The sequence below is a fragment of the Magallana gigas genome, chromosome 4 (assembly GCF_963853765.1).
Source record: "Magallana gigas chromosome 4, xbMagGiga1.1, whole genome shotgun sequence".
Classification (NCBI taxonomy): Eukaryota; Metazoa; Mollusca; class Bivalvia; order Ostreida; family Ostreidae; genus Magallana; species Magallana gigas.
This window is the reverse complement of record NC_088856.1, coordinates 3,068,250-3,140,338: the sequence shown is the minus strand read 5'-3', so window position 1 is coordinate 3,140,338 and position 72,089 is coordinate 3,068,250. Positions and strand designations below refer to the sequence as shown.

At 34.8% G+C, this 72,089-nt stretch overlaps 2 protein-coding genes across 4 annotated transcripts; both read left to right on the top strand.

Moving 5' to 3' along the window:
* The first annotated feature begins 1,622 nt into the window (after window positions 1–1,622).
* LOC105317752 (synaptotagmin-9) lies at window positions 1,623–16,505 on the top strand. Its single transcript, XM_011414480.4, has 9 exons — window positions 1,623–1,757; window positions 1,864–2,039; window positions 3,384–3,581; window positions 3,721–3,981; window positions 4,223–4,396; window positions 4,920–4,996; window positions 5,873–6,002; window positions 6,990–7,118; window positions 16,006–16,505. The coding sequence occupies exons 2-9, from the start codon at window positions 1,872–1,874 to the stop codon at window positions 16,078–16,080; spliced, it is 1,212 nt and encodes a 403-aa protein (XP_011412782.3). The 5' UTR covers window positions 1,623–1,757; window positions 1,864–1,871; the 3' UTR covers window positions 16,081–16,505.
* A 21,004-nt stretch (window positions 16,506–37,509) lies between these two features.
* LOC105317751 (transcription factor GATA-3) lies at window positions 37,510–64,419 on the top strand. Of its 3 annotated transcripts, none has more exons than XM_034449045.2 (7): window positions 37,510–37,632; window positions 45,764–46,135; window positions 48,966–49,403; window positions 51,349–51,417; window positions 52,436–52,581; window positions 57,085–57,210; window positions 62,387–64,419. In XM_034449045.2, the coding sequence occupies exons 2-7, from the start codon at window positions 45,946–45,948 to the stop codon at window positions 62,831–62,833; spliced, it is 1,416 nt and encodes a 471-aa protein (XP_034304936.1). In that variant the 5' UTR covers window positions 37,510–37,632; window positions 45,764–45,945; the 3' UTR covers window positions 62,834–64,419. The 3 variants fall into 3 exon arrangements, with proteins under 3 accessions (XP_034304936.1, XP_011412780.1, XP_011412781.1); XM_011414478.4 differs by lacking the exon at window positions 37,510–37,632 and adding an exon at window positions 45,211–45,379; XM_011414479.4 differs by lacking the exons at window positions 37,510–37,632; window positions 51,349–51,417 and adding an exon at window positions 45,212–45,379.
* Window positions 64,420–72,089: the final 7,670 nt, after the last annotated feature.

Here is a 72,089-nt window from a genome sequence, read left to right as displayed (position 1 = left end):
TGCTGACTTCAGCATGGTTATAAATAATGCCTAACAATGGAGTAAACTTTTCATAATTTTGGTTTCATTATTAATTCTGGGTGATGCACTTGCATACCCAGTAGTTTGTAGTAGGGTGAAATCGTCAATGCAAGTACATTTCATGAACAATATCGAGTCTACTCTTTCATCGCCAATAAAAAGACTTTTGTTTTATAGTGTCTTGTATCTCAAAATAATTTCTAAAGTGTTGTCACTCTTTTAATATAATGTAATACATGTAAATGGAACTCGTTGTTAATGTGACACCCATATCCCGATACAATACGTCGGTACTGATCTTGTTATAACGAAATGTTTTTTTTATTTTCTAAGATATGCCACTTCCTTCACTTTTAGTTTATTTGAATATGAATTATAATTTCTGTTACTTTTTGTAAACTGTAGTAAAAATTACAATATTGTCAAGACTATTTCACAAATAATAAAAAAATTATCCTGAAAACTTCAATCTATTAGGGGTTCATTATTCTACAGGGGTCACTTTCCATCATGTATAGAGTGTGCTCATTTTTATGAAAATGGCACTCATTCTTCAGGCATTATTCTTCGTCGAAAAATGACCCCCCGGTCATTTTTCTATGGGGGTCATTATTCTACGTTACACCGGCAAGCTCGGAAAAGGAAGGCCCGCGAGAAGTTGCAATTTAAACAACTGGATTGGGCAGCAGGCATTTCCAACGTAAGTTTTTTTTTTCTTTTTTGTTGTTGCTAAAAGTCCTTTTCGAATCGAGGATAGTGCGTTACATTCTAACAAATATTCAATGAAATTTGTCCCCCTTTATTTACATGTATTATTACATAAATTTCAATCCATCACATGACAATATAAAATGTTCCAGCAACCTCTGTTTGGAGACGGTGGTTGGTTGTTATAAGTTTTCAATGCGATATGTTTAGATATTCTTCACACACAAACTTTGTTTTAAAAGTTCTGTAAGTGATTCCTTTATTAGAGTTTTTGATATCACTTTACCCCATTAATTCTGGTAAAAACAAAACAAAAATCACTTTGAACTTTTGCATGGTTAATTATAGGATTATATCCATTTAACAATATAAAAATTTTGGTCCATGCACCCAACTGTGTTAATTACTTATTCCTGTTGTGTTTAAAATCAGCAAAATATATATAAATATGTTTTGTCACAAACGTAAATCATAATCAAGTTCATACTTGGTAGTTTGTTTTAATCAGAATAATGAAATTAAAAGAAATTGGGCACACAAGATTGTAATTTTGCAGGAATTATCGACACGAATCAATTTGGATTTCAAAATTTGAATGGGATTTTTCGTATCAAATTTTTATGTGTGTGCATTTAGCTGGAGCAAAGACATTAGATAAGTTTAATTTGCGTTTTACTGGCACAAACACTATTACATTAACTGACAGGGTCAAGTATACAAATTAATTGTGTATGTAAATTACATATCTCAACAATAAAAAAAGAATACTCTATTCGACCAATCTGTGAACCATTAAATATTTTCCGTAAATATCCGGAAAGATATATTTTGCGAGAAATGAATTTCTGTAATCAAATTTTATTTATTTATATTCTTAAATATTCATTCATATTTATGACTCATACTTGATAGTTTAAGCATTGTCAAACGTTATGAAAAATACATTCTTTTTTTCTATAAAAATCGTGACGTCATTTCGCTAAGGTAAACAAAAATGGCGGAACATCGAGAGGGCTAAAGAAGAAAACGTAATTTTTGGTTTATTTAACGCTAATTTCTTAGATTTTTATGATATCATCCATGCATTACACTCGTCAAATTGATATACTTTGAAATAATGTATGTAATTTTCAGGAGACAAAATGGGACAACAAAACTCAAAGTATAACAGTTCATCCGAAGACCCAGAAAAGGGGGTCATTCCACAAAATACAAGGAAGATTCATGGCTTATCCAGAATTTTAACAGCCAAGGCTGAACACAGAAGAGAAGTGGCCATCCAAGGCTGGGATAAACATGATCAAAACATGGTAATTTAGAGTTCATGCCAACATTTTCAGATGTTCAAAAGTTCCAAAGGTAGGGAGTTCAGGCAATGGCTGAAGGAAGTAGATGCAATGTAAATAGCAGTGTAATAGTTGGAGCTATATGAACTATCGATATTGGCCTTGATCGCTCTGTGGAAGAGCTCCTGGCTTAGAGTTGCATGGGTCCTAGGTTCGATTTCCATTTTAATTGTATTTATAAGCTCATTCCTCTTTCCTACTACAGATGTTGCTGTTGCCTTCCTTGTTCAGGCAACATACCAGGTACTAGAAAGAATAATCTTACCTTGACCAGGTTAAGCTCAGGTCACAGTAAGAATTCGTCCCATATACTTGCAATGTAGCAGCCGCGAAGCAGATCAGCTTCGCGTCGATTTTAAGTCTGTTAAAAATAATCTGCAGGGGAAAAAAACACATTTTTATACATGATTACAAACCTTTTTGAACATGCATATGTAGTTTAGTCCACAAATTATCCATTTAATAAGTAGTACCAAGGCATTTTGTTAAAATACATGTTTGAATTTGCCTGCCATTTTGTCAGAAATCGCACTCGGATTGCCTTGGACTTTTTCATTAACATGGCGACCATAAACAGCGAATTTTCAAACGTGATTTTAAAAGTGGCAGGAATTCCGTTGCAAAAACAGTTAATATGGTAATATGGGATTATAAAAGAGTGACATTGTAAGCATTTGAGACCAATCATATGAAAATTTAGACGAGATACAGCGCAATATAATTTTTTTATTTGCTACGAAGCGAGTATATGGGAAGAATTCTATCGTTAAACCGGGTCCATAGGACATCTCTCATTTTAACAATAAAATATTCTATCTAACCAGGTACATATTTAACTGATAAGGTAAACTTGTAATGTGTCTTTGGAGTTGAAGACTATTTAAGAGGAATGTAGTAATTGGGGCTCTATAGAACGTGAATATTGGCATGCTGGATAGCTCAGTTTTAGAGCTTTTGACTAGTGCTGCCACTTGCCAGGATCTTGAGTTTGATTCCTGATCCAACCTTATATTTTCATTGTATTTACATTTTCAATCCTTTTTTCCTACTTCAGCAGTTTGAAAAGGCATGCAAATAAAGAATGTAAATTCAGGAATAAACATGATTACATTAGAGAATGTTTCTCTTTATAATCAACATTAGGCTATTTGCACACTTTTTCATAGATAGTTAATGATAAACATTAATACTTGTAAAAACATTTTGTGCCTGCAATGAACAAAATCATCGATCTTTTTTAAAATTTAAGTATTAAGGAAATGTCAGAAAAATCTTAATTTAACAAAGTATGTTTTGGATTTTTTTCAGAGAAATATGCAAATGTTAAAGGGAATGTTCAAACAACTCGACCCCTCAGTGATGAAGGCAGTTGGAGAGGTCAGGGGTGAAGTGCAGCTATCCTACAAGTATGATTTCAAACGCCATCTGCTGTTGGTCAAAGTCATCAAGTGCAGAGAACTGAGAAGCAAAGATTTACGATCCAAAATGTCTGACCCTTATGTAAAGGTATTGTATATATCAATGAAAAAGCAATTTAAATTTCTATTCAGAGCGAAGTGGTTACAATGGTAACAATAAAAGAAGAGAAATCTTTGTAATTATTAGAATAAGACTAAAATGCAGATGTATTATTTTTCCTTTGTAGTTGACACTTATGCCTGACAATGAAGGCATGGGGGAGAGAAGGACAGCCGTGGTCAGACAGTCTAATGACCCAGTGTTTGACGAGATCTTCGCCTTCCCTCTGGAGGAGATGTCACTCACTGACCTCAAGATGGTGGTCCAAGTAATGGATGCTGACATAATGGGGCAGGACGACTTTATTGGGGAAGTCATTGTGGAGATAAGCTCATTCAATTTCAGGGACACACCATTTCATACTGCTTGGTACTCCCTAAACATGGAGGTATGAACAAAGTGTTAACATGATTTCAAAAATTTCAGGACAATTGGGTGATTTCTTATTTTTTTTTTACTGATAATCTCACTATTAAATACCAGTATCTAAAAAAAAATAATTTTTTAAAAGAATAATCACAGTCAAATGTCACAGCTTTACTATTTCCTATCTAATTGATATCTCCTTGAGATTTATATGCTGTTTATTCATATTTTCTCTAACTGACCTTGTGATGATGTTTTTCTAGACTGACCTTAACGTGGCAGGAGAGCTGGAGATTTCGGCAGATTTCCAGCTTCCCTCCAGCCTCTTTGTGACAGTTCACCGGGCCACGGGTCTGAGTGCTCGGGACGAGGGTAAATCTGCTGACCCCTTCGTTAAACTGACAGTAACAGGGACATCCTCTATGTTTCAAACACAGGTATGGCTACCCTTATCAAACAAAATCATGTCCCTGTCTTCATTTATTTATCAGAATTGCAGCATAACAGATAAATAACAGTGTGGTATTATTAAAACTGCTTAAGAAATCTTTTATTCTGTGAAAACTTTATTTGTTTAGAGATTTATAAATGATATTAAGCTTGAAAGTAGTGACTTGTGTGTGGAAAGAAATATTCATGATGATAAGGTTCCCAAGAACGTACTTGTGTGTTTTGTTGCTCACAATTTGAAATTGGTTTACAGAACATCCGAAATATTTTAATTTTGGAAAGTTTTCAAAATTGTCTCTGTTCAACTATATACATTGTGTGAACTTGTAGATGTACATGTATTATGTTTCCCATTTCAAATATGTCATTTAATTACATGTATGACGACACAGCAATGATGTTCTCTTTTTCTGAACTTGTTCATAAGATTGAAAATTTGTCAATTGCTGGTACTTTAACTAATGGTTAGTATGAAGTAATTAAACATTCTCAAAAACAATGTACATGCAGGTGGTGAGGGATAGCCTGAACCCAGAGTGGACCGAGACATTCGAGTTTGATGTGACACAGGAAGAGCTCGGCAACAGGTAGGGAGATAGATGGAGTTCACTGTGAACCCTGTAATGTAAACTCAGAACTCAGTATTAACTCTGAACTCAGTAATGTAAACTCTAAACTCAATAATGTAAACTCTGAACTCAACAACTGAAACAGAAAAAAGTTATGGAATAGAATACAAGTTACTCTACAGGAGCAAAATTTCAAATAAAGAACTATATATGATAAGAGTTAAATTTGGTCCCCATAATTCGCCATTTTTTAAGTGTTTCGGGTACAATAAAATGTTAACTAATATTTTAGAAGAGTTGATATAAAATATATTTTTTATCTAATTATTTGATTTCTTTGCACTCAATGGCAGTATATGACGTCAGAAGTGACGCCATTTCTATAATTCAATCAAAATTAGCCAAAAATCGACATTTTTCTTATCTATTTACGAATGGGAAATATAGAGCGCATGCTTGAACAAGGAAAATTTTTTTGTCACTTATTATTCTTGGCTAGATACATCTCTGATTAAAATATTTTATTTGTTCAAGAATGCGCTCTATGTTTTCGGAAGGAAAAACTGCTTGAAAACAAGCTGGTTTACGCTAAATATGCAAAAATGGCGGGAAAAGGTTGTCTTTACAATGTCATATTTCTAAATTGTGGGCACTTGAACCAAAATGAATATTATGTAAACACATCACATACATATCTGTACTAAGAAAACAAAGAATGATAGTAAAATGATGATGTTCATTTTAGGGGGCCATTTTAGGCCCTTATCATATTTAGTCCTTTCTATGTTATTTTTGAAGTTCATTGTGGAAATGTTACACAATATGCTATTTAGACCTTTAGATCTTACAATTAGCATGTTGCAAAATGTTGATATGTCGTACTGCGTTATTCAGGTACCTGATTCTCCACATGATTGATCAGGACAGGGTCACCAGTAACGACTCCCTGGGTCAGGTGGTCATTGACCTTCGAACTTTTGACCCAGAAAAACGTCTTCACCAAACTTACCCTCTTGCTGACTTGGTAAGATTTCAAATTAATTTCTAAATGAAGAAACAAAGAATGAGTTAAGTTTAGTGGTGGTGAGCATGCATTGTGATAATCTAGCTAAAATTAGGAGTTTGTAATGGAGTTATAAATTTTGGATGTGATGTAATAATTTTCATGATCTTTCCTAAGATAATAATCATGTAACTACAGGTGACACTCGATGGCTCGAACTTCGATCTCTCGAAGTTCTTGATCTCTCGAAGTGAACTCATGGTCCCATTTTTTTCCTCTATATAACTAAGCAAATTTACTCTTGATCTCTCGAACTCCGATCTCTCGAAGTTCTTGATCTCTCGAAGTGAGACCTGGGTCCCGTTACACATATTTCATTGTTTTTCACTCTTGATAACTCGAAGTGGTTGCTGTGTACACACGCGGCCGATGAAGCGTATAATTATAGCTCCGCGTGGACCTTACCTGGATGGTTGAGTGAACCCCTGGGGGCTAGCGTGGTAGTGTTAATTGGATGATTACGAAAGTGACACTACCCCTTGCTTTCTTCAAAGGGTATATAGGTAATTTGTAAGTGATCTATTAATTTCAACAAATTATGAAAGTTACGGTAAATGCTCTTTATTTAAAATATTCTAACGTAATGATTAAGAAAACATAATATGCTTAAAAGATTTTTAACGTGAAAAAAACCACACTTAATAAATACACAAGTACGTTCTATATTGTTTAAATTGAAGTACTGTAGCAGAAAATACGATTGAAATCATATCAGACTATCCTTCCATGTTATAAATATAATTTCCGGCTACTTTAATTTTAGAACCAAGATTAACGGAACAAAAATTTCCGGATTTTTTTAAACTTTCGATCTCTCGAACTCTTGATCTCTCGAAGTTTAATCATGGTCCCCAGAAGTTCGAGTTATCGAGATTCACCTGAAACATTGAAAAACAAGGGGAAGTTTCTTCCTCCATTATATATTTTACCCTTCATTGTCTCCCTCAGAGAAACACCGAGCTGCTGAGGACTAAGTGGGGCCAGCACGCCACCGCTCAGGAATTCAAGGAGGCTCTCATTGCCCATGCCGCCTCCAAACACCCCTCCTTCCTGTTCACTGAGCATTCTGGGAAAAAGGTGAGACATTATTCTGAAAGTAAATTTTGAAGAAAAATACACATGTACTGTGGATTCATTAATTTTCATCGGGGTCAATATTGTGGATTGTCAATTTTTTACAGGTTGTTTTGGGTGTAATTTTACGAATTCACTTGTTTAATAAATTGAATTATTTATGTGTTCTATAAATTCATTGATGATATAAATTTGTGATGGGGGGGGAGGGGGGGGGGGGGGGGCAAGAAACCCACGGAAATTGAGATAAAGGTTGCTCAACATATTCAGTATTTATTTTTCTCCAATTGATGAATGTTATGCTACTGCAGTTATCTATAAAACAAATCATGGTGAAATGTTTTGACATCTTTTGTAAAACATTATTTTTTGGAGTATCATGAAAGAAAACGAAATTTTAATATCTCAGGCATGAGACACAAAATTAATGTAAAAAAATGTTTAACCATCTAATTCTTAAAGGGGCATGGTCACGATTTTGATCAAAAATTATTTTCCCGATTTTGTTGTTTACAATGCTTCAGTAAGGCATTGTTAATAGGCAACCAAAGTTTAAGTGTTATTCGTTGAGTTATAAGTGAGTTACAGAGCTTACAATTCTTTGCTATGTAAACAAAGCATTTGTTTACATTTTGAACGTTGAAGTGAAAACTCCAGTTTTAGACCGAAATGAATGTGGTTAACGTTAAGATCTGTTTGTTTATGCTTAAAATGAATAATATGATGGAAAAATCAGCTTGGAAAAAAACTTTTACCGGTATATTGAACTAATGTAAACAATAACAGGGCACGAGACTTGTTTACATGACAAAGAATTGTGAGTCATGTATCTTGCTTATAACTTCACTACTGGTTCTCCAATTTCATTTGGTCATTGGAAATGCATTCCTAAAGCATTGTAAATAATAAAAACAGGAAAAAAGAATTTGACCAAAATCGTGATCATACCCCTTTAAAATAAGTAATGGACATTGGACACTCCAAAACATACTTATTGTAAATTGTGAAAACGGTTTGTTCAGGTTTTATTATTGCTGAAACACATAATTATATACCTGGTATTTATTATTATGTTTTGCTTTTAAGTCATATTTTTAATGCATTCACCCAATATCTACACTGCTACAGTTATGTTGAAATTCAATGCAAAATGTAAACAAAGTATTGCCCAAATAATAATCTACAAGCATATTCATTTATGCATGATTTATAAGCATACACCTATTCAACTGAAGATAAAATTTGTTAATCAGACGTGATGTATGTAAGGGTTGTCTTTCTTACCCCCTGAAAACTGGCACTTGACCAGCGAACTGCAATAATTATGGTATCTCGATAGATGGTTAAAAAAGATATACAATATATATAAATAGTTTGAAAATACCAAATAATGGTACTTTACATGTAATTTTAACGGTTAAAGTCTCACGATAAATTTTATCTCTCAATTTCCGCGTTCTCCGATGAAACAGGTGCCCGTACAATGGTACATCCGTACTGTGTACGGACATTTGTGTTAGACAAGTGGGAAACATTTAGAACAGATGCAAAAACCTGTTATCTATTTTGTCAATGAACTTAAAGTCAAGTCAAATCTAAACGAATATTCTGAAATTATTTGATATTTATTATCCTGAGAGAGAGAGAGAGAGAGAGAGAAGAGAGAGAGAGAGAGTAGCAAAATGTAATTGAGCTATTCGTATTAAGAATACCCAAATTTTTTTAATTACAACAGGATAGGAATTATTGTTTGTTTTTTACGCCCTGGTAGATTTGATTTATGTTGAGATTTTGTTCAAAATTTTACAACTTGCAAACCATTCCAAATTTCAAATGGTTGGTTTTCGCAAATTTAAGGCGATATGAACACCAATTGTCATGTCGGAATTTCTTACTTTAGAATTTTAAATAACTATTTAAATGACCAACGAGATATGGTTTACGAACTTCTGATAGTCATGTTTTCGTTGGAAAAGCTAGTTAGAATCCCTAGCTATTAAAGCATATTTACATTATTGTCGTCCTGTACAAAAATTGGTTTGCTATACAATCCATTATGCCGACAATTTTATCATCATAAAATTTTACGTTTTGTTTTCATCTTATTGGCCATAATGGTTTAAGTTGCACATAGAATTATCGTATTTGCATGCTTTGATAGCAAATTAAAATTCTCAGAAATACAGCTCAGAATAAAAATTACATTACCGATACAAGCGTTTACATATTAACTAATGTTTTATATTCAGTACAATAAAATTTTAAAACAAATTGTGTATCGATAAAGTAAATTCAATTTTCCATCAGATACTAAGAATACATCAGTAAGTCCGAACATTCACAATGAAATTACTTTCACGTCTTATTGATAGAATAGAGCAGAGCGTCATTATCAAAAAAGGAACGCGAATCAATTACTTGCTCCACCGTCACAAACATTTCAGATCACTCAACTCATTCCTCAACTCAAATCCTTTTTCATAAAAAGTGCATAAATTTGAGGTTAGTACTTAGACGTGAGGCTGGGTATTAATTTGAGGGAGTTTGGTGACGGTGGGGCCAGATCACCCCCCCCCCATCTCCCCGTTATTCTTTTGTCTTTATATCGCTGTACACTGTACAGAATTTAACATAAAAACAGAATACTGCATGACCGAAGTACCAGGAAAATTATTTGATTTCAAAGCAAATTTTTAGTTGCTTCAAACATACCCCCCCCCTACAATTTCAGATTTGCTCTGGCAGGCTTTTTATATCATATTTAACACAGCATACTTATTTGCAATATGAAGCAAGTGCTATTTATTTTTGCTGCATCGAATTTTTTGGTTTAAAAATTATAAGGGTCATCCTGTTGAATATTTTTGTCAGTTTAAGTTAAATACAATCGAATTGAAATGTGTAATGATCGAATGATTGAATTCAAGGTCATGATTTCCTGTTCTTAAAAAAGTGTAAAGATAGGTTCTACTTCGTCTACTTGTGAACCACCTCGGGTGACAGAATTTCCTCTGATCAAGTGGCTCTTGACTTCCAAGCACGGAGAGACTCGGGAACACGGCAAAGCGCTTCCCTTCGGTATCGCAACTTGTCATCAGAAGTATTTTTTCAGAGTAACTGTAGAAAAACGAGGAACAAGTGATTGTTTTTTCCGCATTGTTGGCCAATCGTATCACTTGAACCCGGTTTTACAATTTCATTGGTTACGGTCTTTCGTGTATCTTTTTTAAAGATAGATGTTTCTATATTTCTATAGATTTGTTAGAAGATATCGCGTTAATTAATCCATCTTTTCACAGAAAAATGACGATTATGGTATAGCACCATTCTCACGCCTCCTTCCCCAGTATGAGGTGTTTAATTTTTCTTTGTCAAAAATAGGGACACAAGAAGTTCGATGATTTCTCAGTCTGCATTGGAAATTCACAATAAAATTGTTTGCAATATCACTGTACATGTACATGTACTTTGCCTTTTTTTCACAAAAATAGTCACATTTTTTTCTCGCTCAGAGCCAGATGAACCGGAAAACGAATAAAAAATATGACTATTTTGATATTCAATTTCACGTTTTAATTTCATCAATTTGTAATTTCCTGTAGCTTTTAATGGAGTGTTTAATTACTGTTTTAATCAGTAACAAAAAGAGATATACTGTTAGACTCACTGCTTGTTCTTCATACAGAAATGTACACCTGTACGTATACATGGACAGCAAACCTATATTACCTGCTGAGCACACACATACTACTAGTACACGTAATACACCTGAAGCGCGAACCATGTGTTATGTAAATAATATAATATTTTATTCCCGTATTATTTACTTTTATTATATACACACAGCTTGTTTAATTCTACACAAGTCAACATAGAATTATGAAATAAGTTTAATCGTGCCCATTTTTCTCCCCTTCAACCCCCCTCCCTCCCTTTCTTCGTGAATTTGATTCGTTGTCGTCTTGACCGTATTTGGATGAGTTCTTATTGTTCCTGTTTACATATGGTGTCCTACATGTACTTATTGGAGAGACGCTGTCCGTATTCTAGTTCTGTCTGCTCGGGACTTTTTATTGGGGGATTATTTCAGGGAGTTTCATCAATTTTTTGTGGAGTTTCCTACACAGATAGATGAGGGTACGTGTATTTTGCGGCATTCAAGTGTTTGGCGGGGGATTATGATAAGGGGTCGGCCTGATTGATGTGGTTTTGTGTCGGTGATGAGGCCCACTGTAACGGTTCCTCACCCCTCCTGCCCTGACCCCACGTGACCTGACCGTGTTCCGAGAGCTGGAATCAAGGACCGGACGCTAATTCCTGATTACCAGATTATTTCAAGTCCCCGCGTCCGTCCGCATGTAATTATAAACCCTCCGTAATCGGATAATCACTTTAAATTAATTTTATTTCATCGATTACCTATATTTGTTTAGTTTTAAGTCCAATTTATTCACTTTGTTTAACCAATGTTTTTTAGAAAGCGCATGTAACATTTATATTTGATTTTTCAGTCTTTGATCTGTGACAAGTTTATATGATATTGTTTAGTGCTTAAATATTTGCTTTTTATCGCATTTAAACTTTTTTACCTAAACAATATACATGTGAAGTCATGTAGCTTTTGTTTTTGAATTTACAAAGTAAAACCTGAGCTCACAAAGTATTAGTGCATGTACTTTGTTTCGTGGTTTATGTGTTTGTTGTGGGTATTTTCTGATTATAAGTAATTTGCTTTTAGAAGTTTACAATAAAAATACTTAAGAATTTTAGAATAAAGATAATTCATTTTCAATTTTGGGCCGGAGGGGGGAGGGGGCGCACACGTTTGCAATTTTTAGAGAGAAATTCCAAAATGAGAGATTACACATGCAAAATAGTCCATACATACATATGAACGTGCAGCAGTTTGGGAAATCATGTGATTACGTATAACTTGTATACCATTAACATATATACAATATCTATGTAGTCAGAATAATAGCTAATTCAAATATGAAAATGATATCATACTGTTTTAGAGTATTTCACCAGTTCACTTAAACCTAAAGACATTTTGTCTTTTTTTTTTTTGAAAGCATGATTAGACATTCACTTTTCACCTATTGTTTTGTCTCCAGCGGACATTAACCAGATAAATTTGTTTTTGTTAGCAACATGAAATATTTGTTAAGTATTGAGATATTATTAAAAAAAAATCAAATTTCTTTCTTCTTTATAAAATATTACATTCAAAATATATTAAGAATACGAGGTAGAAGGTATACACGTATGCGGGGGAAAATAAATGACATATAAATAATATACAATGATAAACAATTTGTTTTATTGAAATACTTTAAAAAAATGTTTATTAAAAGGGACAATAAAAAAATCAACAGAGTCAATAAAATTGAAAACCCCACGGCAGGAAGTCCAAGCAGACTGAAACAGTGAATTTTTCTCTGTAAACCGTACATGAACATGGTCTGCAAAATAGATAAATGAAAAGGTTGAAAAATGAGGTTCGTTTTATAAGATTATGGTCAATGTTTTGAAGTAGACCTTATAACGAACGTGTAGCACACGGGCATATGAGGACAGATATATCAATTAGAGGCGTATATTTAGAAACGGCAATGACATAATTGAAACACTACAATAGAAAGTTGTAATTTTACCATTGTTAAGGCTTATCAGATTGAACGAGTCACATGAGTGATTGGTTTAAAGTGCAGACTCTTCAGCGATATTGGTTCCTGCTCGACTCGCAGACAATTTGATCTGTAGGTACAGATAGACACAAAAAATCTAAAATAGAACCATTTGGAAAAAAAAAATATCAAATTGTCCTCAAATCCACGTTCATATGCTATTGTTTTGTATAGGCGATACTGAAATAAAGGAACAAACCGTTTGCTTATGTTACTTCATATAATGACGTGGAAGTATGAGAGAGAGAGAGAGAGAGAGAGAGAGAGAGAGAGAGAGAGAGAGAGAGAGAGAGATTACTTCACGCAATTTTTTCAACCGATGTACATTTATTAAGCACGTTGAAACAAAAGCATCGAGCTTTGAAACAGGAAAGGTAATATCTAAACACTTAGTCATTTTTACTTCCACAAAGTAAAAAAATTCCTTTATTCCGGATCGGAATAACCTGTTAGAGGATTAAGATATAAGGTTTCGAATGCATTGTGCCTAGAAATGGCGCAGCAATTTATTCTCTGCAACCAGACACCTAAAGCTTTAGCTGTGCAGAGCTCGTAAAAAAACCTCCTTCTAAAAAATGCAACATATTGTTTTTCTTTAACTGCTATAAAATTGTTTAATGACTTTTCGAAACAACTGTCAGAGCTAAAAAAGATGAAATGTCTGGAGTCACACCGGCGTCGTTGATTTAAGCGGCCTATCTGGTCTGTCGGGTAGGGTCGGCTTTGTGAGCCGGGGTGGGGACACAATGGTCTACATTGGACTCCAGTGACTCGTGGTAGAGCTGTAAGCAATGAAGGGTAGATGTGTCAACTTAACGAAGCGATCCGTCGGGGATACGTTACTACGCTCTCTTTTATCGCCACGAGTCTTTGTGTGGCTCGAATTAAGAGACTGAAAATGAGCTACCCAAATTTTTTTTTGTCCTTCAGAATTTAACTTCAAAATGCCGACCGCAACCAACTGAGGTGAGGAGAAGGCAATTTGTTAAGTCAAATACACATAGTTGGTCAATGAAGCACCCACTCTGACCACAGAATTCACCCTGGGGGCACGGGATGTATTCACGGTAGTGACTAAAGCTAGTCTACCCGGAGACAAGACTTTGATTCGATATGGAAAGTTGAAATAGATAGATTTGACTAATGTCTGCATTGTGTTTTAATTACCCCGACATTAAAATAAACAGATATTAGTCACTCGACAGGAATTTAGATTTCCTCATTATTAGACAATAAGTGACGGAATAACGAGCGGTGATTGGTACAAATCAGTCCGCGGGATTCCAACCCCGACCAAGGTTTTTAAAAAGAACAAATTTTAATCATGTGTTGTATATTTATATTGACGGCTAAATATGTAATAAAACGCTTTTGATATCAATCTTTAAATATTGTTCCTAACACCACAGGCACTAACTTTGAATTAAAAAAAAACCCAAAATATTGTAAAATAATTTTAGCATATTATGCATATTTGACCGAGGAGTTTAATTTTTCTAACTAAATGTAATTATGATAAACTATTTTCGCTCAGTGTTGTTTTGGTATTCATGTAAAAAATGTCTCTACAAGGAAAACAAAAAAGAACCCGCAGAATTTTATTAAATTCAATTCTACACTTCACTAACAATTTAACAGATTATGAGGGCAACACAGGTTGACTGTTTGTTTTGGTTGTTATATAGATGTCTATCGTTCGCATGTTTGTCCTTGGTCGTATACATATTGTGTGAACTCGTGTCTTTTTAGAATAGAGAAAGTATTTTTGGAGTAGAGATTAAGCACGCATTATATAAGTAATGCATTAGGACTAATCCACCCCTTTAGTCGTCCATGCAGAGAGCGATACCTATTATCCGACCTTTTCCGCCAGTTAAACAATCGCACCTCGCTATTGTCTTTGCCATACTTTTGTTGTCATCAAAGGAATTTCAAAGTCAGAATACGGGACTTTTTGACTTTACTTTCGGTATATATATATAATGCACTGTGGAATATTTAATTAAGAATATTGCAAAATGAAAAACAATATCCTGATTGGTCTGAAAATTTTTAAATTTTGAGTTTTGTTTCAAGGTTAATGAGAATTGAGGGTTTGTGGGTGGTCTGGGGCAAATAATTCACGTACTTTGGACTGCATGCTTGTCAGCCTCGTTATCAAAATGCTGGTTGAATATTTATAATCATAGTTGTATTTCTGCAAATGCACACTTTTATGTTCTTAATGTTCACCAATTATTATTTTTGTTAAATATAAATGAATACGGTTAACTTTTTTTGAATCTGAAAGAGAGAGAGAGAAAGAGAGAGAGAGAGAGGAGAGAGAGAGAGATTGCTATAATTCAAACTTTGACTTTTATTGCTGCAAATATTTGAAGTTTGCAAGAAAGGTGAATCTAATTGCTTCTAATTAATTACTAACATTGAAACTGATAGCTCAAAAAGCTGATGATAATTTCTAAGAGGCAGATAATTTCAGTAATTTTGTGTTAGGTATTCCCCATTCTGTGGCTTTGTGTTTTGTTTTATGGAACCGTTTAAAACGAGCTCTTCGACGTGTGATTAAAATTAATCATTTTCCTTTTTCACCGTCCTCTGTATAGACAGTGGTAGTTACTGCGCAGCGATTACATCAGGTGTCGGGAATTAATTCACTCCGTGTTAATCGGGTCCGGGGCGGTCTTTTGTCCCCAAGTTATTTATTTGAGTCTGTTTTTAACTGATAAAGACAGGATAGTCAATGCAGCCTGTGATTGCAGCATCCGTGTCAATAGGTTTCACAATATCGCCAATTTTATGAGGGTTGTCAAGATAGCAGGTTCTTTTATTTATAGCATTTTCCCGTAATAATTGTTTCACTTTTTTTTCATACCCACATATTCTTGGAAAAAGACGAGTTGGGTATTTTTTTTTATGCTATCACTATTATTTTTCAAATTTAAAAAAATGAGTGAAAATTAAAAATCTTAATTATGATCGGAAAACATGTTTTTGAAGATATCGATTGTTTGTGGAATGACATGAATAATACGGGGAAATAAATGTGATTTGTGGTCGAGGTACTTGTTCTAATGAGGCAGGGACCGGGGCGAACTGGTCGTCCATAGCGGGCCCCGATACGGGACGACGATAAGGCAATTTATTGTCATTTATTGTCACACAGATCAAATAGCCCAGACTCAATATTTTTCTTTCATCAGGTGGTCAACGTCAGCTGTAGAAAAGCAGGTGCCCGCGGCAGGATACGCATCATTGACGGGATTCCGGTCAAATGACGCCTGCGCAGCCAGCCATCCGTGTCTTTTCCGGTGTCGCCCCTTGCCTCTATGGCTGAGATGACTCCTCTGTTTTTCCTCGCTGTGATATACTAGCCAGTATTTATAGTGTAAACAACAGAACTTTGATACATGTATTTATTCTTAACCAGAGTTAACCACATTCGTGTGCTGATGTTATGTTTATTCTCTAATGGTATCCGTCCGAAATTTTTATTTTATTTCCATTCTAGATCTGTATCAACATTTATTCATTATAACATGTAACTACGGACGATGTTTTCATTAACGTATCTGTTTCAAAAGGTGTTAAATATTTTAACTGGACTGAAATGATGGGCACATAGATAGGTGTATGGTATTGTTCCGTCCTTGTTAAAGAGATTGTTTTTTGTTGTTGTTGGGATTTTGATTGAAGATACATGCATGTATACCGTTTTGGTATACAAAATAACAGTATTGATCGTGGATGGGCTATTATATGTCTCTCTGTATGATCAGCGAGTTTATATGTAGGCGTTCAAGTATCGGTATATAATTCATAAGTATTTCTTCATCGTTTTTGTTTTATTACATTTGCTCTGTACGTACCGATAAGAAACTTTAATGTCTTCATTTTCACTTTTCCTCCCTATCACCATCTTTCTGCGTTTGATGGAATAGATGTACCACGAGCCTGATCAATAATTTACAGATAACTTCTTCTGCTTCAACTTTATCCAGCTCGAAATCTGCTTTAATTTGTTATTTTACGACTTTTAAGGTTTCATCCGTTATGCTTATGTTAATATACTGATCCTATCATCGGCTGTACCCGTCTTTCTTCGGAAGAGGTTAAATAATGCGAGATTTGACGCGATGATAATTTTTACAATTGATGAACAAAGTAGCAAAACGCTGATAAAGTTTGCTCGCTCAAAACAGGTCATAATCTTTAAACTGAAAAAAGAAAATTTAATTGATTATCTGCTGAAATTATTTAAAATGCATCTTCGCAGACATGTTTAAATCTCAGATTGGTGCGAGGTCCACATTAAAATTCATTGCAATTAAGTTTGTCTACTGACATGCGTTTGATGAAACTGAATCCTTTGAACGCGTTTTATGATTTTCTTAACGTATTTAATATAAATTGAATAGATTGTATACGGTATGGACAAGGGAAACCCTCTCTTTGACTCTGTGTACGGCGTTGATCGCTAGGTTTCCCGATAATCTAATAAGATGTTAGTGTTTCCAGACGCTGGCCGGAGGCCGCCATTAACGTCCTTATATAACAATGCCGTCATACAGGGAGACGTTTTATCACTATTCACATATGTTTAATATTTCAACCTATAGATATCGAAATGAAAATTGAATTGATATCTCTTTTTATGTTGTTGTTAAAGTCAATTTTATTTCTGTTTACTGAAGTATAACCAAATGACGGGATTATGTGAATATAAGAGTTGTTATAAAAAAATTTTTTATGCTAACTGAAATGTGGAATTTTATGCATTATGAAACATTAAGTTTAAATAAGATGTCAGCAATATTTAGAAAAATTGCGGCATATATTTTTTTAAAAGTTTGCTTGAGTTTTTTATATTCATTTTCGGTACGAAGGAATGTTTAGTTGGTAACATTTTCCTATCAGATTTCTCAATTTTTATTTGGTCTTGATGACAGCCACTTGAGGTCTCCAATGTCTGGATCCAAGCTCGGGCCGCCTGCACTTTTTAATGCTTTTTCCAAGACTTGATATTTTGTTCCTTATCTCCGATAACGGCGATCACTATCTTACAGGGTGCTTTTTTGTGAAGTTTTCTGCATTTTGGCACTCTGGTGTATAAAGTCTTAGTTCTTTATCTGATCGAGTCTAATCTTTAGGTTATGATATGATATCGCTGAAATCTCGATGAAATCTCGCCACATTTTAATCAGTGCTGTGCCCACTGGGACCAGATGCAAATGACTAACCCTGCTTGTGTCTACACTGACCCGGACAGTAAAATATATTAGTTTTTTTTCTGGTTGACTCGATATAATTTTAACCTATTTTACAGCTTTGTTAGATCACGTTTGTTCCACTACCATAGATATCTGACCATACTTAATGCAGTAGATCTGCAAACCTTTACAACTTTGTGCCGTAGTAAAGCATATACAAGCAGCTGGTCTGTATTAATACAATATGTACATTGTAATATATTCTGTTTATTAATGTTTTATAGCTTCATGCAATAAAATTATTTAATTGAATCTGTACACATGTATGTGTTTGTTTCTTTTGACCTTATCACAGTTCTTTTGAAATTTGGCTGAAAATTTAAATGATTGTAGAAATTTTGTTTTTAAATTTACGCAAATGTATGGGTTTTATATAATAGTATCTATCGTCGTCAAACCAACAACCAGAAAAAGAAGCAAAATCAAGCATAGAAAATATAATGAAACCATTGAAAAATAAAACTCTTCAACCAACGCACAGACCAAAAAATTGTTCCGACAGGAGAGTTCCATGTTGGGTCCATGTCGTCTCGGGAAAGCCGCAGCCATGACGTAATCACCCCCTCCCCCGTGAGTCTGGGTGTCCCACTATCCTACATTCCTAGTGTCCTTGTAGCACCAGTCTGTCTGACCCGATTCCAACAAGACAGATGTCGATCCCTGAGAGGTTTTGCAGCGTTGTTAACTCTGTAAATTCTCAACTAGATGACAGGACCCAAACACTAACCTGTGAACACATACATCCCGAGAGGTGTCTGTTGTCGAAATATTTTAATTGCAAACAATAGTTTTTTATTCAATGTTTACAAGTTTGCAATGTATACTAGTATTATGCAGATGGTTTCAAGCTGGAAAGAAACCTTCGTACGACTTTTTAAAAAAGCGGTCAAGATGTGTTTTATTATTTATATGGAATAAGAAAATATTGGAGTGTTGTTTTCAATTCAATGATAATGAATGCAGTAAAGTTCTGATGCCTTCTAAAAATCTAACAACATGTATCCGAATATACCATAAGTTCTTGCTGTACTGGGCTTTGACGGGGAGTTCAAATCGTTTAGCAGAGCAGAACTTCTCGGGGTTGTTGGGTAAACTCTGGGGCCAAGTCTTGGTTAGCTTTTCTCCTGGGTGTGTTAGTTTTTCAAACGAGTGTTTATGTAATATTTTTTATATATTTGACATTCTTGGAATTTGCAATTAACCCACTATTTCAACTTAATTTTCCATTTTTCGTTATTTGATATCTTGTATTTTTGAAATTAAGTCGTACAAATGTTCTGGAATTATAACATTTAAACTGCCTGTGATCCTTATCTTGGTGATTTTTTCCCCTTATTTTTTTTTGTGTGAAAATCTATTTGCCATATATCTAAGTGTTTCTAATTTGTTGGTTATACGACTCAGGCTTATCAAAGAATCGCCACAGATCCATCTCAACGATAGTAAAAACATAACTTTTACAATTTGATAAAACTCGTGATTATCAAACCCGGGTCTTATCTCAACCCAAGCAGTAAAATAGTTTCTTTTTGACGGGAATGCCCCAGACTTCACGGGAGATTTTTCGGGGTACGCGATGTTGGAGGGACCCCTCCTTTCTTGCTCAGTTTCGGGTTTTCCAGCAAAAATATCTCCCACACTCAGTTAAGACATTAAATATGATTAATTATTACGAATATCATTTTTTTTTCACAAATATTTGAAAATTTTAAACACGAAGATAAACTGGAATAGTGTTCCTTGTGAATCTGTTTTATGACCTACTGATCATTTATAGTTATCAACCCATCTTGTTCCTCCGTTGGCCAAACACCGAGACTATTGATTGATACTGAAGGCGGCTGAATGGTCAACAAATTACCAATCAAATCTAACTTATACAATTTATATAATTTTAGAAATCTTTAGCCTTAAAATGATATATAGTAAAGAAAAATTACATACATGTACATGTATATTTTTATAGTTTTGAATTTGTCTCCCCCCCCCCTTTTTTCTTAACAACACTTCTTTTCAAGGTAACTGATAAAATCAAGAAATGTCCACGATCACCCAGTCTTTTTAAAAGTTTTCTTCCAAAACAACCATAAGTTGGTGCTTTGAGACTTGGCTGAGTTGTCTGTGTACACTTTGCCTCGTATCGCTCTGTTCAAGCTTTGATGAAACCACCACAGAAAACATGTCATCGGCTTTTCGTCGATTAGTGATACCGATTTGAAGTTCTCCTTTGGCCCGGCCATAGAGCACACACTCCGGCCGAGATTCGAGCCCTATCGCCTTGATCAATTTTCGATACATCTGTGATTAATTCAGACGGCAGCACGTGCGCGTCTCGTGCGATGATATTTTTCACAGTTTATGTGAAATTGTGTCCTTTCTCAATGGGTAAACTAACCATATTTCTCAACTTAATGAAACTCTGTACATTAGACGTGGGGAATGACAGATTGAAAAACTGCAAATAAATTGACCATAAAAATAACAATTAAGTTCGGAAAGCTAGTGATGCATATCAAAAGGGAATGGTCATTTGTATAACAAAAAAAAATCACAAATGCTAATATCCGCTGCCATGCTGTCGGGCCGAACAAGACAATGAAAACACAGGTAAGATACATGTACCTGTTCAAAGGGTAGGGGAGGTGCCCGTGGAGCTCACCAGGTTGTATATGACAGTCTGTTCTACACAATAAAAATGATGATCCTTTATTATTCAAATTGATACCGATTTTATGTTAAGCAGCGTTTATTGAATTTAAAATTGAAGATGTTGCTGGGTGTGTAAATATAGAAGTTACCTACATGTAGCTTATGCAATCTGTCATTTTGTAGATTTTTGAATTTAAAAACATCTAGTTAATTAAAAATTTACTCTTCTGACAACCTGTTTAATATAAAACAAATTAATTAAAAGAATATGCATTATTCGTTATCCACTGATGTTATTTCATCTGGTAGGCCAAATATTCATTAAAAATTTATTAAGTCGAAAACACGGCTGTAAAATTCCAGTGCCATTTCTTCAAAAAAGTAAAGCTGAATAATTGCTAAATTTGTATTTTTAATACGTTTAATACATAAATTATATATATAAACCTCATTTCAAATTCACGTTTTTCTCAACTTTAGACAGTAAGGTTGGATGGAGTTGGAACGAAGAAAGCTGAAGGTACAATGTAGATGTTACACAGGTTTAGACCTTCAACTTATTGTTCTGACACAATCGATGATTTTTATCCACCAAATCTCTGTATTCTAAATATTCTACAAGGTAAACTTTTTTTGAGTTATAACTCTATGATCCGTATCATAAGGGATGCAATAAACACCGCAGATGAAGGCCTCTTTTTTTCTTGGCTTGCTGACTCCCTGACAGAGAGCTGATGGCGTAACATGCCTGCCGCCAGAGTTATTCATTCTCTCACCAAACTGTTTTTGTAATATATGCCCCCAGATTACAGATCTCGTATCGTGTTTTATATCAATTTTATCTATCTTATCCGAATTTTATCTTAATGCTGATGTGGCCAACACTCTGTTGATAAGCCATCGGGCTCGACATCTGGATTTAACTTTTAAAACGCTTTTGACACCTTCTATATTTTCAAGTTCGGTATTAAAAAATATTTGTTTTTATGAGGTACTTGAATTAAATTTTGTTCTTTGATTAAGAAAAAATACAACAGAGAAAACATTCAGACTGAAATTTAATTCGCCCTGTTTTTGAACGCCGTGCACCCAAAGTTGCTTGAAATGTGTCAGAGAGTGCATCACGATTTTATAAGAACGATATATTCAATTTTCATTTTATATTTATGGACATTTTATATACGATGTCATGTACAATGTTTTTGATTATCTATATTCAGAAGTTAAGAATGAGTTCTAGCATATATATATATATTTTTTGTCTTTTTGTGCTTATCTTCTGTTTCTTAAATTGGTCTTGTTACTTTATTGGTTACAAAAAGTGTTTTGGAGAGAGAGAGAGAGAGAGAGAGAGAGAGAGAGAGAGAGAGAGAGAGAGAGAGAGAGAGAGAGAGAGAGAGAGCATATGCATGTATAACAACAAACTGTTTTTATATAAAACCGTTTTGTCAGAAGCATTTTACAGAGTCGAGTTGTTTGTTATCCTCCATACATCCTTATCTTATAGTTCTTATCTAGAAACATGTACATTTATTTCATAATGTCAGCTGTTTTACTGAACGTGTTTGTCGATATAGGGCATCTACAAAGATCTTATTTAGGGTAGATATACTTTTCTTATCAGACCATCCAATTCTTAGACAATTTGTCGTCAGTATTTCTCGCAGTGTTGATAGCAAACAAACACACGTTTGGAGAGTAATTGGGAGCGTGATTTCGATCAATCTGATTATAACGGACCAGGATTCAAGATCTCTTATGCTGCTAACAACCTTATGCTATTGTGGTTTAATGAAAAGCAAATAAAAACAAACTGTTTAAACTGAAATCTAAATTGCAAGAGGCTGCTCTCCTTGTATGTGGCGCGTGTATGGTAGATATAACCAAGAAATACAGACCAATCAGGTATGGTTCAGAAAGTTTACAACCGAAATACTTTGCTTGAAGAGAACAGGCCGCTATCTCCTTCCACAGGAATTCAATTGAATGAATGCATTTTTGTATTTGAATTACTAGTATTTATTAAAAACTGCATTTTGCGCGTTGTGAAAGTTTATAACTTTGAAGAAATAAATATTTTGTTATAGGAATTTTCCTGAAAACATGACACATCGACATCGTTGCCACTATTCCTGTTCCAAGTACGAATTGCTCCGGAAGATTGGTTACCTTATTCACAAAGGAGTACACAGTTCCCTTCAAATCTAGAAATATATGTATGGAGATATTCATTTTTTCACCAAAAAATTATAGCAATGGTTGTTTGTACCTTTCCTTGTAAGCTGAATAAAAGTTGTTTTTGAATCGTCAGGAATTTGTACAATATAAAGCAAGCTTCGGGTGCTTTGTGTATTAATCGCTGCATGTGCATGTGAATTCAATGAAATTCAGTGATAGTGTTGTTGTCTGTTTATGAGATATGAGAGAGGTCAGTGCGTGTAAGTTGTTTTACACGATACCCCCACCGGAACACAAGTTAACGCGACAGATGTCGGACAGACGAATGATGTCTTGTATTCAGACCAGTCATTGAAACTAGGCGAGCAGGCGTTTAAGATTATGCATGTGACGCAAGTGAATCTTTAAAAAAAAATTATATTTGAACGAAAACATAAAAACTTTCAATGTAGGGTCACATTTTTTTCTTCTTCCAATGACATTGACGGTTCTGACATTCAGAACTTTGAATTCTCTCGTCAGAGATCTTCTGTTATGGCTGTATAAGTGAAGAACTCGTTCGATGACAATAGCAACGATTAATGTCACCAATCAGAGAGAAAAACGCCCGATTATTCCACCTCATATAGTTAACTCTGAATTGTTCTGCATTGTACACTAGAATAAAGTCATGGTCACACTTTTAGCAGTCTAGATTCTCACTTTGTCACCTTGTCGTCTGCTTGACGAGTCACGTGACTTGTCACTGTTTCGTACCATGCGTGCTAGCTCCCTCCCTTACACTGCTTGTTCTGAGACGGGTGGGTAACAGGCATATTTCCCAATGGAGACTTGTCAAAGTCTGGTAGTCATTCGTTGAGTTAGGGTCACCAGTGCTAACCATAATTATAACCATTAGTATATACTAAAACATATTCTGACAGCCATTGATTTATTGATTTTAAAACAATATTGATATCAATGCCGCAGACCTTGTATTTTTGATATAAAATCTCTGCAATATGCTTTATCATGCATTGTCAATCAACATGCTTCTCAAGGCAAGATTATATGTATTTGCTTACGTTTCTAAAATAAAGAATTCTGATGATTTTTATTTGTATTCTATACTACACAGCAACGGCCTTAGTACCTTAAATTGAAGTGATACTATTATATGTAGTATTCGATCAATGATTGAAATATCAAATTATTATGCTAAAAAACTATAAAAAGATATAGAAAATCATTCATTCCGTAAACGAAACGCTAATTTGTTTTTCATCTATTAGAAAACATTATATGTATATACACACATAATTTAGACTTGGTTCATCTTATGAAGACAGTGGAACAGTTTACTTCAATAAAATGAAGAACCATGATATAGGAAATGTTTTACGAAAAATTTCTGAAGCACTTGTTTATTTATTACTGTCTCCCCTCTTGATGTTGCACCGTTCTTAAAACCATGTTATCGAAACGAAAATAAAAACTTGTTTAAAAAACTCTTTCTGATCAATAAACATAGGTGTCATCTTTGACAGGATTGGGATGTCAAAGACCCCTTCTGGCATTCCGAAGGATGACGAAACCGGTCCCCCCTTCCCCGTGACCTGACACCGGTTTTCTGGGTCGGAATATCCTCAGACGATGTTTATTTTCAAAGATAAAAAAACGAGCCACGTGATTATTTTCAAGGAATTCAATAATTTGCAGAATCTCTCTCAAGTTTTCTGAGGTGATTATAAAGGTGAATTGCAACGAACAATTCTCCAACTTTCTGGGTAAAGGTATTCAATACACAAAAAATAATGCAACTTGTTAACAAACGCATAAGGGACCAATTCCACAATTGTGAACCTAATTATTGTTACATTTGAATTGTTCGTACAGTATTTTTTTTTCGCCGAACTTAAAAGAATAACTATTTGACTGGTGAAATACTATTCAGATAAATTTGATAATTGAGGAAGCGAGTTAGTGTATTTATACCCGTGGACTCTATGGCTACCTGAATGAGTTCTCTATAACGTACTCCTTGATCTCTCTGTCTGTCCTTCAGGAGAGTTCTCCAGTTTCTCGGAGTTCACGTTCTGTCGTCTGCTCCCGAGTTTCCCGCCATTGACTAAGGAACTGACTGCCTGACATTGTATGACCTTTCACGTGGTCCCTCAATGGAGGCGTTGACAAATGATTAATATTTTCATGTTATCCGTCGTCCTATCATTGACGCCGTGTTAAGGTGCTCATATTATTGATCTGATTGCCAGTTATCGACCTTGAATCGATAGGGGAAAAGACAATTATTATATAACTCACTGTCAATTTTAAAACATCTTTCTATTGGATCGTATGCCAGTCTGAAATGGATAGTTCTCTACTTGAGCAAAGGCCCACTATTTAAAGGATCTGTTCCTTGTAATTCTATACCGGTTGCTTTATGACGGATCCTCTTGGTCTGTAATATACCTACAGCACGGCTCATAGTTAAGACAATTAGTAAAACGACATGTTATTAAGGACATTCTAATTATACCAGACATCACAGAAATAACTTGTACTATAGAAAAGTTTCTACAATTTCGAAATTGTTATTTTGAATGGACAAGGAAAGCTGACACTTTTTTCCTTAGCTTGTTTTGCCAACAGTCCTAGAATTTACTCTACCAACCAAAGAATATTTGGATGAATTTTAAATAGTAGAAAAAGAAAATGGTATGTCTTCTCCTCGACAGTCAATGACAAAACATTGCAGCAATGATTCCTGCGCTGTGACAAATCATCAATTGATGTTGTGCTGGACAATATCAAAACCACCGAGGTCCGATCAAAGCGTACGTAATGGTACAGAAGCTCGGGAATTGCCATTCACTTGATTTGACTTTTTTCCCACAAGAGTAAAAATGATTGACATAGCTTGTCGACTTTGTCAACCATAAGGACCTGATAGTATCTGGCAAAAAGGTTCACAGTTAGAATGAAAGGTCTATTGAACGCCGACCAAAATCGGAGAGAAACTCAAGATCCAATCTTTAAAGGTTTTGTGACAAAGACTATAAGTGTTAAATTAAGCTGAAATCGGTTGATAATTCTAACTTTTTTTTTGTAAGTTGATTTGTTTTAATGTTTTTAGAAAATGTTTATATGTGTAAAACATTGATGGATAATGCTATGATATTTCATTGAAAATTCAAAAAGATTAGAAAGAATTGTGAAGCAGAATTTGATATTGTTTATTACGAAAGACGCCAAAATGTCTGAATGAAGAATTTTTCTTAAAGATTTGAGGGATTTGTGGCAGTTTTCTTAGATATAAATTTTCTAATTTACAACACTTTAACTATCTGTAAAAGATAAGCCTCTAACAGACAGACAATGTTAAACCGTAATGTAAGAAACACGAGAAATCTCAAAGGTCTTTGTTTGCTTTCTTAAAAACTCACACATATAGTAAACTCGACGATACAACCTCAATACCCACGCGGCTTGTCAAAAAACAGCATACTTGCGCAACTCTGTATTAATTCAAAAATGTCAGTTATGTCATAATACCAGAGATAATACAGCCGATTTTTTGTCTCCTTTTACACGTTGGGCAATCATGCAGGCTATTTTTGACGTCTGTCTCAGAGGTCAATTATTTACGTTCTCCCCCGACTGATGAAAAAGACCATCAGCAAATAAGTAAATAAGATAAGATGATCGAGGATCGGATCACATCCCCGTGTTATTTTTATTTGTGGAGACTTTTTGTAACGGTTCTGTTCTGTGTCCATCATCGGAGAGATGGGGTAAACGCCCCGTCATCGGATATTAAAACAAGACCTGTTCTTGCTCTGATGCAATATGGCGGAGAGCAGTATACATTGTTCGCGATAGCATCTTAGATACCAAAGATCGATAAAGAATCTGAAATAAAAAAGTGGGGTTTGTGTTGTTTTATTTACAAAATGTTGAAGACGACGTATACAATACAAGTTTTGTGATTTGTTCATTTATGTTCACTCATTAAAAGTACGTATTTGTATTTGAGATGGAAAACAAACAAATTGTTTGACGTTGTAAGAAAAACAAATGTACAACACAACAGAGTCTGCACTTCAAGCATTGTTACCTATTTTGTGGGTTGTGGTAAGTTTAGGTTGTTGATGGGTGCTTTGATTATTGTTGTCTTTGTGGTTGTTGGTGAGTTTGAATTGTTGGTTGTTGCTTTGATTATGTTGTTGTCTTGGTGGTTGTTGGTGAGTTTGAATGGTTGATGGGTGCTTTGATTATGTTGTTGTTGACTTCGTGGTTGTTGATGAGTTTGAATTGTTGACTGTTGCTTTGATTATGTTGTTGTCTTGGTTGTGTGCTCTGTGTTGGTGTCATTGCAATGGTTGTAAGTTTTGGTCGTTTATTGTTGTTGTAGCAATAGTTGGTGATGAATTGAAGGTGCTGTTGCTTTGTTTAAATGTTGCTGATATTGTAGTTTTTGTTGTGGTTAGGGTGAGCGTGAGTCGCTGATGATTGTGTTTCTGTTGTGTTGTCGGTGAGTTGGAGTTATTGTTGTTGTGTTTGCTGAAGTCATGGCAATAGTTGTTGGATAATGGGTATTGTGGGTTGTTGCAATGTTTTGTGTTGCTGTGGTGGTTGTTGCTTACATCAAGGTGGTAGCTTTTCTGTCTTTTTGAGTGGTGTCTGATAAATGCTCTCTCTCTGATAATGGTATCGTTTAATGTGATTTTAGTGATTTGACACAATTTGAGTCAACCAATTATTATACATTCAGTTTCTGTTACACGTCACCATCAGGGAACATCACTGCGACAACTGTGAATTAAACAATCTGGTGCGGGCGTTTAACTGACATGCCACATTTGTCACTCAAAGCGTGTAGCTACAGAAACAGTTTTACAGCTTGCAAAGTTCTAGTAGAAAGACCCATGCCGAGTTGATAATCTTAAAAGCATTTGATTGTCATCGTAATCAAATCATTTGTTTAAAACGTATGAAGTTTCAAGTAAAAGAGTTAAGAAAGCGGGTTAGAAATGTTTATATGGTGAAGTCCTCCATCTCTATCCTATGATTAATCGGGATTATTAAAAAACACTCACATATGGTCAATTAACGTCGGGCTCGATTGACAAGTCTATGTCCCTCCGTTTTGGCGGTTTTTGATATTTTTTCTTATAAAGAAGGAGCTGATCTTCCATCAGATGTGTACACGAGATAAGCATCATTAATTATCATGGCGCTCTGTCGGCACTGACAGGCCAATGAGTTTCTATAGCACTTAGTTCGCAGTTCTCGGTATTGACGGACAGTCTCGGACAGTTCTGCGAGAGATCGCCCCAGATAACACGTCTTTCCAATTCCCCGCCATAAGCCGAACGGGGACTAAATTTCTTTTTGATTCGTGTTTTGGAAACGCAGCGGAAGAAATGGATTTCTCAAGGGAGTCAAAGGCATTTTATGGCAGATAATAGTTTGGGAGAAAAAACATTTTAGATTTGTATCTTACGATTTAAATGATGAGTTAAATGAAACTGTGAATGTTCTGTTGTTAAAAGATTTGCCGATACTCCTGTTTAAAAGTCCTTACACTGTTACCTCGAATTTTGTCTTTTTGACAGCACGTATGGATTCAGAATAATTTCACACAATCACAATTATTGCTCTGGATAGATTACTTATAGTTACATGAAATTCACTCTCAGCCATTTTAGCAAAGATATTATCTTTGGTTTTAACCAGGAAAAGAATAATCACGATGATCATTTAAAGAGGAAATGCAATGTAATCACAATGGTTTTTGAAGTATGCGTGTGTAAATAAACTCGATTTGTTTACGATTGAAGTTTGGAAATAGATTTTGACAAAAACAGTACATCCTAACACCAAACGTTTCTACTTACCCCAATAAATAAATCGGCTTTCCAGTTTTTTTAAAGCCATACAATGATTGTTTTTGCTAGTGTTTATATTCTTTAACTTTCATTTCATTTTTAACACCGTTTTTAATCTTTTTTAAGTGTAAAAATAGTGGCATAGAAAAAAAGAGAGCATTTATATTTTGAGTCAATTTTTTTTATTTAACATGGAATATATATATTAATATATAACTTTATTTGCAACAATTTAATTGCAAAATTGAGATAATATTTAAAAAAAAAAATGATAATATCAAATCAAGTCAAGATTTTTATTACATTAATTTTAGCAAGTCCTCTAGCATTTTGTTGCTTTGGACAAATATTGCTTTGGATATGACAGGAAGGAAATAAATGGACAGGCAGCTCACATTTGCCGAGTAATTTGATTTAAACTGATTCCCAAACAAATCTCAGAAATAGCTTTGAGTTAACATATTCCTTAATTAAGACAATTCTGTCACGTGTGGCTGACATTAAGGCAGTCGTTTTCAGAACAGACCACGTGCCAGTCACGTGAAGCCTAGTCATTAACCATCTTGAAAAATTCGTCAAGTATTCTCGTTTTTTATTGCACTTTTGGGTATCTGTGTTTATTTTCAGCACTTGGTGATCCCCAAAAGTGTAAATTAAATGTTTTTCTTCTTATCATCCGATTTCAATTTGCTGGAACGAACAATAACGGTGTAGGCAGATAGTAGACCAACACAACAACAAGAAAGATTTGACGGTCGGTATTACCTCTATTCAATCCAGTCGTGATAAATTGCGGGTAAAACATCGAGGGAAAACATCGTAACAATAAACTTTATAAACCGTAAAATATGAATTTAATTGGCAGCACGGAAGCTATCTGTAGATACCGCGTAGTTTTCGAGTCGACCACGTAGAGATCATAATTTTTCCGGATAAAGATGCCCTGTGCTTGCTGATAAAGGCTAATCGATCTCTTTTTAATAAGTTTTTTCCAATACCCAGAATTAACGATCGCCGACCAATAGATCTTGTTTCTGAAAGATAAGGACTAAATCATTGTTACTTGTCTTTTACTACCGGGGAATAATGTTCCGTTCAAATGAATTCCGACGGGAGACAAGATCAGGAATTCATCATATGTAAGAGAGTATTGAATGTTTGCCCTTAGATCAACAAAACATGAAGAACCAGATTGCGTTCTTATTCAATTAAATTATTAAATGATAATCAATCAACGACCAAAAGAGTTATAAATTTTGGCACTTTATTTTGCCGGAAATAAATGGAGGAAAACTTTGTATTCATTGACATTTAAAGGGTGTTGATTTCAATGCGGCATCATTGATGAAGACATTATGACGTAATCTTTGCAAAGATGTTGGTAATAGTTTATCCCCCCCCCCCCGAAATGTTGTTCATATTCTTATACATGTTATGAAGAATAGATAAACCGAGAGCAGATTCTCTGTAGCCATCGAAGAAATAAAAGAGATTTCTCTGTTATCTGTTGCAGGAAATGTCCTGTTTACATGTTAAGGCATAAGATGCATTTCGGCGAGTAATCTAGAAATCAGAACTAATGAGCTGTTAGGCCGCTATCGGATTCTGTGTCTAGGGGACATACAAGAGTTATCTAACTTCCGTGTTCACCTACGTGCAGGCAACTGCAGTTTGTATCTGGTTGTTGGGTGATTTATGGTCCATCTTATTGGGAGTTCAGGGGAGAGATACAGTTTTCAGGGGATTTGGGTTTCCATTCCTATCAGATACATTTAATGCACTTTTCCCAACTTTTATAATGCAGTATGATGGATGTTTACAACGAAGAAAATGGCAATGATAAGGAGTTGTTTCGCCGGAGAAGCCTTTTTCTTGGTACTTCCCAATCGTAACTAAACAGAATAATCTGATTGTATCGCTAACTATTATGAGCATAGGGGGAATATCTTCCTGCAGTCATTTCTAACTTTGCTTTGAAGTTTGGTATATTAGAATATCAAAATCTCGATCAGAGTTTGATGTGAGTTCTTCGGGGAGTTTTCCAGGCAATTATTTGGAGATGATGCTCAATATCTTTCAAAAGATGAACCAAATATGAAATTATGCTTGTTAAGATACAATTATAGATTCCAGTCTCCTAAACGCACTAATGACGAAGATCAGAGTACGAAAGCGTGTGCAAGATTGAAATCTTTTTCATATTAATGCTTGCATAACGTAATCAAATTAGTAAATCAAAAGAGAATAGAAGGGTGCTTGAAATGATTTGATTTCTACACCTGTTTTTATTAAGTTACACAATATTGCTTTAACTCCTCGCGTTTTGATTTATAAGAGGTCTATGAATCGTGCATACCAATATACATGCACAGAATTCTGGGATAGATAAGATTGCATGGACACACCAATACAAATAATACAATACAACTTCTTCAAGAAAATACGATTAATCGTTATCTGAATAATTTTTTTTCCTGAACATGACAGATATCATCAAGAAATCAAATAACTTTTCATAAATGACTAATTTCTTTTCTTTGACAAAGCTTTTAAATAAAATAAAAACTGTACTAAAATACAATATTTTCATAAGATTATGATTTTTGTGATAACTTTTTTTATTTATCATTTTATACTATTGAATATGAAACAAAAATAAAAACGTATATTTTATTCATATGTATAAGCAAGAATAACACAAATAAGCGTTATGATATTTTTTTTCATGTCATTTGAATTTTTTTATATTTTATGTTTAATTTAATCAAAATTTAAATATTGAATATGTTTATGGTAATTACAAGAACATGATGATATAATAAGTATATATTTTTTTGAATCAAATAACAGAAGAAAAAAAACCACCAATGAACAAACAAACACCCCCCCCCCCAATACCAAACAAACAAAAAACGCAAAAAACCCTCGTTATACGGGATATATGTATACTAATATACTTTACGTTAAATCATGCTTGATGAAGTCGTGTGATTGATAGGCAGTAAAATTTCAACAAGACTATTTCACTTACATAAAACAAGTTTAAAATATATTGGCAAGTTAATAATGTTAGATTTGAATAGCAAAACAGTTGTTTAAAAAGTCGTCTGTTCTTCTTATTATAATTCTTTTGTTTTAAACCATATTTTATGACAAAGCATTGTAAGAAAAATTCTGTCAAAAAATGTATTTTCACTCAAAGTATATATAATGCAATTCCAACAAATAATTAACAAATACTTTGCAATAACTGTTGTTTGACTAGAGTTGCAAAACTTGTTGAAGTTGATGGCTAACACAAAAGTCAGTCTCCCCTTATAAACTTTCAAAAAAAAAACTATTTGATATTATGTAGCTGAAAAAATACTAATGACATCAGTAACATTTCACTGTGCAGTTTTTTAAAAAACATTTATGTTTTGTTTGTTATTGTTGTTTTTTCTTATTTTTTTATTTTCTGTTTTGTTGTTGTTTTTGCTTGTTTTGTTGTGTTTTTGTTGGTTTTTTTTTCAAGACTATTTCACTTACATAAAACAAGTTTAAAACATATTGGCAAGTTAACAATGTTAGATTTGAATAACAAAACAGTTGTTTATAATGTCGTCTGTTCTTCTTATTATAATTCTTTTGTTTTAACCATATTTGTTTGTTGTTTTTTTTTTAGTAATATTATTATTTTTTTTTGGGGGGGGGGGGGTAGGGGGGGGGGGGGTCAGCAGTAAACCATTCATTTAATTATTTTGTTTCCATGTATTGAGATATAATAATCTTGTAAAGTGACCCTCGACGTCATGCTTCATGTATGTGAAAGATGTTTCAACTTGTTTTCTCTTAATGTTGAAATGTCAATAAAATAGTTTTTATTTGTATGTGCTTGTTGAATATATTGATTATTTATACAAAATTACAGATACGTATACCTATAGTGAAACAATTTTTTATTAGATATGTTGCATTTCTATTTCTCATTTATAGTATAATTTTTATAGGAATGTTATACTCGAATCATCGTAATCAATTTGTTTTATTTATCGATTATTTCCAATCTATAAATAAAGAAAATTTAATAAACGATTTTCGGGGTATGTTTGGTTTTTTTTATGAATAAATAGTCGTTATAAATCAAACTGATTTAATTAAAAGTAAAATTAAGTGGTATTTTTTAGTTTAAAAAAGTTTATTTAAATGCAATCCAAATTAAAGGTGATCAACTGGCTTGTTTGTTTAAATCTCTGGAAAACCACAATACTTAAAATACGTGTTATATAAACGGAGGCAGAATATTTCCCCGTGGTACATCCCCCGAGTGGAAGATTTACTTGTCAAGTGTATAAGTGTCTGGTTTCTGGATAGATAATCTGAGATACAGGGATTCTGTTTAAAATTTAAAAAAAAATGATTTAAATCAATTTGTTCAAATAGAGAGCCATGCCAAAATAAGAACAGCAGTGATACAATCAGGTAGAATTTCCTGTAAATTTTTATCCGGGGTTTACTCGCCATTAGACTACAGGGCCGGGGTTCCCGTTCGGGATACCCCTGTATCGATAAAGCATTAATGAGGGCTGTCCTCGGGCTTTCCTCCGGATGTCTCGGGCTATCCTCCGGATGTCGTCTGCAAGTGGTCATTTCCGGCTTCTTCTCTTTTTAGTCTCTTTACTACTATATAGGAAAATCCAGTATCTAGCTTCCTTTGAATGTTATTTATAATTATAAACATTTATTTCAAGTAACTAAATTAACAGAGTCACAGTAACTGACTGAGTTTTTTTTCAATTTGTGCCAAATTTTTAACTATAATTTTAGCTTTCTCATATTCAAATTAAGAATTCTTTGTTTTCTTATAAATTCTTATATTATTAATTTTTACTTTTATAAAACCGTCTTTGGTATAAAATTTTTTTTTTTTTTTTTTTGGGGGGGGGGTGTATCTTGTGTATGGATAATGTGTGAAATACATGTTTAATTTAAATATAAATTATCTGTGAATATAAAGTATAAAGTAAGTTAGCATTGGAACAACTGTGCAAAGATGAACTGTCGGACAAACGAAACATCGACGTCTTCACATTGCAGTCCCTCGTTCATCACCAATCGCAACTTCTCGGGCCTTTCCGAGCTTGCCGGAAAGGCCCGAGAAGTTGCGATTGGTTCTTCACACCGGAAGTAGATGTAAGGGTTATTGTAGGACACTGAGTCGGGGACAGGTAACATAAGTGTTGTCGGATAACAATCTGACTTTTTCATATAGATTAACATTAGGCCAAAAACGTCTGAAAATCTTAATACATTCCCATAAAGTATTTTCAATATATAAGGTAGAGAATGATTTCAAATGGTATCAACTACATTCGCATGATATGCAAAATTGCAGTACAATTTACAGCATAATAAAATTTAAGAGTAAATTAAACGATTCGCCAACAAAATAAGATAGAAAAAAATAAAAATCTAATGAAACTTTAGGAAGAAAACACAATTACATTAAATCCTCCCCAATAAAGATAGAAAGCCTTACGATTTTGGTATGTAAAGTATTTAAGTAGGGTGTCCAGTTCAGTTCATTTCTTCACTCAAAACCATTTCAAACATATGGTACAATACAACTATCTCTGACAAAGCGTAGACCTATATTTCATCCTAATTTAATCACACATCTAAATTTCATTATGTGCGTTCACATATTTAAAGCTGCTTGGTCCGATTTTTTTAAAATTACAGTATCAAATAATTTTCCATACAAATCATTTATCTTAGAAAGTTATGGACTTTCTCCTATTTACACCAGCAGAATCGGTCTCCTTTCAAAGTTAGAAATATTCAAAGTAAATAAAAATAATTTATTTTTGGGCAAACGAAAAAACAAACCGAAATGCATCATGGGATGTATAGAAGAGGGAACCGTTTGGTTTCGTCCCCCGAATGATTGGGGCTATTCGACCTGCATGCTATGCTTCGATTGTAAACAAAGCAAACTTTAGAAATATTAGCGAACAAGACGTACACAGGTTTATTTGTAATTTGCCTGAACATTGGACCTTTATTTAGAGCGATGTCACGACGTTAGCTATTTCCTGGGATATATGGATAATTTTAAAACAGTTTGTCTTCAGACTAAAATCTAAGAGCAAAGTTTTGCTTGTTCAGTGCTGTCGACTATGTTTCTTATAGAAAAGAAAGTCAAGAAAATAACAAAAATTGTCAAGAATAAAAAAAGAGTCGTACCCTGACTGAATTGCAAAATTGCCGTCTTTTCTAGCGCCAGAGAGTCGGTGAGGACAAATAAACATGACTTGTAGAAAATGATAAAAAAAAAGTCAAATGATAATAATTTTTTTACGAAACAATATATTGCAAAATGATACAAATAAAAATTGTCTTAAATGGTGATAAATGGGGACCAAGATTGACTCATATTACATGAAGTCCAAATAACTTAACCCAAAGGGTTCTTCTTGGACCAATGGTCATTTTTTGTCACGACTAAAATAAAGAACAACTGCCGTCACACTGCAAGATGTGGATCAGGAATGGCGGGGAATGTTATGACATTTCATCAAAACAGATCCAACTAAGATTTTGAAGGTTTCTATGGAAACCTGCAATTGACGTAGATTAAGTCGGGATCGGAAATAGCGGTTAATACTCGGAAAATGGCTTCTCGGACGAGAATGCCGCACTGGAAAGTGATTTTATTTCATTTTCATTTGCCTATCTGATGGGATCTAGCACTGATGTCTGAAAATCAGATATGGCGGCATTTTGCAAATAAACAGACGACGGACTTCTGTGCAGGATTTCTATACAAAAATTTCACTCCGTCAAATGCGTGTATCTGATTTATATGCAAATGAAGCTTTGCACGTCCAAAATGAAAAATCGAAAGCGGCAATGTTAAATCGACCTGATTCGTATCTCAATGATGCGATCGATCTTAGGGTCATTCTGACGGAAACGCCAGTTTTTTCGTCAGCTCCGTGGAGCAGCGGTACCCGACTACAGCATTTCAAATTAAGCAGCTTTCATATCCATATATTATGCTGTAAATTGCCATTTCAAACTTTACCGGAAATAGGAGAACAAAATATCATAAAACAGAAAAGTGAATTCTAACGAAATTCATACTCACAAAAACATTGCTTTGAGAACTTGAAAATGTTTTGTTGGAAAATGTGTTTTGTCCGAAGTTTCATTTTAAAGTCTAATGGCTTCATCAGAGACAAAGCTAGCATTAATTTCCATTCAATGATGGAAGTACAAGAGATTATTGTATTTATACTCATCGTACGACTTTAATCTGTAGATATAGCTGTATATGTAAACCTCAATGACAGATCCGGAGGAAGACGGTCGGATTCATTACTCTTTATTGATTTCGTCTTCAACTTTAGGTAGAGGGATACTATTTATTATCGGAGATTTGAATATTGATATCATTTGCATAATCCGGGAATTACTTTTCTGACGGTCCGATTAGATTTTGTCTTTTCTGATGATAAAGTTTACTGCCGGTTATAACAGAAGTACGCTGTGTTCCCGAGGGATGATGGTCTAGATCTACTAATACGTGTCTCAATGTAGATTCCTTATCAGGCCCGGGTTCAAGGAATATCATACGATGCTTATCAATTATATGCGGAATTTTTTATTCTCATGAAGTGTGTCAACATTCCTTCGGTTTACATCAAATCAAAGTTTTTGATTAAACATCAAAGTATTTTCTTTCTTCAAAATCATATTAATAAAATCATCATCGTTACACACGTGATTATTTAACACACAGAGCTAATATTGATGACATATAGGTTTTAATGTTATTTCATAAAGCTGTCAAAATGATATTGCGTCTTCGCTAATCAACACGTCATGGGGCCAAAGTTCAATGGAATACCTTTGTATTTCCTTTTGTACTTGGATCAGAAAATATCGTCACAGATTAAGATGGAACGTGTCGCGAACGAAAACTCTCATTTTCTCCAAATTACCTGAACATTTTTTTGCAAGTGTCGAATGATAAAGGAGTGAAATTGCTTTTTAATTTCAAATTGAGTGAAATCAGAATCCATGCACACTTTTTGTATCGTCGTGTATTGCACGTGGAACTGAAATAATTCGTTTCGCTCCGTCGATTGGCAAACAGCTTCACTTCCTGTGACGGCCTGTCGACGTACGCGCAAGCGCTGTAAGAGGAAATAACACATCAGACACGTGACCGGTAACTCAAACTCTCATTTAGAATTTTATATCACGTTGGGAGAGAATTAATGAAGGCTTCAAAATTTGTAATTAATTTGCTCTTGATTTCCCAATTCAGTTAAATTATTATTTTCTTTTTTCTTTTTTTTTTGTGTTGTTTTGTACAATACATAGAATTTTCCAAACAAGACAAAAAATTATAATCTTCACGTCTTAGATAAGCTGGTGGGTTTGACATGATTTTCATGAAAATATTTTTTACACTGGTATGAAACTTTGAATGAATGATATTATTTTACACGATTCACATAAAGGAATCTACGATATTTCTAAATGTTTGAGATGCGAACCCCGATACATGACGATATGGGGGAAGCCGTAGAAAAAAGATTTACTTGACTGCAGAAATAATGCGATAAAGAATCGCCCTCGACTCATGAGTAACTTCATAATCATATTTTAGAAGATTTCAGAAAAAAATTATCATTTCCTGTAGGGATTGACTGAAAGCTTCAGCCAAAAAAGATGAGCTTGTTTACAAATTCGCAAACCCGGTGCTTGTCGCTACATTTCACTGAATGTCTGATATCAAGATGAAAAATAATTTAATGGATTTTATTTAAACATTTCTTTTCTGATCACCGGAAACACTTTGCCGTTATAAACCGTAAGTTGATTTCCTTTAATAATATTTTAATATTGTCTACTTTAAAGTATTTATCAGCATTAGAATTACTGTAATTCACCGGAAGCTCTCTAAAAGTTGTGGTCATTTAAAAAAAATCTAAATGAATTGTAAAAGTGACTAAGTTTATGAGATATAACCATGGCTTTTGAATTTAGAGATCTGTATTTCAATATCTGTAAGAAACCCCCTTTTTAAGTTCTGTACGTAAGCATTTATTTGAATTTCATGAATAACGGTAAACAGTTCTGTCAAAACTAATTTGTCTTGGTCATCCATAATTCACTTTGAACCTCAGACACTGCTCAAACATGAAAATACCGTAAAGCGGTGCGAAAATAGTCATGAAATCGCAATAAAACTGTCATTATTGAATCCTCGCCACGTGCATCCTCCCTAATCCCCGGCCCGGAATCACCCCCTCTGAGCGCCATCCCCTTCCCATATGGACACCAGGGGGTCCAGGGATAGTATGTCACTGCATGAAAAGAAACGTGTCATAGAGACGCGCTAATCAAACTTGTAATTATTTGTAAATGATATCTCCCTCAACCACTTTCGCGCCAGTGAGAGCAGTCCAGTCCGTTACAGATGATGAAGGAGTCCAGGGTCAAGTTTTATTAGCGGGACAGGGGACATAGATCGAGTGGGTCCGGACTAACCCCTCTGACCCCATCGTGCCACCACAGACTCCGACTATTGTCTGATATTCTTATAGAAGTAAATAATCAGATACTCTCTCTCTCTCGCTCTCTCTCTCTCTCTCATAATTAGGTGAATGATGTTAAATGAAGAAAATTTTAATAATTTTGATTTATTTAAAGAATGGTAAAAACACAACTTTGAAACTTCAGCTTGACTGGTAAGCAGATATCGTGTGATTCAATAAAATGCAGAAAACAAGTATATGCAATATAGATATGAAGCAAGTTTTTTGACACGACATTTCATTCTTATGACCAAGTAATCGCACTATTTCAATGGAAAAAAAGAAGAGCTGAACTCCATATACCCCTGGCTGCTCGTAACTCATTAAATGCTGGCATTGTTTTTTTTGCAGAGAATTAAATCATTTAAAGCACAAGGAAATACTATCAGTCTGGTGCTCATCTTTTAGGTCTTCCCTCTTCACCTTATCTCCAATATGCACAGGAAATACACAAAGAAGCTCCAGGCGGCCTTTTTCTGCCATTTTCCTGTTTTTTATCATTTTATGTAGTAGCAGTTCCGATCCCGTGCGTTATCATGAAATACATGTCATTTGAATTGGAGGCAATAAGTATTTTGTCGATTTATTTTTCCAAAAATATTAAAAAGAGAGAACTGTTTCTTGTTTCGTTCAAGGAAGGGGCGATTGTTGCCATCATTAAAAAATGATTGAAATTTAGACGATTGATACACTGTTAATTACTCAGCGTATAGTGATGTCATTCTGTTGATATGCTGGGGGTTTTATTCATGAAAATACGTTACAAACAATCCTTTAAATATTATTTACATTTCAGTTAATGGTTAACACAGACTTTAAATTTCAAATTCATAAAATCTTATGATAAAAGACCAGAAATTCGAATGAAAACTAAGAATTCGAATAGAAATAAGGAAAAAGCAAAAAGCAAAAAAGCGAAACAGTTCGGCGATCTGCCACCATCGAAGCGCCTGCAGCGACACTAATCTGCGTCGTTTCAACGCTTGAGCTCATGACGTGATATTTATTTGCTTTTGTGGGAGATTCTGACCGTAGAGCGAAATGTCAGGCTCAGAATCCAGCTTATTACATTAATCCCATTACAAGAGATTGGCTAACATATAAACAGACGTGCGGCTAACAAATACATGACAAGTAGTGCATGTTTAAACAAAAATCCACGGGAGCTTGAAGCTACTTCAGTATTTGTATAAAATATTTGGTGAGAAAGTTTCGAAACCTTGTTTTTCAGGACAGATACATGAGAAGTTAATGTTAAAACTCGTGTATGATAAATTGATTAAAACAAGGTAAAAGTGCGTATTTTAAAGATAAAAAATATATGCATTAAAATACTGAATAATTCAATTCTTTTTCATATCTATCATCGATTCGTGTTATTTTATCTAAAATTACGCCAAATGACAAATATATTTTAACAAATCTGACATGATGAAACATGAAGATACAAGAACATGAAAGAATCATATCACAACAAAATCAGATAGAAGAAATTCATCTCATGGTATCAAACGAAAAACTAAATTTAAAATGTTCCTGTGACAAAGAAATTCTCAGAAGTTTAGCTGATAGGAGAATTCCATGTTGAAATGGCGATACATTTTATGCGATTTTCTATCTAGTTCTCCTAATTTCTGTTCGTTATCATTTTATATCATATATAAATGCACTATATTATATCCATTTTCCCCCCTTCTGTCCATAATCAATTTTAATGATATATTTTGAATTTCTCTTTACATAAATATTTAAGTAAACTACTCCTTTTTCTCTAATATGAACAGTGCTGTCTCGTGTCATTGTTATCATTTATTTATTATTTTTTACTTTAGTGTACATTACATATTATTTGTAGTAAAGATATTACATATTTCATGGCCTTTTTTTCAATAACATGCTACCCGAAATTATTTTTCAATTCCCTCAAAACTTTCCCATTTCGAATAATAGAGCAAATGACAATTTTCCAATGTGTAGCATGTATCTGTTTAAATAATACTTTAATTTGGTATTGTTTGTATCTTAATGATTCATTTACACTGGAATGGGATTTTACAATTCATGACACGAACTTCATATTCAGATAATTGCATAGCGTATGTTATAAATTCACGATTACCTTTATATTAGTGTTGATATTGATGAGATGATACATTGTACACGTATTTCTATTTTTAAATATTCAATCATCAATCAACAATGCATTTCATAAATTAAATGACTTCAAATGCCGATGCGTGCATAGCATGGGACATCCATTTTCTATCATTCTGATAATGTGTTAGTGCAATGTTTAAGGTTTCCGTTTTTCTAATGTTTAAATCGTGACCATCAAAAATCTAAAATCTTGAACCATTCTTGTGTTTCTGTAGAACTATTGACATTTAGACATAAATACTGGTCAGCGCCAAATACTATTAAGTTTTGTGAACTTATGTCTTGTTCTAATGCTACAAACCTGAAAAAATTATGTTATTTTATTAACAAAATATACAGTCTGATATAATAGTCTGTCCATTATTATACTTTTTTCTATCTTCATTGTATATTTATGCTTATTTACTATTTATCTACTACTTATCTATTCATTTATACAATGTACCTCTGACTTTTGAACTGTATATAATGATTGACCTCATGTACCATTCCATGGTGTGAGCGAATAAACTGAATTGAAAAAATTGAATAGATGATTTCTGATGACATGTATAAGTCTGCATCTTCCTTTAATTAGTACGTAATTGTATTTTCCTGTAGACATTTGGAATGGGATAAAAACCTTGGGGTCGTGCTTCAGTTTGACACCAAAACCACGTGTAGTGGAGTTGGTGGACCACTTAGCTACCGCGCTAATTATCGCGCCGACACTAATGTTAAGGGGAGAGGGATCACCCAGCTCACACAGGGGGGGGGGGGGGGGGGAGGGTGGCTCAACCGAGACAGTCAGAATTTTGACCCTATATATCAAGATTGTGATTATATATTCAAATGTAAAATATTTAAAGAAACCATGATATTTTTATAACAAAAAATATATAAAATAGTCACCCAGTAAAAATAATAAAAGTCGTCTTTTCGCTGTAAATTTGATTTCCATCAAAACAAAAAAAATGTCCGAAGATGTATCGTCAAATGTTGCACATTTTTGTCAGTTTGTATAATCTACTAGTCTATCTCATTCAATATTATAAATGAATACGATAGAGAGATCTGTGTTATAGTAACATTTTTCTGCCAATTTTTTTTTACCTTTTCACAAAATTCAGAACTGTATAATGATTATTGTGCAATTCATAAATTCAGTAAATACATGTACAATGTGTTCGTAATAGCTCTTGGAGAAATAAAATTAATCATTCACTCACGCTGTTTTCCTTATATATTCTAAAGGAAAAACATATATCATCCTTTGCAACTGTAGGGGAGGGGGCATGTCGTTTTCGCGCCTAATTATTGGAGGTGATAAGATAATCATGCAGTAATTACGGCCCCACCACAATTCGCCACACCCCGGCACACTTCACACGAACGGTGTAGACAATTTTTTCACCAAACTTGTGATAATTGGAAAAAAAGACTCACAGGGAAATATTTCACGGACGGAACTTCTTAATGACGAGGCGGCCTCGTCGACCAATGGCTGAAGTCCGCAGACCCCCCCCCCCCTTTCATTTCAAAGAACTTTCTGCGTAGTGGGGGTTATGCTACGATTATTTCATATTACTTGAAAACAGGACTTTGTGTCCAGGGTTATCATGATGATTCCATCAAAATCCGAATTGTTCAAATAGTTTTCGGTGACAACTACTTTGTACAACGACCAGGGGCCATTTTTAGCTGTGCGCGATCAAAGACTAACTATATCTTGATTAAGGTTGATTAAAATGTTGGACAGGTCGGGTCATTGTACAACATGCATTTTACACGTGTTTTAATAAAGTCAGTGAGATTAGACAATTTTGATCTCGCTTCCTTATGTCTTTATTTAACGCCCCAAGCCCGGGCCCAGCTTGAAAAATGTTTAAACCGCATGAGACTGGCCTCATTTCAAAGGAAAACTGACCAATCTGGTGGTCATAAAAATGTTCTAGTTTTTTGATAAGACTTTTAATTCCAAAAAATTAAAGACTTGAAGAACAAAAAAGTGTTAAAAATACCAGAGGAAAGTTTGCAGCTAATTAAACATGCCTCACGTATTTGATTTATAATACAGAACAAAAGTAAAGACTGTAAAAGAAACTTCATTTGAAAAAAAAAATAACTTATGAAGATTTGATATGTCTCAAACAAATACTAGAACATTTAATATGTTTGCTACACTTTGTCCTAGTAATTCGAGGGATGAACTTGCGAGCTTCTTTGTATGGTAGCTGTTAAAATTATGTATTCATAGTACTATTAAATCAATGGATTAAATCATATGTAGAAATGTGATAATTTAGTTTAAACAAATTTTATTGAATAAATTCAATAGGATTGGACAACAGGCATAGCCTATGTTTATCCTCTCCTTATGTGATAATCAAACTTCATCAATAGGAAGATATATAATTCTTGACTTTTTAAGCATAGATTATTTTTATTTCATTTTTTTAACATGTGAAATTTAAAAAAGAATAACATATAAAGTCGACATCTAAAAATATTAATAAACAATGTAGTTGGTTTGTTATAAAGTTACAAAGTGTTCCCATATTTTTGACACACATTTAAAATGACTTTTAAAAATAATTTTACAAAAATGTTGCTTTGTTTAAAGGTACGGAATGTTGCTATATTTTTGACATTTCTAGAAACTGGCATGAAAAGTACAACCTACAGAAGTGTTTAAAAAATCAGATACCCAAAAAATAGTAAAAACATGAAGAGATCAAGATCGACTTATCAACCACGGGAATCTTGTCCCACTCTCAGAAACAGGTGTCCGAGAAAATTGAAAAACTCTTCTAACACTTCAGAGCCCTCGAGAAGCACGTCATCGCGGGACGGCAGGTTCTCGGGGGCTAGAACTTGTTCTGTCAACGTCACTTACACGGTCATCAGCCATCAGCCCGGTGTCTCCAAACTCGCAGAATCAGGGGCCAGGCATGACCTGTCAATTTTTTGATTCGTTTGGCAGAAATCAGCAAGACCGCAAAATAACGCTAATCTGTAAACGAAAAAAAAATTGAATGGTTTGAGAATTATATCAAAATAGATTACACGCTTCATTTTTCTTTCTTTCTTTCAGTTTTTTTCTTCTTCTATTTTTAAAAAAAATATATTGAGGTAATAAATTTATTGATGAGTAATTAAAAAATATTATCTTCATGAATATATTTTTTCATACTACTTATCTTTTCGTTGATAACACAGTTGATGTTACAATCAGACTGGGAATTTCATAATGATGTTGGATTAATAATATTGGTGTTTTGATGTAGGAAATACAAAAACTGTGACAGCAAAAAAGTTACAAATAAAATACAAATTAAAACACGTAATTAATTTGGGAAGATGATTGTTTCGAAGTAGAGAGGTTTTTTTTTATTGAATATACTTTCTTTTGTACTTGGGTTTGGTGAAATATTATCCTTAAATATTATCAATGGGGAAAATATTTACAATGTGCGTACTCTGTGAAGTAAGTGCATTTTCTAGATTTCCGTTTAATCCCTTTTTTCTCGATAAATGCATGATAATATCATTAAGAAAAATATCTTAGGATTTACAAGATGTTACACAGAACTGATGTATTTTCGTTTTTAAGTATTCCCTTGGCCTTTTAGGTGCTTCCCAGAGAAATATCCAGAAAACAACACCCTCTAATACGCATGAAACAATCCGCGGAGATTTTATTTATTTGCATTCGTAAATACCGGCTTTTCTCGCTAAAGCGCTGGCACGAGTCGCCGCTAACAGGTCTTGATTATGAGTTGATATTTTCCAAATATCTCACAATATCTACTTGTAGTTAATGCCCTTCTAATAGATATCGACAAAAACTCCCCCGATATCAGCCTTATTTCTCGTCCGATCGGTTCCACAGGTTAATCGGAAAGCATCAGCATTTTCCCCGGAATGAAGTTGGCCGATCATATCAAGGCCGGTAAATAAGAAACAGTTCTATCACAGATCTTGGTCTTTGGAATCGGTTGATAAAGGAATGGTGTGTACCTCTCGTGGTAATTGGTTGTATGCGAATGCTTTTATCTGATTCCCATTTTCACCTATTTACCATGTAAACCAAGATATAACACTTATCTCATGACGAGAAACTCGGGAGAAAACTAAAACAAAAATTCTTTTTTTTTCGTGAGTTCATAGAATTTAAAACAAGAGACTTTCATACTTTTATTGTTCTTTTAAATCTCTCTATTTTCAGATATGCATATATTTATTTTTAAAGTTTTGTCCTGGTATTGTTCGTAAATTTTTACATATGAATATAAACCAATATTTAATTCTTTAATAATATCTTGTTCATCTTGAGATAAATTTCATCTACAAATTGGTGTATTTTTGTATTTAAAAGATTAAAACGTGTGTTTCAAATTTACCAAAATTACGCTCAAAGTATTTGATTATCCTCAAATTATATCACACACGCTCAATTTTTCTCTGAGGCAAATATCCAATCATCTCATTGGAGAATTGTTTCTGGAGGCGGAATACTGAATATCAAGCCACGCCCCTCGCGGTTATTCACACCCTCATAGTGTTACGGATGGATAAACTGATTGATATAATTTGTAAATAGAATGGCTTCAGGGGGCGGGGTTTAATTACTCAACAAATCTGATTGGCTCTCTAAGCCTCGTCTCGCCAGCGTACAATGAATATGTAACCATAAGGCGCCGACAAAAAATAGAAAAACTGAGTGAATTCGTATACATGAAACAAGCAAGCAAACCTATCAGCATATCGAAGTATTCTCTCTAACTGGTCGGATAAAAACATAAGATTAGAATACTTCCAACATTTTGTGTGTGTGGTAAACCTGTGCGATTCTGCAGCATGCATTTGGGAAGCTTTTGGATAGTAAGTTTAGTTTTATGTGCTGGGTGCTTGAGCGCCGTGAATTTGGTCTACTCTCAATTTGAGGGTTTAGTGAAACAAGTTTGTAAAGCACGTGATCTCTAAGCGGATTGTTTGAGATAAGGAGACTTCATCTCTTGGACATTGAGTCTTATCTTCATCAGTTAAATATTTAATCAGATACTGTTAAAGCAAGGCAGTATTTAACTCCTTAACAGTAACTGTCAATTTCTATATCTGATTCTAAATTTCTTAATTTTGAAGATGCAAATTTAAATTATAATTCTATATGATAATTCATAATACATTGTTCTTAATTTTTTGTGCATTTGAATTAATCTGTTCTTAGTCTGTTTATTTATTTTCTTTATTTTATTTTTCTTTCAGACAAAAGAACAAGTGTGAAAATTCAGAATTTTGTGAAATATTTTACAGCCTTATAACAAACTGTAAAAACCATATAACTATAGTTTGGTACTCCTATATTGGATTTAACAAAGAAGGAATTTGGACTTAGAATAAAAAAGAAAATAAAAAACTTGATTTCTTTCTTCTGGACCTAAAATAAAATGGAAACAGAACAGCAACACGCCTGGCTCCGCACCGAGGCCCCCAGGAACGCCTATGAGTCCGTGGGGATGCTCCCTTCTGAGGACGTGGGGGACATGTTCCCCCCGCATTTCCTGGAGTCCAACGCAGGGATGAATGGATATTACAACCAAGCAGCACGCGCAATGCACAACTACCGATCTAGTCATGGTAGGTACCCCAATTCTACATTCAAAAATATATAAAATATTTCTATTTTTTTTTATTTAGAGAAAAAGATATTCATTTTAGTACATTATTATTAAGACAATGTATTTAAAAAAATGTATGGTTTAAAAAAATATTTAAAAAGGAATTTGCAAATGTTTAAATGTATTTGGAAAAATAAATATCTTGAAATCCAAAGATGAATAAGGACAAGTAGACTAATTGCCAGCTGTTTAGGACGGCTCAGTGTTCACAACAAATATATAACAATAATATTAGGTTTATGCTCTGCCAGATTTCGGCCGGATTGCCGGGGTACTCTAGTTTTAAATTCACGTTAGTAAGTCTGGTCTGGTTGACGTCCAAGTGAATGGAAATTAGCCATGCTCCTCTGAACAAATTCCTCTATACACAAACATTTATTTTTCTTGTCTAATGAAATAGATTTTGTGTCTTCACTTTTCGCTAATACCCCGAACTATTAAGTAGTAAGCCAAGACGACTAATTTAGCCTCTTATTTTTATCCCGGCAATAAGATTAAATTTCTAGCCCATATCGATATGGATACAAACATGTAATGAACACCCGTGTCGATTTCCCTATGTTTGATGATGAAAAACATGTGGCTCCAATTTAACTCGGTTTTCATTTTGACTTTATTAAGTGGATTATATATCATCGATACAGATCCTCACCCCAACAACATGTGTCGGTCCCTAAGTGTGTCAGTTTTCTTATTTCTCTGGGCACTTTATCCGTCGGAAATTGTCCCATACTTATCCATACAGAAGCCCCAGCTTATTTTATACATCACTTTTAAAACAATAAACAGCCTGAATTGGAGCCGGTTAAGGACATTCGGAATTTTAAAATTAAATCGACACAGCTTTCAAATTTTCACAAGTACTTGCCGTTATTTTCACTTTTTCTAGCCGAGTTCTGACACCGCGCTTTCTGTCGGCCGGGAGGTATTTCCCGAATTTATGGCCAGGCGACGCTGAGTCGTCCATCGAGGCTGTAATATGAAATTTAAATCTATAATATCCTCCTCTATCCTGTCTAATGTGTTATTATTCTGATAAATTGGCATATATATGTATATATAACCACCGCAAAGTGAAAACTGTTATTTTACACAGATATCAAATTCCCACGTCTATTCATTCAATTTCTAATTAGGAAATTCTGAGTTTTAAAACTTCAGTTTTCTTTTTTTTCTTAAATTTAAAAATCCGAACATAGCCGAATTGTTTTGAGTTGGCAAAAATTCAGAGGTTTGAAAAACATCTCAAGCCTTGCTCCTCTCAACGTGAGAAAATAAAAACCCCGGTAGATAATCTAGATAATTCTATCTATCCTGATTATCGGAGAGTTAGATTTTCCAAACATTGATAAGAAAACCAGCATTATATTCCAAGCTAATCTATTCGAAGAAATATGTTCAGCATTATTACTACGTGATAAAAAAACCAAATCTGAATCTCTTTAAAGATGAGGAAACTGTATTACATAGTGTTAAACTACTCTAACTTTATTGGTACGTGGTAATTGGGAATGACACTGGTGTTGAATACGCCTTCAACTTCAAGCATCTTCGACACTCTAGAACAATTTTATTATCGTTAGTTTTGCTTTCCCATGCAGAGCCATTTCAAGGAATATTAGAACTGGCGTCTTGAAGACCATCAGTAGTAAAATGAACAAGAGTCAACTAAAGTAATTGTTTCTCCCCGTAATCAATCCGGACAAAATGAAATTCTAGACAAAATATTTACTTCAGTTGTTTTAGAAACGTGAGGTTCAACTCCTTCAGATGATGACTATTAAATGCCCATTTCCCACATTAACGCTATATTTATTTGAAAATAAACCGTCAAATGCAACAGGTCCGCGGCCCGACTTCCAGATGTTTTCAATGTCAGCTTCTTTACATTTACCAGATCGGCTTCAGTATTATAGGATTGTAAACGAGTATGCAGTAGGCAAGTGTTCCCCACAGAGATCTTGATGAGGTCTAATCCCTGTCCCTCTCCTGTCATTCGACTCCCCACCGGTCAATTAGTCGCACCCCTCCAGCCCTCTCCCCAATCCCTCTTTACAAGACTTACAAAACGTAAATCCTCAAAGTCTCGGTATAAAATTACATTTTCCCGGACCAGAGCGCTTCTGTAAATAATTACGCGCTTGTTAATTTAATCGGAAGACAATTTGTTCTAATTTACAACATGGAATTTTTACAAGGAAACCAAATCTAAAAGTGCTTTTCTACTACATTCTCAAATTAGGTTCCAGTGAACTGTACACGACTCTGTAGAAACCCCTGATACAGCGCCGGGAGCGTGGGATATCTAGATCTCAATTTATCTGGAATCTAAATTCAAAAAACAACTTTTTTCTTTTCGCATTCATCACCTCGTTTTCTTGTGATTTTAATGCAGATTTAGCCCGTAATGTAGATTGACATCCTTCTGTTAAATAATAAAAGTTTGTTAAACCTATAGAAAAACTATAGAAATCTATAATCCAAAATAGGGTTGTATTAATTATCACGGAGTTGCTTTGAAAGCTACCCTAAACACAATAGTTATTGATTGTAGTTAATTTTCCACGTCGGGCGCTTGCTCCGCTCTCTCTCGGCAGGACGGTAGAACACGACCAGAACAATTAATTACCAACTAACGGAAATTTTCTGCAAGTCGTAGTGGTTCATATACATGGGGGGTAATTAATAATCATATACATTAAATGGGGGAAAACTGGCGAAATTGATATTCTGTAAAACGATTCAGTTTTGATTTTTCCTATAATGTTTTTTCTCTCTCGATTTTACAGTTCCTGGCAGCAACTGCAGGCCGTATTTCCCAGCGGCCCTTCACCCGTTCGTCGCAGCAGAGAAGCCCATTCACGCCCATTCCGGGTGGCCCAGTATGAGCCCATACAACACCAAGCACCAGAGTCCCACGGCTCCCCTCTCCGTGCACCCCCCTACCTCCAGCTCCTTTAACTTCCCTCCCACTCCCCCGAAAGACGGATCCACCCCTGAGACAACATCTTCCACAGAATACACCCCAGACAGCAAGCCCCCCAAACCCTCGGACTCCCAGGAAAACGGCATCTCTTCCTTCATCTCCAGCTCCCATTCAACTGCCCACCCCATTCCCACGTATCCGTCGTATACGTCGGACTACCATAGTTTCCACCCGGCAGCCAGCGTATTCAAGGCGACGTCAGCCCTGTCACGACCCAGGACAAAGGCCCGCTCAAGTGCAGGTAATTAAAAGTTTGTTTATTTATTAATTGAGTGTGATCTGCAGTGTGTGCACTAATACTTACAAAAATTAACTCGGACAAAATAAAAAGAGATTTTAAGGGTCTATTATATCCTCGTGGAAATTAATGCAGTACTTAAGAATGCCGAATTACAATGACGTCAGGAAAGGGCCCCGGATGAACATATTGTGAAAAGTAAACATTTTAAGTACAATGAACGGAAAAATACAAGGCTAACTGTTTACAAGTTGTCCAGCTCTTTTAATACTCGAAATGCAAGATGTATTTAAACAACAGGAAATATATCAATTAACTTTGTTGTGTTCCACGAAACCTAAAAATTTTCCGAAAATGTCGAATGCTTCGACCGTAACCTTGAAGTTATCCAGACCTTGCCCCAAAATTCTATTGTATTTCAGCCACATCAAATTCCAATGCTATCGTAACTCTGTAAATCGCTAGGAAAGGGGACTGGGGCTTTGTGACTTAAGATGCTCTTATTCAGTAGTTGATACGTTTCTGTAGATGGTTTCTATTGGTGCCCGAGACTTAAGCATTATGGGCCGCCTCGCGTCATAGGCTCCTTATCATCCTCATCTATGGTTGAACCTTTTTCCGGCATTGTCAAGTGCCCGTAATGCTTGCAGTTTAATGATAATTTTCTCTCTTAAAGATCACTTTAATAAAACAATTGTAACTATTAAAATTATCGCTTTATGATATACCATATTGTTTACTGGTTATAAAAATTGTGAATAGGAACAGAAAATATCAAATTGCAAAATAAACTGAAGAACAGTGGAAAAAACAAAGAAAAGAGAGGGGAAAAAGACATGAGAAAATTGTTCCCTGTCTAAATAATACTCAAGAAAATAAAAACCTTTTTAAGCTTCCTCAAATGAGTAGAAATTTCAAATAAATGTTTAAATTTTGACTGACCCACTTACTATATCCGCAAATAGCGGAAACAGGTCGGGAAACGGGCACAGAAGAGAGGGGTTCGCGGTTTGCTGGCTGGCTGTTCCCCCCTCACTCACGCTCTTAATTGTTTGGAGTGCATGGACTACGACATTTCCATAAATCCGAATGAAAGCTTTTTATTGTCTGAAATAAAATGCAGATCTAGGTGGTTTAAGTTAGCTGTAATATTACCAAAATTAAACACAGAAATAGCTCATCAAATAAATAAATATTTTTTTTTTACAATTCTTACTAGACTTTTTTCAAGCTTTTCGATTTTTTCTATCTTTATATAATAGCCGTGTGAAAACAATTTGTTTTCTCAGATTTCTCCCTCATCCAGTTGGATAAATAAAACGATTAACAAATCGTGAAAATAAAATTAAGGAGGAACAGCGTTGCAGATCAAGTGGTTTCCCAGTGGTTTGAGAGAGATAGAAAGAGAAGGAGAGAGAGAGAAAGGGGGAGAGAGAATTGGTTTTAACATTCTCGTTAATAATGGATTGGAGACTTGTTCACTTTTATTTTTTTTTGAAATATGACGCTTTTTGAAATGAAAAAATCCGTAGAAAAATTTATAGATTTTTATTCTAATAAGCTTGAAGTCCGCGAGGAACAGGCCATTGTAAAGCATAATGTATGAGCGTAATTTGAGTCCCTTTGCTCAATAAATTTGAATAAAGTGTTCGCATTCAAAACACAGGGAGAAAAGACTGACTGTATAAACGATAGGTCTAACTAACCCTGGTCAGAATCACAAACTGATGTTCGTATGTTGTAACAGAGCTCACAACAAGACTTTTAAAAATTTAGAGGTTTTTTGGTAGGGGATACGGGTGTAGAGAAACATAGCACTGATTGTTGACGCTTTAGTTTTACTGATCAAGTATCACTGGTTTTTTGATTATCGGGAGCGGCGGTGAGAGGGGTAGTGGACTCAGAAAAAAAAAACCTGAATCTAAATTTGGAAATCTGAAATTTTTAGGACTGGGAGGGCGAACTAGTGAGCTGATTTCCATGGTTTTCCCCGGCAGTGTGCGCCAAAATACTCAAGGTTAGAACACTACTTCAAACTTCAATCAATGGAGACAGAGAAACAGAGAGAGAGAAAGCGAAAAAAATAGAATGAACGCCAATTACAACCAAAAAAAAAAATAAACAGTCATTCGATTTGTTTTTATTTTTACATCTACTAATCCAACCCAATTATTTTTGGAAACATCAATTAACTCAGTGAGGTAGTGATTTACTCCCAGGTAGGGCTACAGAAAAATTCCAGCTGGTATGTAAGCTCCACTAAAAAGATAGGTCGCGTCAGGGATTTGCTGCCCATTATAGCGAGGGTGAGCTGAATGGCGATTACACAACACACCCCCGTCCTAAAGCTAATCTTATTTATTCCGATAGGTAAATAAAAAACTCCATAATTAGGGACGATTTGGGGATTACCCTACACATTGTTTTTACGGATTAAGTCTAAAATGTAATCATATTTTGTAAGGCTCGGGGTTATGTCAGCCCCTGGGTGGGGCGAATCGTGTCGCCGCACCCTGCCGAACTAATGGGGGGAGGGCCCCAGAGAGTTCACTCAAAGAAAAAGTTAACGAAATAAAAATAAGTACGTATATACAGCTATTTACTCCCCGAATGCTGTGTAAAAAGAAATATGGATTATAAAACTGTTAACGATACTCAGCTTGTTTCAAAAAATAATAATAATAGGTTACAAGTCAAGTATGCTTGGCGACATTCGTCTGATATTCTAACGAAAATTTTTGTCTAACCCTCCGAAAGAATACCTTTCTTCCGTTGCCACCGCCAGAAAAGCTTTCGTCGAGAAGTGTAATTGAGGGCTGGAGCTACTTATATAGTAATCAAATTAATACATTAATTCGCCACTTAGCATATTTATACTTTTTTTTTCTTGTGTACTAATAGTCAACTCCATGACCATGCGGGATAAATATAGCCCGGTGTATTTTTATTTATTCTAATTGAGTTGGTTGTCAGTGTGTTGGTCTGAGTGTGAGTGCGGTTTTCCTGTTACTCACGCACCTGTTTTTATTTGACAGAGGGCCGGGAGTGCGTCAACTGTGGGGCTACCTCCACCCCTCTGTGGAGGAGGGATGGGACCGGCCACTATTTGTGCAATGCCTGCGGTCTGTACCACAAAATGAACGGACAGAATCGACCCCTCATTAAACCCAAGCGGCGACTGGTGAGTACAATTATATCATCTCCTAACCCCTCTGCCTATTTCTCCCACCGAAAAGGTTATCGTGCAAGAAACAGAAAAAGCCCACAGTGTAAACTTTTGCTAAAGGATAATTTATGTTTATCGGATGTGCATTGAGTGGTATTGATAGGGATATTCTGTTTAGGCTTTTGATATAACCTTTTAATCGTTGCTTCAGAGGGCGGACTTATCGCGGCCTGATCGCAGATAGAAACGATAGTGAAAATCCCCCATATTCATACGCAGAATATATATAAAGCATTAGAAACCGCCTCTAGCGATAATCTCTGGTGATAGTTCCAGGCAAACGCTTAAACGCAGCTGATGTTGCTTCTTCTTTAATCAGAATTATTCCCTCTGATTTATTCCGCTATTGCTTTCATGTAAATAACGGAGAGAATCGAGCAAGCCGATTTGTAGAGGCCAAAAACTCATAATGCACGTCTAAATGTTCCTCTGTTTAAAAAGAAAATATTGATATGATTCATTCAAAAAAAGTCAAAACCATTTCAAAATAGAGCAACTGTCATGGTTGAGAATTTTTAATGATATTAATTGACTGTAATTTTGCCGAGGAGCAAGAATTTGACAAATAAAAAAGGCATTTAAAAGCTGTCGGGCGAGTTGATTTATACCCCGGGTTTGTGGCAATATTCGTATTAGGGTTTGAATATCACCTAGCCTTATTGTACGCGAAAAAGTGGAGCTATATATTTAGGTAAAAATTTCAATAAGAAAAACTTTATTAATGGTGTTTTTGCAAAATATCGCCAAAAGCCGTTTTCTCTTCACCACGCCTGAGTGAAAGACTGTACTTTATGTCTCTAAATTTTATTTAAAAAATAAATTTCATAAAAATATGTGTTCGCTATCCACCAAGCATAAAGAATATAAAATAAGGAAGAAAAAAATAATTAAGAATTCTTGGAGATAAAATTTTCAACGCCGACTGTTTCTGGACATTTTGAAACAATTTCTCTCCCAGCGGGAATAGTCAGTGTTTGGGTAGAGATTTCTAGCAGGTTGTCAAAGCCTGGAATGCAGCTCTTCCTTTGCCGTGGCACATATTTCATCATCTGGGGGCGAAGAAATAATACTCATAAAGAATAATTTTTCTTGTGGAGCAAGTACCATTTTTAAGGGTCGGTAGCACCTTGAAACGTCAGGAAAATTAATCTTACGCGCCAATATGATTTATCATAGCCAACATTAACACTTTTTACACAGATGCATTATAATTCATATGATGGAGCTTCTCAAGTTGTATCCAGCACGATGCAAAAAACTAGAACTATTAAATAAATATTGGGTAAATAGCAGCGCCCTGACATGAGAATAATAAAAATACAACGCGCACCTGCCGACTTGACTAAATACATATTGCTTCTGTTTAGTTTACACTTGGACCTTAATAGCACAAAATCTGGACATATTAATATGATTTTATTGCATTTAATTAAAATTTTGTTAATGCAAGAGTGGGAAAGAAAACAGGAAATCCAAAATCTTTTATATTTGTGAAAAGAAATGGAACGAATAAAGAGAGATGATGTACAATGTTCTTATGCGGAGTCATTCCGTGGAACAGCGCTATAAGAATTATATTTATTTTCATTTATATTAACAACAATTCTGAAATCCATGAATGATAAACAAACTCGCCACGAATTCTAGTTTTAAAAAATTAGAAATTCTGGTATTTTTAAAAGCAAGATTTAAAGTATTAGAAATATTGAAATCATTCTAATAAATTACGTACATAAATTTTAAAATAATTCAGATCAGAATTTTACTAGAAATATAAATTGATAAAACATAAATTTTGATAGTGGAATACACAGCATAATTTCAGATAAAAGTTTTTATTTGATAAAAATGTCGTTGACAGTTTAGAGCGCGCTAGAAGATAGCTCTCGATGATAAATGAAATTCACAGGGCGATAGAAGATGTTAAAAACGATTCCACGGCCAATTTCTACAGTATGTTGAAAATATCTACAAAACCCATCGATAACATGTTCGATTCGTTTTGACTGCGTAGATCCTCGGAGAGACAAAGTCCGATTTAAAACAATGGAGGATGATTTTGAAAAAATTCGTAAATGTTCCGGAGTCACGAGAGAGTTCAAACGAATATTATTGTCTTCTGTCTTCTCAATCGCCCTCTAAAGAGGCTTATTGGAAGGGTCTGACTAATTACACACAAAACCCCCTTAGAACAATAGGTTGGAATCTTAGCCCTATTTTAGTGGATGCCACTTGACAGAAGAGAGACACTGCAGCTATTTTATACACATTTATAACTGTATTTAATTCTGACAAAGGTATATGATGGCCCGATAAACATTTCAATAGCTTCTTGTTAGACCACTGATTTACTTCAGAACAAAGGAACAGATCAGATAAGGGCTGCTTTTTCGTGTACTACTGAATTATCGCTTTATCTCAGTTAAATTCCGATTTCGATGAAAAACTTCAGATAGCGAGTTCTGTGGTTCGTGGACTATCATTTAGCTGCCGAATTACATACACATTTCGAAACAATACTTTTCACGTGCCGTGACGTCACATTATCGGGAAATCGGCGCGGATCATTTGATTGTGTCATCGAATATTGCTAATCAGATTTCTGGTAAAAAAGGTATCGGACGGCAAACTCCAGCATTCAATGTCCAATGAATGTGACCGGTTAATTGATGAATCTAGATAAAATAGATATTATTTATCGCATTTAGCTCCCTAATGGGAGACCAAAACAAAACAGTTGTTCATCCGTTTAACTGTAATTAAACTAGCATGGACCACTTTGGCGATTTTGAAAAACACAGTAGATTAAGACTTGAAACAAAAGCTATTGTTATCGGTGCCAGGAATCTTTCCCTCGGATCTGGCATGGGAGATTCTTGTTGAAGGGACTCCGGACTGATACCAAGCTTGTCGACAATTTATAGAATTCTATCACCAGTAAGGAAAATCAGATAGACCATATTGGTTAGAGATAGAGATTGGAGAGAATCGTCACAAGCTTACGGACTTCTTGTGAGGTTCTTCACATATAAACAGCGAATTTTTTTTTTTTATTAATAAAAACTAAATTATATGTCTTCGTGATTTTAGAAAATTCCTTTGAAATTTCAAAGGTTTTATCCGCTGCTTACATTGTAAATACCACATGTCAGGGAAAAGCGATCCTGTTATATCCGAAACAGGAGCCTACATTTTCAAGTTCAATTATTAAAGCCGTAAATAATATTCCAAGCTAAACTCGAACAAGTGTTCGCATTATTGCAAAAGGCGGTATCATCATAACAAATATTTAATGTAATTTATATAATCCATTATACGGTGGCTGTTTTTCGAATATTTTACGGACGATGTGTCTAATGCTTCATTACCTAATTTATACCCGATCATTTAAAAATTGGATTTAAATTCGAGGTAAATTTCTTTTTAAAAATCATGTAAACAATGAACATGCAAGGGTCACCCACCCAACACTGAGCGTATTCCCCATCGCTGTGGGAATTTGTTATTAGAATGAAATGAATAGTGTTTGCTCCTTTGAAACTTACGAAAGCCTCGCTATTTGAAACAAAGAGTTGCTTGTTACTCTAGCCTTTCTATTATCGGCCCTACCCCGCTAGGTATCGCATCAAGTTTCGGCACGCTAGTATTCAGAACCCAATCAGGCACCAAAAGTTCCACATCTGAACTATAGACTAACAGCACCTTATATTCCGCTTTAAAAATTGTACACAATGGTTTCTTTTTTGTGTGGTATGGTGAAAAAGACCCACGGGAAAAATAATTAAGAATTAAATATTATTAATTTGAGACAATTTTCAAAACCAAAATGTGCTTGAAGGAAGACATTTTGTGTTAGAAGGTGATCTCCATTACGTCTCTGTGATGTTCCCGACAGTCAGTAACTCGATTCTTCCAGCTCGTTATTTTCTGGTGAATAAATCGATGCTGACGATTTTCATGAATCATCGTTGTATGTAAACATGGGAGATAAATTGTTTTTATTGTTAATCAGTAATAATAAACTGTGGATAGATAATCGCCACGCCAAGCTTTCAGTAAAAGCAAACTGATACGAGCGAAAGCATGATAACATCTCCCAAACTCGTGGGTAGAAACGTTTACTTTCTTGTCCTTGTCTAAGTCAATCCTAATACCCAACTCAGTAAATCAAACTTTTTGAAATTTTAATTTCACTTCAGTCTCTTTCTTTGCTATTTGAATTATTAATGAAACCACCAAATGTACAATGATAATTAATATAAAATATTTACACCTTTTATTTTTCTTGTATAAATCAATAGATTGTTGGTTTTGTTTTGTTTTTGGAATTATCAAGGAAATAAAAACGTTTATGATTGAATGAATTTAAAATTGTTTTATCATTTAAACAATTGCTTTATTTTTACAGTTTGCTGCCAGAAATGTCATTCTAACTATTGCTTTGTTTTATTTCTACAGTCTGCTGCCAGAAGAGCAGGAACAAGTTGCGCAAACTGTGGGACAAACACCACAACATTGTGGCGACGCAACGGCAACGGAGACCCCGTCTGCAACGCTTGCGGACTCTACTACAAACTCCATAACGTAAGTCTTCTTTATAATTTCTACTAGAAAAAAAATTATAATTTTAAAAGAAATTGAAACTTATCAGTGTTTCATCCGATGAGAATGGCTTACACTTCGGTAACTATTTTAATTTTTTTGACTTCAAAGAAATACCTTTTCCTTTATTATCTATAAGGAATGTCTAGGAAAGTGAAAAACAATGGCGTCCAAAAACACAAATAAAACAGAAACTTGTGAAAACATTTGTTTAAATGTCTTACAAGAATTTAGAAAACTTTAAAAGACAATTGGAATGTTCACGTGTGAGGGCCCCGTGGATATGAGTGCCTTTGGGATGCGATTCGTATCTCTCGAAATGATGTAAACAAAATCTAGTTTCATTTACGGCAGTCGTAAAGGGGTGTCGTAAATTTTCGGGACCTGGGGTAGGGTTGTGAAAAGGCAGACACATTTTTGATGTTTTAATACATTTTTGACATGAAACATACCCGAACCTGTTGAGCACGTGTTGTACAAATCTGGACCGCCTCGGGTATTCTGAAAACATTATCAAAACTTAATCTGTACACATCCGACATGTCAGCATATGGAATATATCAATTTTTAAACAAATTAATGAAATTAAGTTCAACCCCGAGAGGGCAATAAAAATTCTTTTTATTGATTTTTGACGCGAATGCAAAGGAAGTCGACAATAAATTTATATTGAATTAATTTCACGATCCCCTCACTTTTTGGCCCCTAATGCACTATCTAGAAGTAGTATTTTTCAATATCATTAAGATGAAAGTAAATACAAATGAAATTCAGCGAGGCGTGGAGAACACTTTCTTCAGTTCCCGTGGTACCAAGTACCAAGTTTTCCCCGCAGACGTTAAGTCCATTTGTCGTCTGTTGGTTCGATTAAATTGGTGTAACGTAGGGGAGTTGTTTCGTTTACGTGTTCAGTAAAAAATTTATAAATTCTTTTATGTGGGCCAAACATTAAAATATGAACAAAAAGGCTTCTCTTTTCGCCTAGAGGTCTTCTAGCCAATTTTCTTGTCAACTAATAACGGAGACAAAATAGATCGACGTTTTGGTCCCCTCTCTGCGTATTTCAGCGCTGTGTCGCGATGGTAGCCCCGGCCAAATCTTGGGATATTTAACTGTTTCATAACTTTAATGATACTGGTTTTAACAAAACATCAATTATACAGGCTGTGCATTAAATCTTTAAAAGAAAAAAAAAATAAGGGGTCATAACTGGTACACTAGCTATCAATTTTTGTATACGAATCGAATTTGTAGCAGAAGCAGTTATCCTTGAAGGACAGAAGAAAACAAGCACGTTTTGACCGAGTACAATACACTGCGTTTATTTTTTTTCCTGTAAAAAATGTAAATCAGCATTATGCTGTCTTAATTGTGAGCAACACAACGTAACTATATCCCATAATTGATTCCATAAACTGCAGTTTATTAAAGCGGTATTGGGGCGGCCGCATCCTGCGCCGGTAGAACCTCTATTGATTAACTTTCACAAATCACGAAGAAACAGATTTACCTTAAACACACACGGACCAGCAAATTAACATCGAACGCTATTTACATCACCCCTGTTTAAAGAAATCAGTCAGTTGTATATACCTTTATTTCTTCCTAGAGTAGTGTTTGAGCAGGATTTCCTACGACTCGACTACGACTTAAGTCTGTCTATTTCTGTTCTCTTCTGTTTTATACTCATTATCAGACAAACCCAAATTACGAGTATCTACCGCCATGGCCCAATGATGATGATGTACGTGTAAATAATTAAACAAATCAATAAGGTATTGGAGATTGTAATTCGGGTTTATATTGGTTTCTTCATTTTTGGTTTTTATTTTGTACTATAATGCTAAATTGGTCAGGATAGAAGTGGTGTCAATCTCTCCCGCTCTCGTGGGGCCCTCGACGACTCCTCTCACCACAAGTGGCCATTCCTGACCACAGGAAGTGAGACGTCATTCCCAGTCGGGGTTTCTTTCTCTGTCTGATTCCGGTCTTGTTTCTTACTGTTTCCCACATATTGTTTTAGCCCTGAATCATCTGTACCAAACTTTAGCCCACTTGCAGAAACCTGACAACACTTGCACAGCCTGTTCTGTGTTTCTGTCCTGGTTTAATTGGGCGGGTATTTTAACCGATCGTTTGGAATGCATTTCGGGGTCGGTAGTGTAACCTAATATTGGTTATTTGTTTTTGGCACAAAACAAGAAAGTTTTCTGGGCGATTTATTAAGTTTCACAGAAGCCTTAACGGATTCCGCAGACTAAGGATATACCTTTCCTTCTAGTTATTTCAGCGACAACCGGGGGTTGTCATATCCAGTTAATTCATTAGAATTATGATTGAAACTGAGGTCCTACCGACAAAAACATTTAATTACACGTTTCGACCCTTGTAATAGCATCATATACTACGAAATAACCACCTAGCTCGGCTGGGGGACTTTTCAATTTCATCATTCACACCGCGTGTAAGGAAATATACCTTTAGAAAGACAAAAATAGATCAAAAGACTTCCACGGGAGTCACTCGAACAGAGTAGTAGACTTTTTGGAGACAGCCGCCATCTTTCCATGCCTGATTGAATTACCTCTCCCCCAACTCCTTCCAACTTCTCGAGTTCCTAATCGTCTTTGTCATTTTTGTAACTCTGCACACTGAAGAGTGCTTGTCACTCGGATGCTCTCTTCTTCTTTTCTTGTTGAGAGCGGTGATACACGCCCTTTGATTAGAAGCATGAAAACCACAACGAGATCACGGAATTTCCTTGATATTGTGCGTCTACAAGCGTTTTCATTATAATTTTTGTAGAATTTAAAATAAATTATTTAGGTGTTTATGGACACAACATCAATTTCTATTCAGTTTTTTTTCCAATTTCATTGCTAAAACGTTTATTAATTTTGATGAGTAGTTTTTTCTATTGCTGACCTCGTCGTACACTTTAAAACAGAAATTAGTTTTTCTTCTATAAACCCACAATACCGTTAAATTAAAGCATATCTAACGAGTGTTCTTTTGGCTGATCGGCATAAAATCGGATTGATTATCGGTCGCTGTGCACCTGTTCAAGGTTCCTTTTATTTTTCTTACTATTTTAAACAGTTTCAAATTAAAAGCCATACTCCAGTGGTTTTAGGTAGACAGGGCTTGTTTAACGTGATGCAATGTTCATAAAAGTACAATTTTGATTTTGTCGATAAGTTTTAACAACAAGATTTTCTTATCATCAAGTGAAAACTCCACAAACAACAAATCATGGCTTTTTACGGTTAAAGAAATTTAAAAGTTAGATGGATCCGGAGATAAAGTTAGCCCACCGGCCGTGGTTCTTAGATTAGACAAGAAATGGCGACAAACGATTTGACACAGAATTACACGCTTTGATTTTTGTGGCAGTTGGCGCTGAATCAGAAGCGCCTCTTTTTGGAATATCACGTGGCGCAACGGGACAAAGAAAATCTCAGACTCTGTTTTCAAATTGTCACAACCAATTTGAAATTTGACAAATATTTCTGCTGATTTTGTTCAACTTTATCCTGCCTTCCCTGCATGCATCGATACAGCCACTTCTATCAGGGACTGCATTAAATCATGGGAATCTCCTTTTTAGCCTTAGGAAACCAATTGAGAAATTTGTTCATTGCTTGTCGTTACAGATTAAGTAATTTTCTATGATTGAAAACCTATTCATAATCATTTTAGCAGGCTCATCTAATGGCATTGTTTTAGCCCTCGGTCAGGGCACTGATCGGCTTATTTCAGTCCTGGACTTTTTGTTGTATTTGATGTTTTCCATTTCAATTATACATATAGTTTAAGCATTCCCTTGGCCCTTCGTTGATCCCGTGGAACTAATACATATCTTGGGGTATGTGACATTTTGACTCTAGTAGACGTCTGCGGGGCCTTTCTGATTTCAGCGAAGTATATCACTTTATCGTAATTAAGAGGCTCGTCTTAATGGCTTAGCTGACATTAATCTCTCATCACTGATACATCCCCGATTTATCTATAATATAAAAGATCATCAATGCAAGGAACTATAGCAAATATTCATTTTTAAAAGAAATTGCTGGCTTTCGATTGCTCTTTTTAGGCTAGAACTAACTCGCTACCTCCACAGAGGCTGTTCATTTTGTCATAAACACTTTTGTTACCGGTACAATTTTCTCAGCATGGACCTAGTGTCCTGACAAAGGCCAATGGCGGCAGACCCGGCTTAATTCAGGGAGGCCGCGCGTGATTATGACTGCTAAATATAGGTGATGAGCGACAAAGCTAATTATCGAGTAGCAGCCCCTTAACTGAAGGAAACATGGGAGCCCGTGCTCTCACCAGCCTCAACAACAAGCCCCGAAACAGCCAACCGCGTAACTCCTATAGAAATATCCTTCCGCGTGAGTGCACCGGGGTTTACGCGGCGATTAGTGACTTGGTAGGGCTAATAACTATGGACAATGGTTGAGGTCCCTCCGACAAATGCGCCTGACAGAGACTATTACACCCCGTCAATAGAATATGTATCTGAAAGTTGCAGGACCGTGATCCCCAAGTCGTCAACCAGAGGCTGTAGACGAGAAATTGTGGCACCTCTGGATGACACCGATATTCTAATGAGGATTTTGTCCCCTACGATTACAAACTCTAGTACACAGTTAGGTTGTCTGTAAAACGGCAGATACGTAATGATGGGAAAATTAAATAAGAGGTTAGGGCGGAGGCAGTCAATTGTGAAAATCTGTACTTCCACATTTGCTCGGGATTGAAATTGATCCATGTCCAGGAGTTGTCAATATAGTGTGAATTAGTTCACTTCGATTAGGTATCATTTACACGAGGATATTCATTCAGATGCCATTTCTGTAGAAAACAATGCCTGTGGTTTAAATGTAGTTGTTGTAGAATCGCGCAATGTTTCTGGGATTGTTTTCGATGTCGTTTTCTGTTTGTTACTCAGGAGTGTAAGCCATGTCTCGTACCAAAGATTGTAAAAGAAACTGTCAAAATGTCAGACCAATAATTCATACACACAGTCGATCTAACAATTGGCTCTGGCAAAGAACACAAACCATGCCACAAAGCGTTAATTGTTGTTGCAATTTTTAACTCGTGTTAAAGACCCACACGTAATAATGTTTTTTCTACCTCTTTATCTTTATAGGTTAACCGCCCGCTTACAATGAAGAAAGATGGAATTCAGACCCGGAACAGGAAAATGTCCACTAAAAGCAAGAAAAACAAGAAAGGAATGGTTATGTCCGACCTATTAAAGCCAAGCTTGGACAAGCCTTTTGGAGGATTCCCACCAAACCTGAACGCTATGCATGCACCAATGCCAACATACATGGGAGGGGGATCGTCCATTGGCGGAAGCTACTTTACCCACGGATCATCACACATGCAGGGCTCCACCGGACTGGGTCATTCCGGCTTCTCCAGCGCCTACAACAACTTCCCGTCATCCATGCCCTCATCGTTCTCCAGTATATCCAGTAACTACAACTCTGGACTCCCTTCCGGTCTTAACCTCTCAACAACAACGGCAGGAGGATTCCCTTCCGGTCTCAATCTCTCTTCCGGTTCAAATATGATCGGAGCCATGGCCTAAGAACCTTTTTATTTTGACCATATTTTACGAGTAGTCAACAGATTATACGAAGCGAATCTGTGAAAAATGAGGACTTATAACTCTATGATGTGGCGTGTGAAAAGGGATAAAATGTTGACAATTTTGTTGCCTATTTGGCATTTTGTGTGCTAAATATAGACTGACAGGTTCAGTGCGCCTTAGAGACGAGCAGCCGAAGCTTCCCGATGCTATATTTCATGAATTGGTTCGAAACACGGAAAAGTGAACCAGAACTACGCATGCGCAATAATCGTTCATGAATAAAGAAGCAGACAGCAAAGGTAATACGGATGCGTGTGATCGTCCCATTTGCAGAAAGAAACTCGTTTGTCACGAAAAACTCTATCCCTAATAGGGATATATTTATAAGTCACGGACAACCGCGACGCTGGAGTGGGACATTTGAAGTTTCAAGTTTCACAAGCCTATTCATCGATAACTATCGGTGTGAAATAAAACCGAAAGCCAAGAAGCAACATGACAGAAAGCGGTGACTTGGAGGAACTGCTTTGGGTAAATCTACCCACCTGCAGGTCGAGTTTGAACGCAGGGGCCAGACTCGCGGAGCGTACTCTGTCGCTCCGACAGTTATGTATGTGTGCTTATGAACTTTTAAGAGATAAAAAACCGAAGCAGCCTATTGTCAAAGTTGGTGAGAAAATGGCCGTTTTTCTGTCGTCGTTGTAACCTAAGTCGGTGCTTTACTAACAATGGGTGTCCCCTTAGGACTAGATATATTCGGACTTTTATAGAAGAATTATCAAGACTAATTAACATGGGGATGCTAATTAGCCAAAGGTGTGCTTTTTATGATTTAGTGACTTTTTGTTTATTAATACATTGGTGTCCATCTTAAGAATTTTGACTATGAATCTCTTGATATTTTTTTTTGAAACGCAGCATGGTTTTTTCTTGTTGTTTGCTCAATATGATTATTTTTATTTGAATTCAATATTTAGTGTTATGTTCTGATCTTAGATAAGATGAAATTTTATTTTGTGTAAATACTTAATTTATTTGTTCTTCCATCCTGGAGGAGTTTTATAACATGCTTAATCTTTTATCCATGACACAAAGAAATGTTGCGTTTCTAGTCTTCATTGTACAGGAATGGGTGTTTGAAAACAAAATCAAAATTGTGTGAGTTATTTAAATCCCGAGTGCTAGAATAGAACAATAGGAGATGTACATAATGTAATTAAGAGGTTAACTGTTGCAGTACTTGCCGAGTGCTATTGAGACAAGTATCTAGGCATATTGTAATGTAATTATCTTAATCTCTTCCTGCTGTATGTTGCTGCGATGCAGTCAAACGGATCTACATGAAATCCAAAATATATGTAGAAAATATTGTTCGGTCGAATGTGAGTTGCGCGCGCCATGATTGCTTGCGTCACAGAGGCGCGCAATTCAAAACACATTCCACATTACAAAAATATGTGTTGAGGTTCATCTAACTTGTATGAATTTTTTGACATAGGATGGATATGCTGTGTAATACGACGTTGTATACATATAAATACAAAAACTCAAGAATTCAATAAAATGTTGAAATCCAAATAAAACTGTCTTATATTATTTTTACGAAGAGGGAAAAGGAAGGATACAGTGTTAATGTTCGAAAATTGAGTTCAAATGAATTTTACGAGTAACTGATAATATTTAATTGTTAGCAACAAGAAGAATGGTTATTGCTCTGACCAAATATATCGCTTTATATAAATGATCAGTGCAAATGTGCTTTGTCGAAGACAAATTATTTTAAAGGAAAATATTGAGATATAAACTAGATAAATTAGAAAGCGACACTACGAAAAAAAAGTTATCAAACTTAAGTGCACAGTGATCAGATTCATAATCATTATTCTATGAAGCAATTTGGAATTCCACAAAATATTCTGTTATTCATCAAGGGATGCTATTAGAAACATATGGGAACTTTATTTCTTATCTTTATGTGTAACTTAAATTCTGTGGTGTTAACATTACGTGTATATTACCGAGTAATAATTCAGAATGTGAAAATAATAAAGTGGTTATTATATTTCACTAATTTTCCCGTGGTGTTCATGTTGACAATGTCACATTTTAATTCTTTCATCAGTACTTATAATCTGAGATCGAGTATTTAATAAATGTATTTTTATGTTGATTCGGTTTTCATCATTTGGAAAAAAATATTAGCTTATTTAAAAGAAAAAAGAAAAAGTAATTTTATTTGACTAATTACAGAAAATGAGTATCCTTTTATGAACATTTTTTTTGATTAAATGATTATAAAATATATGTAAAATAAATACTAGTATATCAATAACAAAATAATTTCTTCCCTTTTCTGCAAAAGAGCAAATATATTGTGACTATAGTTATGTTAAATTGCTTGGTTTAATTGATTATTGTTAATTTTTTTCATCTAATTATTGATTAATTGAGTTTTTGTATTATTCACTAAAGCATACTAGACTCAGAAAAACCCTCCATTCCTACATGTACATGGTTTTTAAACGATCGATACAAAAAGCAAGGAATACTTAAAAAAAAAAAGAGAAAAGAAATAATAAACAAAACTTATAGTTTAGAAATTCAATGACTATTGAATACATTTTTTTAACAACAGAAACATTCAGAAGATAAAAACCTTGGTACTTATAACATTATCAAAGCAAAAATTTTACGAATTCCTTTAACTAATTTTTCTGAGGATGTGATATGAGTTTTTAAATGGACATCCAACTAAGGTTGCAATATACATGTAATTTTTAATCTTCTTTTGATTTATCCAAAAAAAAAAATCCCCACAGAAAACTGAGTGAGCTCAGACTTTTATGTACAAGCACCTGCCATGATCAATGTGACGTCACAATCAACATTAAAATCTATCTTTGATGTTTTAACCTCAGCTGCTAAGTTGTCTTTGGTTTAATCCTCAAAAGTTTGCAGTCTTTACATAGCTAAAAGTTAAAACAATTCTACACCTTTTAATCCCGCAAAACAAAGTCCAACTCACTTCACACAAAGAAGTATCAAACTTCCAAACAACGAACAATATATAATACGACAAAACACACAAAAGAATTCCGGGAAACACATAGCTTTGATAAACGTGGACAACCTACTCAACTTCATAGAAATCCCGAAAAACCAAACATAGCCCCACTACCAAAACTAATTTAAAGCCTCTTAGAAAGCAAGCCCCTGACAAATATTAATTTTGATTTATTTTATACAGACAAATTATAAAGATTAAATTATATTTTAAAACGGTATCTCAAAAAATTTTATTTTCAGCAAAAAAAAAAAAAAAAAAAAAAAAAAAAAGAAAGAAAGAAAAGAAAAAAGAAAAAAAGGAAGCATAAAACTTTTTTCAATGACTTCATCAAACTTGTTCTCTTGAATGTCAAAGGATTATGTGTTCACAATGTATACATGTATGCATGGTAGATAAACAATTTGTTTGTACAAGCGCAGACATTATTTTTATCAATATATGAATTATACGTGATAAGAAAACGGGAACAATTATCGTATCTTCTTTGGATTCTGTTGCATTAAAGAAAACAAGAGCTCTATGAGATTTGGCGTAAAATTATAGAACTATAAAAAGACATAAAGCTTTATTGCAATCCATTGGCGGCTGTTCAGCGTCTGGAAGTCTGCTGCCAGCAAATGGACGGACCACGGTAATTGTTCCTGATGCTAATTTGGAATTTTATGATGGCCAAAATAACTAAAAACGATCTCATCGCCACGCAGCGACGCAAGTTTATAAAAATTACCACTCGATACCATCGTCTATTTGAATGTCATAGCAGCTTATCACTGGAATAATATACATCTTGAACTTTCTCGGCTTTTACAGTACCCCCTTCCGTACCGCGCTCAGGGTGAAACGCGTCCCAGGGACGGTCATATTTACCTGTTAAATGGTAGTTATCGAAATAAGACATGCGAAGAATCTTCCTAAACTTTTACTGGATCTTGATTTTCACTTCCGCACATCTAAATCAATTTATCTGCAGAGGTATCTTTCTCTCGTTGCTGAAGTCTATAAGATATGATTATAGGGAGAAAGTAACAGGTGCAAAACTCCGTTGTTTTTGGTATGACAAACATCTCGACACCCATAGCACGCGTCCATTACAAATAAAGCTTAGATTTATGTATATCATCAAAGGCTTTCTGATAGAATTTACATTTCAAACAAACGATTTGGAGTCAGATAAACTGCTAGCCTTGTGATGGGATATCTCCTAGATGATACTTAAAATCTTATCGTAGGTTTGGAATTGACACGAATATGTTTCGTTTTCATCCTTTGCCTGGATAGCATAGCATTTGATAACATATCGATGAACCGTTTCAACGTATTTATGCATAATTATTTCTTTAATGTTAAAAAAATTGAACAGGTTTTTAAATTCATATGCCATTGGGTCTTAGCCTCTTAGCTGCAATCTTCGCAAAACCCATTGCTGCAAACGATGCCAAAACCCATTGCTACATACTCTGCTAAAAGCCATAGTTGCTATGTCTCTGCTAATTCAGTTTCAGAAATCGCTGCGAAAATCGCTTTTATTAAGATGTAGACTGTCAATGTAGAGCAGAAAAAGAGTAAGTTGCAAATCCAGATCTCTCTCCTGTCGCTCTTTCTATCGTAAGTAATTTGTGCTTTTAAAGAGCCTCGCTTTAGAGTAACGACTGCCCCGCACGGAATATGATTAAGCAATTGACATCTCGCGCTTTTGAATGTTTTGACAGAAGCAATTTACTGCAAATGAATTAAATATGTCTAGTGCATGAGAGCGCTCAGAGACATACAGACATCTTATGGTGATGTGATGACGCTATGTGAGAGAAATGGGATCTCTCATGAACTTCTTGAGAAAACCTCGAGGGGTCCCGAGTGTGCATTACTGGATACAAAACGAATCAAGAGAGTCTCTTATATTAGTAATTAACAGTTAACATCATATTGAAAAACCATATAGATTCTAGAATGATATTTATTGATGTTTTTGTAAGGAACCAAAAAGCAAAATGACTTTTTCTGTGTGATATGACAAGTTTTCAAGTTTTTGATATAAAAATTTAATTGTATGTGTTTGAAGTCGCAAGCTGTTGATAAGGAAAACGGTTATACAGTTTAGAGTTTTATTCATTTCAAGGCTATAAACACAAACAAATAGCACCCAGCAATATGTTTCCCCAATCACAAACGCTGAAGTCATTGAAGCTATGAATGAGGGTGTCAGATGATGCTGGGGATCAATGGGAAGGTGAGAATGTACAGTGTTACACCGAACCTCGCCTTTTGTATTCTGTACCCAACACAAGGTACATAATAAATCCAAGACAGTCAATTGGAAAAGTTAAAGATGGCGCATACAAAAATAATTATTAATCGATTTTTAGAAATTGTATATAATATGAGTCGAAAATGGGAGGAAATTCTGCAATGGAAAAATGTTAATCAATAAAAACGCCGGTTAATTATTAGGCGCAGTCTTAATGGCGATTTAATGACCAGAGAGAGAGAGAGAGAGAGAGAGAGAGAGAGAGAGAGAGAGAGAGAGAGAGAGAGAGAGAGAGAGAGAGATTTTGTAGCGTTTGTATGGTATTTTAAAATATATCAAAAATGTTTCTCCATCATTTTTCGTGTTTTATGTTCGATATTTTCTTGCACTTTTATTACAGCGATCCTAAGCTTTCTTACTAATTTGAAATCTGGGGAAAAAGTGGTTTAAAATCCTCGTCAAGACATCCAGTAGCTAAATGATCACTTATCTATAGATTCGTGTATCAATAATTCAGATTAGTTCTGGAGTCGTTTATGGATAAAACAAAAAGTGAATTGAAAGAATTGAAATTTTATTTCCTTGATTTTATCTATGTCCCAAGAGGGAACCCATATTCTAATTTCATGCCAGAACCTTTTAATGGAGTTGAACAATTAGATGGTGAACTTTACTCCGCGTCTTTTTTTCTAATGAATCCCGAGCCCGACGAGTCTTTGATCTCAGCGCTGCTTCTCTTTGAAGTATCTATAATACTAATGATCTTTGCTGATGGTGCACAATTATGGTCATTTCTATTCCGTTAGAAACAGAACGCGATATTTGGATTGTTTTCAACAATCCGTGAAAACAATAAAATTTATATTCATTTACAGATTTAAAAAAATTAACTTTATGCTATAACATTCAATTGATAGCACGTAAAAAATGCTTCCAACTCTTGAAGAACCACGAAAACATATAAGAAATACATAAATAAAAAAGCAATTTTAATGTATGAATACATGTACTTGCGTGAAAATGTTATCGAATAACATATCCGCATTGTCTTATGAGCATTGACATTCCTTTGGACTATTGACCCTGGTATTGTCTATGATCATTGACACTTAATACAAAGTTCTCTATATAACCGTATATAAAAATAAAACAACTCATACTGCAAATGAAATAATGTCTACATTGTATATTTATGTGTGTTAAATACCTTTCAGGCCCATGATTGGTCAATAAAATAACATCTTGTATTTATGTATATAAGTAACTGTGACCGTTTCTGAAGACAATTTAAAGAAGCTGAATTTAAGAGGGATAAATGATCGTGGCTATTTTTGGTCTATATTGATCTCCTTAAAAAGAAGAGCTATATTTATAAAGATGTAAGAACATTTTCAGATTTTAAAGCTAAAATATTTGGATTTTTTATTTGCCAAAAAAAAGTTTATATATAGCTTCAAAGATCAGTTCTGAACAAGAGAGGCCTGTTGGGTAACTTGTGGACCATCCAGCCGCCTTAATTTACGTTCTCTTCGCTCTAAATAAACTTTACAACGTCCAGTTCCACTCAGTATTGTATTAAAAATAGATTTTTAGTAATCATAAAAAGTAAACAATAAGTACCATGCAACAGACCAGCGTTACATCTGCATTTCATAAGGCATGGCAAGCAGTTAACAAATTGTTCATGGTAGAAGTACTTATATACATATATCTGCACATATTTTACAATTCAGTTTAAGTGAAACAGCTCAAATTTTGAAATGTCAGAGGCCCTGGGTTCGAGTCTCGGTTGAATCTCAAATTTGTACCGCCTGTTTCATATTCATATTTTGAACATCAAAGATTAAAAACGTGTTTCATTTTGAATTTCATAAAAGTATCTCGATATAATAGCTGTTTCTGCATTGCTATTCAGTGGTTTCTGCGAAAAAGAAGAGAGAGAAAGAAGGAGAAAGAGAGAAAGTAAAGTGATTTAAGAATATCCTGTACATGAATGGGTGTTATGTACATTTCAGCTAAAAAGATACCGGATGGATGAAATTGTGTTTTTTTCTGAATTTTCACAATCGTCCCTTTATTGATTGTTTTTTTTTAAACTGAGAGATCACAAGAGTCGGAAGGATAAGAAGTTTGAGTTATATAGGGCAGTATAAACTAGATATACACACATATACATGCATTGATAGGGGCAAAACAAAACAACACAAGTATTTCTAAGAAATCATTGTTTCACTGGACAACATCAAAGGCTTTAACTTTTAGATAAACTCTACCGACTGATGATCATTAAAACAAAATGTACTTTGTACAAGAATATTAGAATAACCAGTGTTAGTTGTTTTAGCTAAAAACTGAGAGGGGGGCTTAAATTTTAGGGTTCGATGATTTTTAATTTTTTTTTCTTCTTCGTTAATTTATGACATCGCAATGGGATTATCACGATGGTGTGTTAATTCTACATAACAGCCAATCTCTCGAGCGATAACGTTAACGAAGGCACTTCGTCCATCCAGGGGCCGCAGAAAGCGATGATTTTTATTCAAATAGGTTGTCATAAAATGTAAACGATACCTTGCTTCCCAAATTTAATGTCTATTTAATGATGTTCTCCACTTACAACTCAAACCCATCGAGGAGAACTTGAAATGAAAATAGATGGGTTTTTGCATTGTGATTTTTACGCGCCTACCGCTCAAATCTCGGATGCCGCGAGAGTGAAATTGATTCTATACAGGCTATTTGTCGCTCGAGGCTACGCATCGGTCCATATCCGGTTTCCAGGCAAAGGCCCGTATGAAGATCTCTGTCGCCGTATATGCGGTTAAAAACTATAGAAAATGTCATTCAAGTAAACATTTTAATGCTTTCAAATGTATTTTTAAAGAAAGAAAGAACTCGCTATGTTTTTAATATGCGGATTATATTACACTGCTTTGTGTAGCAAATATACCCCTACACATAAAGTGCCCGTTTACATGTAAATCTCGCATATTATGTAACTGAAGACAGATTAAAAGGTGACAAATTGTGAATTGATGCATTCAGAAAAAAAGGTTGGATTCATTTTCGTTACTTGGCAGAGAGCATCGTGAAACGTTGTCTGAGAAACTTAGACGTATGTTTTCTTCAACGACTCGATGCGTGAGGGGGGCAGGAGAATGGAATGATGGGAAATATTATATCATTTCTGTTACATCAAACGCAGGGACCACCCGTGAGAAAGATATCAGAAATTATTAATTTTGAGGATCGCTTTATAAAAGGCACCCCTGGGTCTCTCTACAAACAAAGTGATGTAGGCACTTGAGGGTGACATGTTTATATGGACCCCACAGCCCCTTGTGTTGTGATACACAAATATTCGTGTTTCATAGATCACGACAAACACTGCAGCCCTTTAATGCAATGTTTATCTGTTGGGCAAAGAAAGCTCTACAATCAACAGAAATCTAAGCAAATTTGATATTAACTAGCCAACAGATTTTTTTTTTTTGGAAATCTCAACTATCGAGCGAATATATACATGTGCATGTAAACTTATAAACCTTTTTTTTTTCCTTTTGAATTTTGATTATCACCCCTTTGTTGACTTTTTACGAACTGAGAGTTTGCAATCAAGAGTCTATCCCACAATGTCTATAACTTCAGTATCCCTTTTTACATGTAAATCTTATCTATGCTCATAAAAGTGCACTAACTATATAACAAACAATATATACCGATCTACATCTAGAAGGTCTGGCAAATACAGCTATATTTATCAAAAGAAAGGAATATACACATGGTTCATGTATTGATTTCAAAGTACATGTACAAAAGGTTTTTAATCTTTTTACGATTCCTTCAAAGTAAACTATAATTGTCTATTCTTGTGCAAAAATCAGATAAATAAAATTATGTAGTGTAAATAATTGTAAGTCATGATACAGACAAATGATTGA

Excerpts from the sequence above, each read along its gene's own strand:
- LOC105317752 (XM_011414480.4), top strand. The coding sequence starts at position 1,872 with ATGGGACAACAAAACTCAAAGTATAACAGTTCATCCGAAGACCCAGAA. Across the intron at positions 4,397-4,919 it reads CCTCTATGTTTCAAACACAG|GTGGTGAGGGATAGCCTGAA; the intron begins GTATGGCTACCC and ends ATGTACATGCAG. Across the intron at positions 7,119-16,005 it reads CTGAGCATTCTGGGAAAAAG|GTGGTCAACGTCAGCTGTAG; the intron begins GTGAGACATTAT and ends TTCTTTCATCAG.
- LOC105317751 (XM_034449045.2), top strand. The coding sequence starts at position 45,946 with ATGGAAACAGAACAGCAACACGCCTGGCTCCGCACCGAGGCCCCCAGG. Across the intron at positions 49,404-51,348 it reads AAAGGCCCGCTCAAGTGCAG|GACTGGGAGGGCGAACTAGT; the intron begins GTAATTAAAAGT and ends TGAAATTTTTAG. Across the intron at positions 51,418-52,435 it reads TGTGCGCCAAAATACTCAAG|AGGGCCGGGAGTGCGTCAAC; the intron begins GTTAGAACACTA and ends TTTATTTGACAG.